General features: G+C 44.6%; 1 protein-coding gene across 4 annotated transcripts; it reads right to left on the reverse strand.

Annotated features, from left to right (window-relative positions):
* Positions 1-716: 716 nt before the first annotated feature.
* On the reverse strand, positions 717-35,731 carry C2H1orf116 (chromosome 2 C1orf116 homolog). Of its 4 annotated transcripts, none has more exons than XM_083173054.1 (4): positions 35,598-35,731; positions 17,301-17,476; positions 11,382-11,559; positions 717-3,723 (listed from the first exon to the last, which is right to left on the reverse strand). In XM_083173054.1, the coding sequence occupies exons 2-4, from the start codon at positions 17,412-17,414 to the stop codon at positions 1,664-1,666; spliced, it is 2,352 nt and encodes a 783-aa protein (XP_083029180.1). In that variant the 5' UTR covers positions 17,415-17,476; positions 35,598-35,731; the 3' UTR covers positions 717-1,663. The 4 variants fall into 4 exon arrangements, with proteins under 4 accessions (XP_083029180.1, XP_083029178.1, XP_083029179.1 ...); XM_083173052.1 differs by lacking the exon at positions 35,598-35,731 and adding an exon at positions 35,443-35,588; XM_083173053.1 differs by lacking the exon at positions 35,598-35,731 and adding an exon at positions 33,879-33,936.
* Positions 35,732-72,089: the final 36,358 nt, after the last annotated feature.

Genomic DNA, 72,089 nt, shown 5'->3' on the forward strand with positions numbered 1-72,089 from the left:
TGACATCCTGTTTAGTAAGTGACTGCAAAATCCAGCCCATTAGGGGACAGATGCAGAAAGCTTCAAAAAAATTATAAAGTGGAGTAATAAACATCCAGCTCCTGTCATTTTTCAAACCTAGCATGTATCAGGTCAGTTAGTAGCTGGCTAGTTGTTTATCATTCTCCACTGTAATCACTTTTTGAAGCTTGATGCATCTGGCCCTAGGTCTTGTCTCCATTTTGTCTGACTTACGTCAACACAGCACATGGCAGCTAGCATTTTGGGATAATTGCCTGAGCTTCCCAGGGATCTACTGAGCATACCACAGGAAAAGGTAACTGTAGTCGTCAATTGTCACATTACTGGTACAAAACCTAGAGCCAAAATAGTAGGATTAACAGAACCAAAATGAGGTTAACATAAAAGCACAAGTTTTGTCATGGGCCTGTTACATAAACAAATGTTAACACTACATTTCCCTATATTACCATGGATGGACTATTTCCTAAAGCCCACTTTGTACCTGCTATTCCATCGAAATGTTTTAGGATGACTACAATAATATTTTTGCTGTCATGTAACAATTTATACCTTTACTTATTTTGAGAGAGATGTAACACAAATGTAGGAATAAGAATTATTTTGTAGAGCACTTCAAATACTATTCACAACAAATCTTAAGACATAAATTGCTGCAAGTGGAGAACGTTAAAATCATACAGATCCAAAAATAATTTATAAAAGTTTTATTCACATGAGAATGTACATGTAGTTTGAGAGTCATAAACAAAATATTTTAGTCATTATTTCCTTGAACCTTCCCAAACAAAAAATAAAATGCTTAGAATCTATAGAGAACTAAATAAAAAAAATTGATCCAAAAAAAAAAAAAAAGAAAAAAATAGAAAAAAAAAAAAAGGCAGAAACTTTCACAGTAAAACTTTGGCAATTTTCAGATAACCTTCAGGTTAATATTTAAATTATTTTTATGATTAAAAACAGATCTCTACACAGTTTTGGGTTTTTAATCCCTCACAGCCCCCCCCCCCCCCCCCCCCCCTCATATTTACAACGGTAAGAGAAATAATTCTGCATTGAATGGGAAATATACAGCAAACTGTGAATCAAGATTTTTACAGAGGCAGTAAAATTAAATAAAGCTATAGTATTAAAATGAGATTCAAATATTGGAACATAAAGGATACACAATCCATAAACATTTCAAAATATACAATGATTGAGAGCTTCATTTTCTTTAAACCTTTTTGTGACTTATGAAGTTTACTAATATATACATTAGAATGAATCTCTTAATATCCAATTATATACAGAGATTATTTTGGTTTCTAAAGCAGCATCTTCAATTACATACTTCAAAAGGGACATAAAAAAATAAAACACATGTATTCGTTATAATTTAAATGTTTATGAATTAGTATGATCCATTTGGTTGGAAATTCAGGAAGGATAAAAAAAATAAAAAAATAAAAAAAAAATGGTTTCTGGTTCATTGGATACATTATTGACTTATTAATGAGTTGCATGATTTCATCATAAGTAATATGAAAATGTTCTCAAAAAGTGCTTTAGGAACAGTAGCACAATAGCCTTGCTTTCAGTCTAAAAAAAAAAGGCACATACAGAAGTGTATTCGTTCCTAAACAGAGGCAAAAACGGTTCTTTATTCCTTTAGAATGCCAAGTTTTTTTAATGCTTCTTTCCGATGCTCCTCTGTAGATCCTTTTGGAGTAATCTTAACACTTGTAACAGGAGCAGATGAGCGAGAGGGCCTAAAAAAGAAGGATCGCTTTTCTGTAGACTCAGTCTCTACCGCAGGAGGCTCTAGGCTGGCAAAATCTTTTCCAGTGCCAAGGGATGCTGGTCTGGGCCTGCTGTTTCTCAGGAAGTTTCCAGAAAAAATTGGTTTCTTGAAAAAAGAGCTACCTCCTTTTTGATTCTCCTTTTCAGTGCTTGAAACAGACCCACTAAGGCCGACACCAGAACGTTCTAGTGTGTTTGACTTAATGTTTATTTGTTTAAGACCAGGTACTGTACTCTGATGAAAACGTAAGTATGGTTCATTCAATGGTTCAAAGTGTGTGCTGTGTCTGTTGCTTTTATCAGCGGCCACTTTGTCTCTCCCATCTCTTAGGATGACTGCGGGACTGTCTTGGGTAACCAATACTTCTTTTGGTCGAGGGAAGCTAAAGGTTTTACCAGGGCTAGTACTAATGATGCTGATATTCTCCAAGGAACCCACTTTTCCCTGAGATTTCTCAAAGTTGGGCAAGTGATCCGGTAGTTTAAATGTCATGGGATGAATTTCTGTAACTGTAATTCCACTCCCCATGGGACTTGCTTTCACACTTGTAGATTTAATACCAGTATCTGGTTTTTGATGCTTGAAAGCAATATTTGATGCAGAGTGTGTTTCTTTGGATAAATCTTTGAGCTTATCACTCATGTTCTCTGCTTTTGGCTGAGAAACAGGCTTTGCAACTGATGAGTTTTTATCATCAGGCTTCATTTGCTGGAAAGACTCATCAACATCCTTATGGACTTCATTCAAATGCTGGGTAGGTTGAATAACCACTTTGGTATCTTCTTGAGAAGAAGTAGTCTTAACACTGGGTCTATTTCTGGTAATAATCCCACTTTTCATATTGGGCAAAGTACTTTCATGAACATTAATATCCTTTTGAATTAATAAGTTTGTTCCACCTACAGGCTCATCGGAGTTCATGTTTATTCTGTTTTTATTATGCCCTTCATCTTTTCTTATATCTTGTGGCTTGTGAATGATAATAGAAGGCTGTGCAGGAAGAGTCCCAAGAAAATCAAATTTCTCTGGTTGATTTAGAACTCCACTTTTCCTTGTTGCTTCTTTTTGGCTTTGGTCACTTGCAGACTGCGCTAGAGATAAATCAGTTTTTGAGGACCTGAAGGAACTATTTTCCTTTTGACTTAATTTATCCTCCAAGCCTAATTTCTGTAGTGCCTCATGTCTAGCTTGTTCTTGTTCTTTAGAATGAGGAACCTTATGTATAGACTCATTTGCCCGGTCTAATCTTTCATGTGCTGAAAAGGTTCTTGGCCTTTTTTGTGGATCTAGATTGGACACGGGTCCACCACTTGTTTTAATAATTATGTGCGGTGGCAGTGCACGTGGCTTTGGTGCAGTTGGTGGACCCTGTTTGAACTGTGAATCGACATGTTTTTCTACAGCCTGGTTAAGAGTCTGCAGAGAGCCAGTGATAGCTTTATCTGGGGATGAGACTCTTGGGAACAGGAATGGTGTTGCTGACTTTGTACTAGTGGGCTCCAATGCAGGTGATACTTCATGTTCAGTAATTTTAGCAGATTTTAGTAGTGCTCTACCAAATCGGACTTCACGTGCATCTGTTGGATCAGTAACAGAACGCCTCTTGTCTATAATTTGGGTGTCTCTGAAAGGCTCAGGTGGCGGTAGAAGGAGGAACTCCGATAAAGCAGATTCCCCTGCATGCTGCTGTTTAATTGAGGACAAGCTTTTTGGCTTCCCATGCCATGGATTTGCCAGGTCTTTACTGGAATCTGCTATTTTTTGGTCAACAGGAGGTTTTGGGACTTCATCTCGAGAAGTTTGGACTATTCTTGGAAAACTGTGATATCCCTGTGGAATTCTATTTGAATCAATAGCCAAATTGGTCCATTCCTCCGATTTAGAAAGTGTTGAAATATTTGGCGGTGTTTTATCATTGCCTACAATAAACAAATGACAGCTTGATTAGTATTTAAATTTTTCATATGTACAGTTATCCATCAAATAAAAACTCTTCTGCGTGGTCTGCTGAATTAACCGCTAAGTAGTTTTTCTCAATGGCTATTTTATCTTATATTTTAAGACCTACAGCATTCACCTCCCTGCATCTCAGCTCTCATGGGAGAGGAAGCTTTTTATTTTTTACAAAAATAAAATGCCCAGTGTGAAAGTGCTACATTCATGGGAAAGTGCTTCCACATTAGCTTCAAGCAATGCTGCCTCTTCCCTGGGAACAATCTTAAATAGGAGGAGACCTCAGTAATCATCATCATCATAAGTATATCTTCAGTGTGGGCAGAGTGTGGATAGTCTGTCTGGGATAAGTGTGGGCTCAGATAGTCTGCATGCTTTCATAAGTTTCCTTTCCTTTGTTCCTAGCACCTGATGTTCCCAACATCACAGGACATACTGTTAGTGGAAGGGAGGTTCCGTATGCAATGCTTAAATCACATATTTGGGAGTTTGCTCACATACATAGGATATATTTAGATGGTACATAGCTCTGCCATTGGTCATGAAGCCCTGCTATTCATTACGTGATGTTCTTTGGCTGTCAGTCTTACATAAGACACACAATGGTGAAGAGTTTAGGAATGCTCACATGGATTATTCAATTAGATCTAAAATAAGACTGCCGCGCCTTGTGACACTCCTGTGTAATAAACATTGATTAACCAAATGCTTTCCTCCTCTTAGGAAATATACTTCACCCATTAATAAAAAGGTCTGCAGTCAAAACCATACATATGTCTCATTAAAGTAAATAGATATCTATACAGTAGCTTGGCAGAACTGTACATATTGGGTAAGCAAAGCCAGGTAGACTGGTACCACTATGGGAACTTGTGGCCCACCATCATTATATAGTATATTAGTAGATGGTGTTGCATAAAGTTAATTTAAAAAGTTACTAAAGGACGGTCTTAACACATTCTAAACAGTGGGATTCCTGTTCCAATTAAAAAGCGAATGCACTATGAACTGGTGGCATGAAGGATTAGCATGATCATAGTCTGGAATGGAGGTCTCTTCTGTAAAGAGACATCTTTGTCCAAATTATTGTATATTAAATCACCGCAGTAAACCTACCCAAAACGTAAAGCAAGGATTATACTCACGATAATACCTTTTCTTCGGAATACTTCATGGCAGCCATTACATTGGGTTCATCCCTCTCTCCTCTCCAATTAGACAGGTAGTTTTTTCCCTTAGGATCCAGCCCCTCCTCTATATAATCTGGCACCTCCCCACAGACCGTAGTCTTTGACTGTCTCCGTCCTGATCCTAGGGAAAAAACACAAACAGGGAGGGCCAACAAACTTTTGGGCTGCCATGAAGTATTCCGAAGAAAAAGGTATTATCGTGAGTATAATCCTTGCTTTCTCCTTCATACTTCATGGCAGCCATTACATTGGGATGTACCAAAGCAGTAGGGTGGGTTATACTATACCTCAGGCCAAGACTTGTCTAAGAACTTCACTTCCAAAGCTTGAGCCCGCGACATCCAATGCATAATGCTTAGAGAAGGTATGCAAGGAAGACCAGGTGGCTGCTTGACAAATTTCTTTAGCCGAAACTTTGGCCTCTCTCGCCCAAGAAACCGCCATTGCCCTTGTCGAATGAGCCTTAATGCCCTCAGGAACTTCACGACCCACCTTCTTGTAAGTAAATGCAATTACTTCCTTTAGCCACCTTGACATTGATTGCTTTGATGGAGCCAATCCTTTCTTTGCCCCCTGGGGAATCACGAATAATGCTTCTGACTTCCTGAACCCCGCCGTCCTGTGTAGATAAATCTTGATAGCTCTCAAGACATCTAGGGTATGCAATTTTTCCTCTTTCTTCGTCAGAGGATTTTGGAAAAAACAAGGCAAAACTATTTCTTGACTTAAATTAACTGAGGAAACCACCTTGGGTAGAAAGGCCGGCCTAGTCCTCAGCACTACCCGATCCGGGAAAATCCTCAAATACTGTTCCTTGATGCACAGAGCATGAATCTCTCCCACTCTTTTTGCTGAAGTTATTGCAACTAAAAATAACATCTTCCATGTTAGAAACTTTAACTTCGCTCTGTCCAATGGCTCAAACGGAGCCTCCATTAGTCCATTCAAAACCAAATTAAGATCCCACTGGGGGATTATTGACCTAACTCTAGGCCGGATCTTCTTGAGAGCCTGACAAAACCTTTTAACTAAGCTATGTTCTGCTAGTTTCTTGTCTAGCAGCGCACTCAGCGCCGAAATCTGGACCTTGAGTGTTGAAGCCGACAGCCCTTTGTTAAGCCCATCACAAAGAAACTGTAACACTTGAGGAATGTTTGCTTTAGGAAAGGTAACTTGCCCTTGGACCAATTTGCGAACACCCGCCATATTCTGTAATAGATCTCTGACGATACCTTCTTTCTCGCTTGGAGAAGTACTTCAATGACTTCTGGGGATAAATTCTTGTCTTTTAGTTGCCGCCTTTCAATTTCCAGGCCGCTAAATTCAATCTGTGAGGCTCTAGGCAATAAACTGGGCCCTGCTTGAGCAGATCCTGAGTCACTGGAAGAAACACTGGACCCGCAATCGCCATGCTCTCTAACATGGGGAACCAAGCCCTCCTGGGCCAGTAGGGAAGGATAGCTATGACTTGGACCCCCTCCGTTCTGACTTTCCACAATGTCCTGTGAATGAGGGAAATTGGAGGGAACACATACCCCAGGTGAAACTCCCAACTCTGCGATAGGGCGTCCACTCCGCTCGACCCCCAAGCCGGGTACCGTGAGTAGAACTGTGGCAACTTCTTGTTGACTGCTGAAGCCATGAGGTCCACCTCTGGTTGACCGAATTGCTCTACTATTTCCCGAAACACTGAGTCCTTCAGCTCCCACTCGCCAGGCACCACGCTTGTGCGGCTCAGATAGTCTGCGAGCTGATTGTCTTCTCCCAGCACATGGAGCGCTGATATGGACAACAGGTTTTCCTCGGACCAGCACATGATGTTTTGCACCTCTTCTAAGAGCCCGTGACTCCGTGTACCTCCTTGTCTGTTGACATAGGAGACGGTAGTGGCGTTGTCCGAAAAAATGCGCAAGTGCGCCCCTCGGACGTCTTCGCTGAAGAATTCTATTGCCTTCCACACGGCCCTTAGCTCTCTGTGATTGGAGGAGAACTCTGACTCGTGCCGGGACCACTGACCTTGACATGTCTTGCCCAGACCATGAGCCCCCCAACCCGTAGCGCTGGCGTCTGTGGTGATCACCTTGTAACGGGGACTTGCCAGTGAGGATTTTCTTGGTACTAGCTGATCGGCCTCCCACCATCTTAGGGATTCTTTGGCTGCCTCTGAGATCTTTATCCTTCTTTCTAGTGGCACCAGTCTTCTCGAGTAACCTAGAAGGGACCACTGGAGAGGTCTCATCCTCCATCTGGCCCATGGGATTATGTCCACCGTGGACGCCATCATCCCTAAGAGACTCATTGCTGACCTGAGGGGTACCCGATCTTCCTCGTAGATTCTTGAGATTAGCTGCTGGATTTTCTCGCACCTCTTTGTGGACAAGGACACTTGAAACCTCACGGTATCCACCAATACTCCCAGAAACTGGAGACTCTGTGTTGGCTCTAGACAACTCTTCTCCCAATTTAACAGCCACCCGTGTTCCTGAAGAAACTGAATGGTGTAGTCTCTTGCTGTGACCACCTCTTCCTCTGAAGGTGCCACGATTAATAGATCGTCTAGATATGCCCATATCATGACTTTCCTTTTCCTCAGTTCTTCTATCAAGACCACCAGAACTTTGGTGAAGACCCTTGGTGACGAGGTGAGGCCGAAGGGCAGACAGGTGAACTGGAAGTGATCGTGACCTATGCAGAATCTCAGATATTTCCTGTCGTCTGGGGAGATGGGAATATGGAAGTAGGCGTCTTTTAGGTCGATGGAGACCATAAAATCGTTTCTTTTCAACCCCATTAGGATCGACTTTGTAGTCTCCATGTGGAACTTTCTTTTCTTTATGCGCAAGTTTAATTTTCTTAAATCTAATATAGTTCTGTAACCTCCAGAACTCTTGCTGACTATGAAGAGACGAGAATAAAAACCGGCTCCTTCCTCTTCCTCCGGGACTCTCACCACTGCTCCTGATGCGATGAGTCCCTTTAAACTTAAATTTAGAGCTTCCCTTTCTATCTTCGAAACTGGGATCTCTGAAACACAAAATTTCGCCATTCTTGGCTTTGACATGAACTCTAGGTGATAGCCAATCCTGACTACCTCCAGAACCCATCTGTCTCGGACGGTTTGTTCCCAGACGCGAGCAAAGCCCAACAGCCTTCCCGCTACCTGGGCCTGCTCCACCATGGGACCACCGTCACTGTTTCTGTGTGGTTCCCGAACTTTCGCCTCTTTTCTTGACGTATTGCCGAAAAAAGGCTCTGGACGTCCCTTGCGTGTATCTGTCCCGGACAGACCTGCCTGGCCTGTAGGACTTGGCTTGTCTATACGCTTGTCTGGAAGAATATGAGAAAAATCTCCCTCTTCTGTCTTGTGGTAATCGGACTGATTTACCGCCTGACATTCTTTGAATCATCTGATCCAAACAACTGCCGAAAAGGAAAGCACCCTCATAAGGCAATGTTGCTAGCTTGTTCTTCGAATGGGAATCTGCCGCCCATGATTTAAGCCATAAGGCCCTACGGGCCACCAACCCCGAAGTCAGGGATTTTGCTGCAAAATCAAGACCATCTAGGGAGGCCTCACACATATAGTCCACTGCCAGCTGGACCTGGGTAAGACTTTTGCCGATTTGATCACGGGAAACCTTTTCCTGTATGTCTTCCTGCAATGCTGAACACCAAATTCTGAGCGCCCGAGAAAGGGAGGCCATGGCCACCCCTGATTTCAGTGAGACTGAGGCAGAGATATGTAGTCTCTTTAGAGCACTCTCCATTTTTTTTATCCATTGCGTCTTTTAGTGACGCCCCATCCTCAAGAGGAATGGTAGTACGAGTCGTCACTTCTGACACTGCTGCGTCGACTTTAGGTATATTACACCACTTAATGAACTCTTCATCCTCAATGGGAAACATTTTTTGAATTCTCTTAGTCGACCCCACTCTCTTGTCGACACCCTGCCATTCCTTAGCTAGGATATCCTTCACAACCTTATGTACTGGAAAAGATCTCCCTTTTTTAGAACGATCCTCAAACAATGCGTCAAACTCAGACTTTGCAGGCTGCTTATAGTTAAGTGTCCTATAGAGATTTTTAAGGACTGCTTCTACCAACTCCACATTAAATAGACGCTCGTCCTCCAATACTTCGCCTGACTCAGCTGATGAGCCCCCAGACTCCTCCTTGTCCGCATCATCATGCACTGACACATCACCGTCATCTTTATCAAGGCTAGTCTGGGACCTGGACCTTTTATTCCCTGCATACTCCTCTTTGGAGATAAAGTTTTTCTTCATCCAGTCTCTCATTTCAGCTAACTGGGCTGATATATTCATCCCAACATCCTTCTTTGTCAGACACTCTAAACATAGTACTGTCTCTCCAACAAAGGCTCTATCACATCCTGGACAGATTTTAGTATTCTTGGTCTTAGCCACTTTCTTTCTGGGCACTGAAGGCACACTACAAGACAAGAAAGAAAGATACTAACTACCTGACTGCAAACATGGCATGCTGTAACAGCGTGTCCTCATTAAGAGGACTTACCTGGGCGGCGGTGTAACCCCCTTCTGAGAGGCATCCTCCATGGCAATAATCCTGGCTTGCTACCAAAACGTTCTTGCAGCCGAACAGCCTTGCGCCTGTAACACCGACCAGGCGCCTTTTAATACACGCTGCCGCAGCAGCCAGCGTCCCCCTCTCTGCCGCTGGCGCCAACCCGGCGCGCACTTCCGCCTAGCTGGAACGCACGCGGCCGTGACCCGCACGCCGCGTGCATCCGCCGGAAGTGACGCGCGCGTCACTAACGCCGTCCTGACTGCCGGGGAGACTCCGCGCTACCCAGGGAAGGAAGCCGGAGCCTATACCCGGACACTGGGACACGCAGGAGCCGGCAAACAGGTGATACTTACATGCGCTATGCAGGGAGGGACGCCGTGGGTTCTTAAAATGTCCTTGCCACCGGCCCACGGACACACTTTAGGCTTAGGCACCGCCAGCCTGCCCGCCCAGGTCTCCGGTCGCATAACCAGCCTACCGGGTATATATCAAAAATAACAAACTAACTCTAACTGACTACCTGTCACAGACAGAAGGAGACAGGAAAAAGACTACGGTCTGTGGGGAGGTGCCAGATTATATAGAGGAGGGGCTGGATCCTAAGGGAAAAAACTACCTGTCTAATTGGAGAGGAGAGAGGGATGAACCCAATGTAATGGCTGCCATGAAGTATGAAGGAGAAATATAATTATTTGTACTCAATGCCCACTGAAGCGGTGTATTTTAGGTGCTTTTGTGAGTGAATGCTCGTGGGAGGGACCCAGCGGGAACAAATACTTCAGGAGTCTTTTTATACCAGGAGCATGTGGGAAATGATCACAAGAGTCTGATATTGTGTGCAAACTAATTTGTTACTTTTTGCCATTCACTCACAAAAACACACCAAAACAATCACATCACATAGCTGAGTGCAGAGAACAAACCTAAGCTGCTCTTTACTGTATTTCCGAGATCAGATCTCGAGTACCCAGTAGCTCCCAACAACCTTGGCAGGTCAAACCGAGCACTGATCACCACCCGAGAACCATTTGACAATTTTAAATAAGGACTGCCACCCTATTCTCATTTTTAATCATTATTGTGTCCCTGTTAGCTTGGTCAATTTGGATGTTGTGAGGCATTCCCCATATTTGGGAAGGTTATGGCATAAACAAGATTATCAAATTTGAATAGAATGTGTTTTCCCCTCATTTGCAGGATGTAACAATGAGCATCATTGCAGCCCCTCATCCATTGCTGCATTGGACAGTGGGGTGACCAAGGATACAATGGCACAGTTCACCACAAGGCAGTTGGCTATTCTGTTCTCTTAAGACTTCCGTACATTTAGGTGTAAATTTACTAAGATGAGTTCTATTGAATATAGAATTCTGCCCATAGTAATCAATCAAATTCTACTTATTTAGCACCTTCTAGAAGATGATAGAATCCGATTGGTTGCTACGGACAACATCCCATCTTCAATAGAAGTCCCATCTTCGTAAACTTACCCCTTAAGGAGTGTAAACAATTATGCATTGCTTCAATACGTATGTATATTTTAGCCATGCCACTGGAAAAAGTTTAATTCTTGCGGACCCTCATCACTTTAAGCAGGTCTGCCTCTGTGATGGGAGGTACAGATCTGTTTATAAAAGCAACAAACCGACATAAAAGACCCCCATGAAATTATACTGATGGGTGGAGCTGAAAAAGATGTTGAACGTGAAGGACTATGAACTGTGTATGACCTATTCATTCCATCAGAGCCCTCAACATAAGTCCGAATGCAAGATGGTATTTAGATTAGGACAATGACTTCATAAAAACAAATATAAAGAAATTTGTATTTTAGATCAATAAACGGAGCCAAATTTTTTTTTTTATTTTCTTTACACAGGCTTACCATTGGATGATGGAATCCTCACTGGGTCTGATACAGCAAGGTTAGAATTTTTTTCTGTTTCCAATTCATCATTGGATAGTCCACTGTCATTCTCATTATCTAAGGAATCAATTGTTTCTTCCAGAAACATTAAGCATTCTCGTTCCTCAGCTGAAAGGTGATCATAGCCATCCCCACTCTGTAAAAACAAAAAAGGCAGTAATATTAACACGCTAATTGCACAAATGTTCCTTTACATAGTTGTACTCTAGACACTAAATAATTACTTGCACCAACTTTCATAAGAGCCTCACATTCTCATAATTTCTCCTTTTTCTCTTTTCAGCCCAAATCTTCGTGGTTGTTACAGGTTCTCTCCTTGCATAATGATCCGTCACATTCAGCACTATACTCACATACTGTACACTTTCACAGTTAGAGTGGGATGTATTAAGCTGAAAATGCGCTAAACCCCCCATTTTACCACATTTTCCTATGTACTAAATCCCTGCCGCCACGTTACAGCAGGGCATCGCCACCTTTGGGTGGTGATACCCTATAGAAGCCCATAGGCTTCTATCGTCGCCCACCCACCACCACCGCCGACCCCCTCAGGCTTACCTTAGTCCAGGTCCTCCTGGACCCGAAAGGTAAACCCTTCCTCCCCTAGTAAAGCAACCGGATGTCCTTCCGGCTGCAGGGGGGAGGAGGCGGCGCAGGGGACAGCCTGCTTAGCTGTCCCCAGCGTGAGGGGAGAAGGAGGCGCCCAGGAGGTGACGGAGACCCCCCGCACATCACATAACAGGTATTACGGGGGACCTCCATCACCGCCCCACGATGCCAGCACATATGCGCTGGCATCACGGCGGCCGGGCGGCGATGTAAATTAATACATCCCGCCATTAAAGTGCACATCTCTCTGCCTCACATGCTCAGTATGCTTACATACAGAGATACGGTGTACTGCCACTTCCCTCACACATTTTACAAGAGACAAAAAAAAAAAATCATGGCAATAAAGAATATTTTTTCTGGGGAACGAATGGGGATGCGAGTGGTAAGAGGAAAAAGTAATCACTTCAGTTTCATCATTTCCAAGTATGAAACCAGACTACACACATGATGTATTAAGCTTGGTGAAGAGATAAAGGCCCTTATTCATATCTGATTGCAGTACAAATTTGTTCTCAAAATGGGCAACACCATGTGCACTGCAGGTGGGGCAGATGTAACATGTACAGGGCCGGCGCCACCACTAGGCAAATCTAGGCATTTGCCTAGGGCGCCGGCCACTGGAGGGCAGCATTTCGCCCAACCCCCCCCCCCCCCCCCCGTGCCGCGGGGGTACCTGTTCTGCGGCTGTGTATATAAAGCTTGCGGGGGGTCCCTGCAGTCAATAAGAATTTAATAACGAGCGCTATCCGCCTGGCTACGCGGAAGCGCTTCTGTTGTGGAAACACTGGCCGCACGCTGATTGGCTGAGATTCAGCCAATCAGCGTGCGGCCAGTGTTTCCACAACAGAAGCGCTTCCGCGTAGCCAGGCGGATAGCTCTCGTTATTAAATTCTTATTGACTGCAGGGACCCCCCCGCAAGCTTTATATACACAGCCGCAGAACAGGTACCCCCCCCCCGGCACCTGGGCGCCCCCACCCCGACTCGCCTGGGGCGCTCCGGTGCCTTGCACCGGTCCTGAACATGTATAGTTAGATGTGTGTGAATTATTATTTTTTTGTGCAGGGCAAATATTGGCTGCATTATTTTTACACTACAATTTAGATTTCAGTTTCAACGCACCCCACCCAAATCTTCAGTCTCTCTGCACGTGTTACATCTGCGCCACCTGCAGTGCACATGGTATTGCCCATTTTGAGAACAAATTTGTACTGCAATCAGATATGAATGAGGGCCAAAGTGAAGATTAAGTGGAAGGACATAACGCACCAGCCAATCACCTCCCAACTTTATTTTTTCTAAAAACACATTTGATTGGCTGGTTCTTTCTCTCTTGCCACTTTATCTCCAACTTTAGCTCTTCACATCTGCTGCAAAGTCAGAAAGGGATACGGTCAGCAGATTGACAGGCAATAGGTTAACCATCATTGATCAACAGGCAGTAGGTTGACACATGAAAAAAAGGTGGACATGCCTTAGGTCGACATGCTCAAAAGGTCAACAGAAGCATTTGTCAAGGTTGCTTCATTCTGCAACTAGCAAGAGAACTATCTGGTGACAAAAGGACTTTACGGACATTTGAAGCTACTGTATTTTGGTCAATTCTGAAATTATACAGTTAAAAAAACTGAAGATTTAAGTATTTGGTACATAGCCAGAAAAAAAATGCTTGATGCATAAATTATAAAAGAGCTAAGTAAATGTATAATGGGCACAAGCTCTATAAAACTGTTCAAACAACAAACCTGTAATTACCAATCACAAAAGGTGAGCATTTTGCCATCAACTCTGCATCAAGTTATTTTTAACAACTGCTAAATATAGATCTGTCTCATACTACACAATAAAATGACAAAAAAAAAACACCACCACAATGGTTTCCCATAGGAAATCAACTGAACATATGCTAGGATTTGTCTGCAGGCAAAATTCCAGATAAGAGATCCTCAGTATCAACAAGGGTTTTATGCAAAACCCGGACAAAGATAGTTTAAACTGCTGGAAAATACATTATGTACCGCTTTTTTCACAGAAGCTCAGGGTGATTGAGTTGTAGTTTAAAACACTGACGACTGCTCTCCAGGGAGTGTGGGGGGGCTGCCTGCCAGGACTATATCTCCCAGGGTGCATGGCGGGGGGGGGGGGACGCAGTGGGCCTGCCTCTCCCTGCTAGGGGATAGCCTGTGGTTGGAGGATGTCACGGCACGGCTGCGGGGAGACTACTAGTCCCGGCATGCTGTGTGCGGCCCTTCAGCCGTGCAAGAGAGTGATTGTAGATCTCTCCCCCCCCCCCCCCCGACCCTTCAGCGCAAGCCGCCGCCGGGATAAAAGAATGGGCGGCGTGACATCACTAGTGGGTGGCCTAAAGTGCCACAGCACCGAGAACCCGGCTGTGGCGACTAACAGCGGCCAAACTTTCAAGTCATCTTCCAGCCATACCCTGCACAGCAGATGGGGACTGAGGAAGGGACAGCCAGCACAGCTGTCTTTTTTTAAATGGGATACTACAATTTTTTGGATATGAAGTGCAAAGTAAAAGAGTCGTGGCCACTCCCCCTTTACCCATGGCCACACCACTCTATCTATGGCCACACCCCGTACCGATTTTTGAGTCCAATATGTTGGAGGGTATGGGAGTCACGTGTTAGGCACTTGCAGTCGTCATTGATAGGTCTGTTGTACCCATCGGTAATCCAAGTATGGTTACACAGAAAGTACCAGCCAGCGATATGTATCTCACTGAAAAAAAAAAGGGAAGGTCACCTCATTGGTGAAATGCAATCTCCACAAGGGAACAGAATTTGTTCCTTCTATTTGTTTCCCTCTGTTCCTCGCTTGACTCTTACAGACATCTCGGAGGTACAGTAGGAGGGGGAAGACACCCATCAGGATGCAACTCCTCTAGGTGATCTCAACACCGTGGATAGTTTTAAAAGGAGATTGCCATGGTCAGCTCTTCATGTTAGTCGCTGGCATTGGCTAACGGATGAGACACGTTCAATGTACTTTGTGCAACATTGCAGCTGCCATGTGTGAACTCAACAACTCTGCTGGGTGGAATCAGTGATAGTCTTCCTGTGTGGAGCACTTTGGAATAGGGCAGATTAATCTGCTATCACTTCTAGGGGCAAACAGTTATAGTTTTGCTTTGATTTGAATCCAGTGTGGAATTGTTTTGAAACTGTCCTCTACAAGGACCAGGAGCTCCGCCAGTTCAGCCGTGCCCCGGCACAATTAAGGGGCATTGCCAAGCCTCTTCCTTAAAATAAAAAACAATTATTTTTTGGCGGGGGGTACACCAGCATGCAGGGAGAAGGACAGGACAGGTTGCAGCTGCCTCTCTCCCCTGCACAGCACACAGCACTGAACAGCATGTACAGGGATGGAGGGAGAGACTGCTTCAGTGGCAGTTTTCTCTTTAAAACTGGGAGGGGGGAGTGAGACTCAGGAACCTCAAATAGAACATGGCAATTAGTACCAGCCCCTCCTCTCAGCACCACCAACGACGAAGACCTATTTGGAAGGTCCCTGAATATTGTTTCTGCACTACACATTTACCTCTTGTTACTTTATATTATGTATTTCTGTGTGCGGAAAAAAAGACCATTATTTCAGGTGTCTGCGCAATTCAATAACCCCGCATTCTCACACTACCCACCTATCAGTTTGTATTCAGCATAGAGCAAGAACATTTGACAGTTAATTCTATTTACGTCTAATGTTAAATGATGAGGGCAACGAAGACCAGGGAGAGACACACACACACACAGACACACAGACAGGGAGAGACACACACAGACAGGGAGAGAGACACACACAGACAGGGAGAGACAGACCCTCCTCTATAGCAAGACCTTGTAGCTTACCGGTCTGTGCTCTGGGGCTGTCTAGATGGGCAGGCAGGGGTTGCACCTTTACCTGCCACTGCTGCGTGCTCCTGCTCCGCCTCCATCATTATCATCCTCCCCCTTTACCCCCAGACACGCTGATGTTCCCACCATGCCGTGCACCCTACGGCGCCGGGCACTATTCCCACAAGGTGGAGGACGTGGAGCAGCAGGGAGGCTGTGGCACCGGGCAGTAGAAGTGCTCTCCACGCTTGCATCCTCTGCTGGTGTCCCGCTGCTGCCAACTGCCCCATCTTTATTTTTACTAAATCAGAGCACTATACCATACAGAATACACACATTAGTGCATCTATAATGGGTGCAAGGTGTGCTGTGAACACAGGCCCCTAGTTAAAGGGGCCCACACGACCTGCACCCATTTACTGAATACTTCCCCCTCCGGAGTCCCACATAAGTGCCAGAAGCACTGCACAAATTCCAGGGAAAGTGACGCAGCAGAGTGCCATTTTCCAGAAGACCTGCCCACTGGACTCTGAGCACTAGGTTTACTAGGAGTGGAGGAGGCCTCCTCATCACTCAGGATGCCTCACATATACATAAATGGACACATCTTAATGTCCTTACCCACTCTTAAAAGAAAAGTAAATCAATGCAGCAGCAAAAATTTCTCAGAATAATAAACATTCAGTCAGTAGACTTGCAGGACACACAGGTTTGTACAGTTTTGCTCAGAAGGCAGTCTCAACTTTGTGCCACATATGGTTTCTCTTTTGGACAGTACTTACAATAAGAAGCGTGTTTATTTAATGGGAACAGAGGTTTCGTCAATACCATGAGAGATATTTAGCAAACCTTGTAAACACTGGAGAAATTAACCATGGAAACTTATCAGTTCCATCCTATCATATTAGAGAAAACGTGATTGAGAAATACTAGGTAGAAGCAGATTTGCCATGTGCAAACTTCCTACTTGTTCACCCTTAATTATTAATAGTTACTTATATTGCACTGAACCAGCACTCAAAATTGAATGAAAACATAGCAGCAGCAGCTGTCCTGACAGCAGTTTTGACTGGTCTATGCCAGTCTTCTTCAGATCTGACCCAATTACTTTGATCACCTACAAAGAAGCCACCTTTATTCCTTTCAGCTCTACGGTTCTCAACGGGATCTCAATGATCTGTGCATGTTTCTGACAAATTCGCCAGTCAGAACCTGGTCTATTTATTTTGCGATTTTTAGTAACCTTTACTAAAAAAAAAAAAAAAAAACGCATCCCATTAAATAGACGATTTGTATACTTTTTATAATATAATATAATGTAATACATATAATGCTGGAAGTTTGGTGAGCTACCTCACCACACATCACTGCTGTATGTGAAACCCCAAAGTACATAGATATTGAAAGAAACTTACAAAAGCAGAGTGGCTGGAGGAAATGCTCTCCATACTGTCACAGCTACCCGTGCTGCCCACACTGTTCAAGGCTTCCATCCCAACATGCCGTGTCCAAAGAGCTTTCTCCGGCATCACCCAAAGCAGACTTCAGGAGCAGGTGGTGATGACAGTCGTGAGGATTCTGGCTGAAAATGCTGTATGGGAAAATACAGTTATTGAGATGTGCAAATACATAAACAGTTTCTCTCTTTATAGTATTTACATTATGTATGTCACGTAACAAACAAACAGAGGTAGATTTTGCACTCACATACTGAACAAAAACCACTGCATTAAACAGGCCTGACATCCTGGCATGACAGCCTATGAGGCTTCAAAACCCCCTTTAACAGCAATAACGAATTAAATGTTTTCTGTAGTTGTGGAAGTAATGCTGCTTAACCACTGCAGACCCGTTTTAAGTACTGGTATTTTTAAACGGTATCTAAAACTGTATTAGCATTCCCACTGCAGCAGATTACCGTTTTAAATACCGTTTAAGTACCATTCAAAATGTAAAGAGTGCCTACCCCCCCCCCCCCCAAGTGTAAAGAGTGCCGAACCCCCTGTGCCCCCATCTCCCCTCCCCTTGTACTTACCTGCACGGGGATCAAGGCCGGGGAGGCAGCGGGGGTCCATACGGGGTCCAGGCAGTCCCTGTGCCTGATGAGAACTAGTAGTTCCCACTTTGCGCATGTGTCATGAGCGCAGAGCATAATAATGAGCCGCTTATTACATGTACGCATATGAAATGAGCGGCTTATTATGCACTGCGCTCATGACACATGCGCAAAGTGGGAACTACTAGTTCTCATCAGGCACAGGGACTGCCTGGAGTTTAAATACCGTTTAAAAGGCATTCCCACTGCCTTAAAAACGGTATTTAACCGTGTAGGACTCTGCTTTTTAAACGGCGCTTTCCCACTGCAGCCTTAAACGGTAAATCTGCAATTTACCGTTTTAGACCTGCAGTGGGAAAGGGGCATAACTGGAATCAACGGAGGAATTTGGCCCTCGCCTGCTGCAATGCAGAAAACATACCCTCCAACGTGACCAATTCCATTAGGTACAAAATGACATCCACTGAAAAACCATGTTGAGCAGAGCTGCCATCAGGAGGGTGGGGGCTATGGGGACAACTGTCCCAGGTGGGGAGGGGCATGGGACTGCCTATTCTCAGTCCTGGGCCCCACAATTTCTGATGGCAGTCCTGCAACAGTTGTCATTGTTTATGTGTGTTAGTCTGGGAGTGGCAAGAGGTGGTGGTGGTGGTGTTACATGTGCCTGTGTGTTACATTTTCTAATAAGAAGGCAATGTGTGCGTTCGCAAAAGTTTCCGTTTGGAAGGCAGTGTTCATACTTAAGTGTGCAGGAATGAAGAACAACATTTCACAGCATCTACTCGACAGGTGCACTCAATCACTGACATTTTAAAAGATTCACAGGTGGAGCTAATTATTTCATTTGATTCTGTGAAAAGACCTGCAAAACCCCCACTGTGTGGGGTAATGAGGATCGAGTTTGAGAACCTAGGACCTACGGCAGAGCCGGCCTTAGGCATAGGCTAACTAGGCAATTGCCTAGAGCTGGGGTAGCCAACCCTAGTCCTCGAAAGCTACCAACAGTGCATGTTTTGCAGGTCTCCTCACAGAATCACAAGTGAGCTAATTAGCTCCATCTGTGGATCTTTTAAAATGTGTCAGTGATTAATGAGTGCAGCTGTGCAGCAGCTAGGTTGTCTGGAAAATGTGCACTGTTGGTAGCTCTCGAGGGCTAGGGTTGGCTACCACTGCCCTAGAGCATTTGAAATGCCTAGGGGCATCAGCAGCTTCTGCTGATTAAAATGATATGCAGCATGCCTATATTCTCTGTGTGAGTGAGGCTGTATCTGTATATGAAGTAGTGTATTCATGGAAATCACTGTAACATAGCATTCCGTATGCAGGTGCAGCCACAGTCGCACACAGAATATAGGCATGCCGCATATCATTTTAATCATTGGAAGCTCCTTGTGTGTGCTGGTCATAACAATGCAAATAAGACGAATTTTAGCACAAAAGGCACCCAACCTTAGCAGAACTGGCCAGGAGCTGCATGGCCTATTGAGGCAAGATGTATAAGGAAACATCTGTATCCAAGCAGAGGCAGAGGTCACAGTGTTAGCGGCTGTGCTTGTGCTGTCTGTGGGTGGGTTGGTTGTGCAACAGTGTTTGGCATATGTGTAAGGGGCATTATGTGTGTCATGTATAAACGCATTATTAATGTGCGACATATGTGTAACAGGCATTATGTGTGTCATGTGTATAAGGGCATTAATAATGTGCAACATGTGTGTAAGGGGCATTATGTGTGTCATGTGTATAAGGGCATTAATAATGTGCAACATATGTGTAAGGGGCATTATGTGTGTCATTATGTGTATGAAGGGCATTAATAAAGGTTGGCATAATGTGTAAGGGGCATTATGGTTATAAGGACATTAATAATGTGTGTCATGTGTAAGGGGCATTACTGTGTGGTATCATGGGTGACAAGAGAAAGGGGTAGGGGGTACAAATTACCCAGGCCAAAGTCTGATGGAAGGGCCCAGTGGGGGCCCCCTCCCCTTAAGTGACAGCAGCAGCTGCAGCTCTTCTCCTCTGCCCAGCAGACATTGCTTTGTGCTGGGTTGCAGTGTGGCTATGGAGGTGCTTAAAATACAATATTTTTTCAGGATTTTTTTTTAAGGGTATAATGTGAGGAGTAATGTACATAAGGTAAAGTGGTACTACTGTGTGATGTAACGTGAATAAGGGACACCATCGCATGATATAATGTGAATAAAGTTGCACTACTGTGTGGCATAATTTGAATTGGGGGTACTATTGTGTGGCCATACCCCTTCCCAGCAAGAACACACCCCTGTTTCTATTTAAAATATTGCGGGTAGGGGCACCAAAATGATGACTGCTATTATGAGGGTTGATGGTGCTGGGAAAGGGGAGCAGGGTCAGAGGCGGAACAAGTGGCGGTGCTAGGGGCACCAGACAAAATCTTGCCTAGGGCGTCATTTAGGCTAGGGCCTGCTCTGACCTACGGAATGACTGATAGTGGGAGATATTAATAGCTGGCATACCTATTGTGGGCTGTTAAACTGCAGTCAGTCAATATGTGGACAACACAATGCCAGCGTCAGACTCCCAAGATGTTACTTTGCCCAGTTTTGGATTTTGTTCTGACAGTGCCACACAGTACCGCTGATGGAAAGCCCCCTTCCTGCCCATCTATGAAACCGCCACATCATCCTTCTGTACATCCATGCCCCAATATACTGCCATATCTGTCCATGCCTCCACAAATTTAGCTGTCAATCTTTGCCACGATATGGTGTGCCGATCCTTGCCCCTCTACCAAGAATGCCCTCCCCGGTCCGTTATCCCTCTGGCTATGCCCCTTACCCTCATTCTGTGCTGTAATCAGGTTCTGTTTCTCCTGCTTGAGCCCCCTTCCTCTATTTCTCTATTTCTCTCCACCCTCTCTCTACCAGACACTGTCTCCCTCTCTCTCTGATCCTTTCTCTCCCTACCTGACACTGGCTGTCCCTCAATTTCTCACCCTTGTGCCCTCTCTTTCTCGGATATAGTCTCTATTTCCCCTCTCTCTCTCTCTACTTGGTGCTGTCTCTCTCTCCAACACCATCATTTTCTCTTGCTCCTCTCTGACACCTTCTCTCTCTTGCTTTTTCTATGAAGCACCCATTCTCCGACAACCACTCTCCTTTCCTTCTTTATCTCGCTCCTCTCTTATCCCTGACACTGTCTTTCACTTTCTTCTGCCACCCTAACAGGCATTGTAGTAACAGTAGTGGGGGGGGGGGGGGGGGGGATTTTGAATATTTTGCTATAGGGATCACAGTTCTTGTTACTCCTCTGCCTTTAGGAACAGCCGGAGTGTCCAGACCTTAAAGGGGTGTACACACGGCGTGATTCCTTTTTTTTTTTTTAATTCAATCCCGATTTTTTTTTTTTTAATTCAATCCCGATTCGATTGGGATTGAATTAGTATTAAAATCGCACGGCGTGGTGTGCACATTCAATTTAGACTATATAGGACAGATCTGTACTACAGTATATAGTCTTGCCTGCCCATTTATTTTTCTATTCGATGTCACGCCTCAGGATAGAATCGAAAGCAATCGATGTCTAATCAATTTTGCTTATATACCCAAAATCGAATAGACTAAATAGACTGCAACAAATAGTGGCCCTTATTCAGATCGGATTGCAGTACAAATTTGTTCTCAAAATGGGCAAAACCATGTGCACTGCAGGCGGGGCAAATGCAACATGTGCAGAGAGAGTTAAAATTGGGTGGGGTGTGTTGAAACTGAAATATAAATTGCAATGTAAGAATAAAGCAGCCAGTATTTACGCTGCACAGAAACAAACTAACTCACACAAATCTAACTCTCTCTATACATATTACATCTGCCCCACCTGCAGTGCACATGGTTTTGCCATTTTGAGAACAAATTTGTACTGCGATCAGATCTGATTATGGGCCAGTGTGTACAGCCCATGACACAACAATAATAATATTATTAACAATAACAATAATTTTTTTAAGTATTTGGTTTTGGAAACAGAACACACACTTAAAGTCACAAGAAACGTACATGTATTCCTACTTAAGGTTCAATGTTCCTGCCATAAATGCTTTAAGATGACAAGTTCAAATAGGATCTGTTTGTCAGTGTATTTTCAGGTTATGTGTCACGGCATTACAAGAGTATGCAGGGTGTGACACAGGGTGAGGTAAGGGGGTATAAACAGGATGAGGAAGAGAAAAAATAAATAAAGCAAACCTACATAAAAGCTTATTATGGCCACATGCAGCCAGAGTTCTTCAGCTTCAGTTTTAATTCTCATCTACCTAGAATTAAGATTTCTATACCAGCCAGGTGAGGCATAACAAATTAATATCATGTTTTTATATTATTTAGCTTTCAGAAGAAAATAGGCTAGGATTACTGACTGAGGGATGCCTGAAGTATTGCATTTGGCAATGTTTATGTTTTTTTAAACATCACAAAGGACAGCTTTCCTTGGTTGACATGCGTTTAGTGGTGGTTTTGACCCCCCAGGTAAACCCCGCCACTGTAGTGAAGCCAGATGCAGTATGTGAGACTGCACTGGCTTCACTGTGACTGGCAGGGACTTCTTATTGGAAGTCCAACCTGCCAGTCACCAAGGCAGTCCCATTGGGAGGTGTTCCCTCCCTCCGGGATGCCTTTCTGCACGCTGCCGGGCAAATTTCACGATTGTGCATGTGCCGGTCCCAGTGCCTGTCATTTGTATTACACATGTGCCAGGGCCATGATTCCCTTCTATGGGCTGTTGCCCAGGCAGCCAATAGAAGCTGGCTACATGCGCAGTACAGATGTTTGTACTATGCATGCGCCAGTCCAGGCGCATGTCATCATAGCACAGGCACCAGCGACAGGGGGAGGGGGTGCCTGCATCGCGTAACCCCAGCGGCAGCCCCCCTCCCCCAAGAAGGTACAAGCCGCCACTGCATGCGCTACAGGGGACTCTGGGAGGGATTGTATTACTTTCAGTGAAAATAGCCATAAATCCATCTGCTTCTATAAGGTAATTCCATCCATTCAATGTATTGCATTAGAGAGGATTGCTCATATGCAAAATGCAGCTACTCTGAAAAACAGCATTTTCAGAGGTTTGAATACAAAACAATCACGGATACATTCCACACTGAGCAAGTTAAATGCAAATAGGGTAACTTACATTTATGCCCCTTTCAGACCGCACTTTTAAAACGGTAAATTGCCGTTTTTTTACCGTTTTAAAACGGTAATGTGTGCGGTCTGAAAGGTCCAGTCCCACTTAACCGGTTAGAAAATGCAGTTTTTTCTAACCGGTTAAAATGCAGGGTCCTACCCGTTTCTGAACCGGTATTTTAGCCAAAAAAATCGGCTCAGAAACGGTATTTAGGACCCAGCCAATGAGCTGGGTCCTAAATTCAGCACAGTGAATACTTAATGAGCGCTCATTAAGTATTCACAGCACTGGAGCCCCCCCCCGCGCGTGTCGACGCCCCCCGCGCGTGTCGGCGCCCCCCGCGTGTCGACCCCCCCCGCGCGTGTCGACGGCCCCCCGTGTCGACTTACCCCGTGCCGGTATCTCCGTTGTGGTTCCCGGCACTGCAGCTCAGTATGCTCGGAAAGCACTTATGAAAAAAGTGTCTTTCAGAAAATGGCTGCCCCCATACGGAAGACAGTTTTTTTAAACTGGGTTTCCTATGGGGCAGCCATTTTCTGGAAGACACTTTTTTCATAAGTGCTTTCCGAGCATACTGAGCTGCAGTCCACAACGGAGGTACCGGCACGGGGTAAGTCGACACGGGGGGGGGCGCCGACATGCGGGGGGGTGGGGGGGGCGTCGACACGCGCGGGGGGCGTCGACACGCGCTCGGTCGACACGCGAGGGGGGGGGGGGGGAGCTGCACGGAGGGGAGTGCTGAAGGCTGCACTGGCTTTAACCCTGTATTTGGAAAGCTTCCAAAAACGGGTCTGCCAGTGTCAAAAAATCGGCACTTAAACGGTAATATACCGTTTAAGTGCTGCGGTCTGAAAGGGGTTTTATCTGGCAGACCCGTTTTTGGAAACGTTTCCAAATACAGGGTCAAAGCCAGTTATGCGGTCTGAAAGCAGCATTATAGGAGCCAATAAAATAAGGCTCTGAATGAGGACGTAAAACAAAACTTCTTTCTAGTTAATGTTTAAAAGCCTGCAGTATCGTGTTAGCTGAAGACTTCAATATCTACACCATGACCATTTTTACTTGGCTCACCGCTTTGACAGTATTGTCATTTATTTTATGTTTACATCAAGGGCACTCTCATAATTGTTATACGTGTAGAATTCTACACCATTTACCTTATGATCTCGCTTTCAGCACAAGTGCCACCTGGTCTGTGACTTGCTACACACGGCCACTTTACCCATATCAGACAACACAGAAGCTGGCACCCATTTAAAAAAAAAAAAAACTTTAGGGAATGTGGTACGGTGCAGCAGCTGAGAGATCACAAATCACTCCAGTATTCTGATGCAACCGATCTCAGTGAGTTTTATTAGTGAATCCAAACCAAGACATCAAAATAAATCCTTGCCGCCTGGCTCCAACCAATACACAGGATATTCTCCTAACTTACTACAAACTAATATCAGATGCATAGCAGTCACAGGTTGTCTCCCACATAGAGCATTGCACAGCATCTCCTTTCCCCAGGCAGTAATGCTGTGTACACACGGTCCGATTTCTTTCCGATGTTGATGATATAGTCAACATCGGATCGGCATCGGAACTGAATCGGATGCAGATCACAAGGGTGCCTTAGGATCGTGGATAGGATCTTAAGGCAAATCCGATTTGCATCCTATCTTGACTATATAGTGCAGATCTGCACTATATAGACAAGGCAGCCAAGACTTTCTGGCTTCCGATACGTGAACGCGCATCGGGATCGGAATCGCAAGGGTTGCCTTTGCCATCTGCATCCGATGCCGATCCGATGTTGACTATATCGTCAACATCAGTCTAGCAGCCTTTTCACAAAACTCCCACAGGTGGAGGCAATGATTAGCCTTCTGTGAGGCTAACAGCCCAAAGACCCGAACTGGACCTAATGGATGGTGAACGCCCCCTCTCTTCAACCATCCATCCCAGGTACTTTAGCAGTTCTTATAAAGAGCCCAAGAAAGAAAGGTTACATTGCGCTATAAGTTGATTAAATATTAATAAAATAACATTTATAAAAATGCATCAATAAATTAAGGTGCCAGTAGTGTGTAGAATTTATAATTACATTTTAATAAAAAGACATATAATGACTATGACAAATATAACAAGAATAGATACAAATGTATATAAAATGAATACGGAGACAAGGGGACCAATGGTAATGTCAGTCCATACGGTACCATATTTGGAGTGCTGTATGTAGGGGGTCCGTTCCTATATTGCAGGCAATCCCAACCACGGTCCTCAAGGCACACCAACAGTGCAGGTTTTTGTGATATCCAGGCTTCAGCACAGATGGTCTAATCAGAATCACTCCAGTACTAATTAAGTCACCTGTGCTCAAGCCTGGATATCACTAAAACCTGCACTGTTAGTGTGCCTTGAGGACTGTGGTAGGGAATGCCTGCTATATTGCCTTTTTGGTGGATTAAGGAAACTGGAGTCAGCTTAAAAGAATTGTGGCCGCCAAAGATGTTTAGCCTTTATGTGTACGGCATAATAGATGGCCTTGGACTCATTCGACAGACATGCGGGATTATCCCACATGCTCATCAGATTGAATCTATAGACAATCAGAAAATGTCAATAAGGACTTTGCAAGCACAAGCCATACCAAGGAGTCTGCTTTCATCATGCTGGAGGCTTGCCATGCTTTTCACAGCCTACTGGCATGCCCACAGTTCCTCTCACAGAATAGACACTGCCCAGATTCTGCATGGCATATATTCACTGCTTGCTCTACTAAATAGAGCATCAGATGAAACTCTCCACCACCGACAATGCAGGAAACTGCAACCCATAAACGTATCTCTTAAGTCTGGTGATTCTGTGATAGCCACCCTACACCTGGGCCTACAAATATTAATGAAAGTCAACAAAAATTAATGCTTACTATCCAACCTCCAATAAGGAGCTCCCTTTTCCCACCCAGAGGCCACAGCCATGGGAACTGGATCCAAGTTCAAAAACTGTGCCAGAGACTAGGAGGCTACAATAAATGTCTGCAAGTACCCCTTCATTAGAGATCCCTGTGCTCCTTCCGGAATGGGTTGTTATTGAAATACCAACAGCAGACTTTTGACTGATCAATTTTGAGTATTTTAACAAGAACCCTCCCCCTAGTACCGAATTCTAATAATCATATTGTGGGAATCGGTCAGCAATGTAAACATCAGAATCACAACCACATTCCTTGAAAATGGGTGTGTGCCATGCTTCTGGCACTGAAGCATGAACATGGATCCCAACTTTGTGAAATGATGAACTGAAGAAAAATACAGCCTGCATCTTCTGAAAATCCAAAAACTCAATTTTGTTGTTGTTTACAATTAAACGTTGTGCTTATGTTTATGTAGTTCCTGTTTACCATTAAGCTGGAGTTGAGCAATGACAAAAACAGGTTTTCTTTGATGACGGTCATTGTAAGAAAGATTGTAAGCTTCACTGAATATTAAGCATCACACTACCCTTTAAAAAGGAATTTCCAAAAGGTCATAACACTGAAATTGTGCTTTCATTTGTTTAAGTTCCAAGATCAAGGTTCATTAACTCACCAAGCAAACTATTGCACAAAGGGTCAGACTGAAAGTGTATTTACCAAAAAGGTTACCAGCTAAACTAAAAAATAAATAAAAAAGGATTACATTTAACAGTGTTGTCATGATCCTGGGGAAAATTATAATTTAATGCTATACATTAATTGCATCAATTTACATCAGGCTGTACATAAACCCATAGTACCACACCAGGATCTGCGCTCACTCTGATAACTGTCCTTAAGCTAAGGCAAGTGAACTATTAGTACTCACAGTATGGTCTTCAACTTGCATCCCCCCCTGTGCAAGTGTGCAAAATAAAAAGTCACAACAAATATATTTACATTTAGTGAGCTTCAAAACACAACATGGCTATTTCCTGACATTTCAAGCAAGTCTCAGGCTGGCCAGGAATGTACAGTATAACCTACCACCTTGACTTTGAAAAGGAATCATATTTACACAATGCTTGGGGAGTAGTTAGTTATACTTGCTTTAGAGTAGAGTACTAGTAAAAATTGCTTAAGTGACACAATGTTTGTTTTCAGCACAGAGAAGTGAAACCATTGAACAATTAGCAACTCGCATTATATCAGTGACAAGACTAAAGATTCAGTGTAATTCCTTCACAGCTTAAGCATTCCATAAGCACATTTATCGGTCTTGATGTTGGCACCAATGTGAATGATGCAAGATGCATACTGATAGCAACTACTATATGTTGTGATTGCTATCTTTTGTAAAAACCTATCTGTAAAAAGTGCTTGAGGGAGCAATAATTTTCAAGGTGCTGGCATAGGATACTGTACAAGCTGTGGGCATGAGATGTTTCAGTGGCACTACTACTGTGAGCATCATGCATTAGGTGCACTACTACTATGGTTGTGATGTTACTCTTAAATTGCTATTGCAAATGCAGCCAGGTAGTGGTATGCACCTCTGCCAATATGCATATGCGATACTTACTGAATCATGCCCTATACTTGTTGTAGGGCCTGATTCTGGTTGAGTTTGTAACCTGCGATCTAGTGCCTGCTCAGCCAAAAAGATGTGTGGATGTAAGCATTATAAATCAAAACATAGATATAGTACAATCGAGGGGGGGGGGGGGGGGAATATAATATATATATATATATATATATATATATATATATATATATATATATATATATATATATATATATTATAATCTTTTTTTTTTGGAAGGTAACAGGAGACTCCAGCGCACGGCACTTCAGGATTTCATGAACAAGTGAAGTTTGTATTACATGGGCAGATCGCTTGTTACTGAAAAAAATACAGGGGCAATGTCCTGTGCTGTATCTAGGTCCAGTGCTGCTGCTCTGAGCTTCCGTGTAAGTGCAGCCAGTGGTGTGTGTTGATAGAGAAATGGAGGAGGAGGATACACAATTTAAAGATCAGGACCGACTTCCTAGTGCTGATGCCACTAGCCATGACATTGACAATGCAATTCCATCAACGTCATCTTTTTAAGCCGATGCACTATGTGAGAGGTCATGTAAAATCCAAGTAGCTAAAATAATTAACCAAAAATGTAAACTGATGAGAAACGTAAAATTGGCAATATGCTATTCACGACACAAAGTGGCAAGGAAAGGCTAAGGCCTTGGCTTATGTTGAGGACTGGTGGTTCAGCTTCTCAAGAAGATGAAAGCCCTCCTCCCTCTTGAATTTTTTTTAAAAATAAAACTGGTTAAAAGCACAGATATCACATGTTCCCAAGGAGAGTCCAATTGTGTTTGCGGTTGCAAGGTCTAGGATTGACCTTCCCAACATTGAAGAGGAGGATCCTTTCATCATTTGCATGCCCTCTGTAAAAGCTGGGATGAGCACCGCTAGTCCAGTTTCTGACAGAGATTGAGGATGTCAATGTAGTACACCAGGATGAGGAGGATATTGGTGTATCTGGCACTGAGGAGGAAGTTGATGAGGATTCAGATGGTGATGTGGTTTGCTTGAATCAGGCACCAGTGGACACAGTTGTTGGTCGTGGGATGAAAAAGACCATTGTCATGCCTGGGCAAAAGACCAAAAAATCCACCTCTTCAGTCTGGAATTATTTCTATTCAAATCCAGACAACTGTCTATCTCAGTGGTAGCCAACTCTAGTCCTCGTGAGCTACCAACAGTTCACATTTTCCAGACAACCTAGCTGCTGCACAGGTGCACTCATTACTCACAGGCACATTTTAAAAAGATCCACAGGTGGAGCTAATTACTTCACTTGTGATTCTGTGAGGAGATCTGGAAACATTAACTGTTGGTAGCTCTCGAGGACTGGAGTTGGCTACCCCAGGTCTATCTACATGTAGTCTTTGTAAAAGCGTAATAAGTAGGGGGTAAGATGCAAACCACCTAGGAACAAAACACGAAAAGTGTCCTATGCACATCTCTAATTGCTACCATTGACTTGGTGTCCTCTAAAGAGTGTTTCGCATAGGGCTACTTTTAGTTAACACGAATGGTGTGTAATGGAGATTCCCTTGCTATTTGACTTAAGATTCGATTGCTAAGCAATCTTTGCTAACTCTGTACTTTTTACATACAATCTGCATTCGATTTGCACTTTATAGTCATTGCGGTCCTATCTGGGTTTCAATTTGTGCATCACGGGAGCGCGCATCGGGATCGCAAGGTAAAAAAATCTCACCCGTGTGTTTACAGCATAGAGCTGGGTAGACATTGGGTGATATTGCGTATAATATCATCCAGTGTGTTCATTCAATATTGTTAATGATGTGCGCAGCCATGGGTCAATAACAACAACCCCAATCTGGCAATGTCGGTAGCGACTACAAGCACAGAGCATGGGCTGGGGACTTCACTGACCGCAATAATCTCCCAGTGTGTTAAGCTTCTAGATTCTTTCTGGAGTTTCAACTTGGCACACATCAGCACAAAAAAGTTCAGCTTGCAGATCTCAGTGCAACGTTAAAAAATAAAAAAAAACACGGAAGAATCATTCTGCAGAAGATTCCACATGCTTTTGGTTTGATAAATAAGCTCATTGTTCACCAAGGTGTGACTAAATAAAGTTCATAGTTCTATAAAACAGGATCAGAGAGATTCACAAGTCTCATCCTCATTAGTCAGTAATCAGAGTCAGATAGTTTTTTTTTTTTAGTTTTACAATATTAAAATAAAAACACACACACACACACACACACACACATGAATGTATTGCCTGTATACAACTAGTGGGACATATGACAAAAAGGAGGAATTTTTTTTATGTCAGTCAGTGCATTGTGAAGAAACTAAGCAAATACCCCACATACCATATGAATAATGAGTTGCAATGAGTTACTGTAGGAAATGTCACACTACAGCACCCTGCTCCTGTCACTGCAGAGAGGAGCTGGCGTTTTGGTGTCACACCCTGGAATGGTGACAAGTGGGTGCAGATTGCAATCCCAGCATCTGCTCTGTGATGCCTCTGGTAGAGGTTCTGTTTGATAGATCTACAGTGTCTAGAAAGACAGTCCATAGGTCTACTCCAACTGGTCGACATGCGATAGGTAGATTTTAGCCATTATTAATTGTTGTTATGGGGGAGGGAGAGGTATTAACATATGTTATGTGCATGGTTACTACTTTCCCCATGAATTACACCAGTGATGTGTGCTGAATGTGCCCCTGTCTATATTAGCATTGCTATCTAAAAGATATCATGCACACCTGCAGGGCAATGTATGAACGGTCAGTAGCACGGGCCATTCCGACTCTTGCAGCTACTGATTTTGACAGCTACATGTGTCTCTGGTCTACCATAGCAGAGGCAGCGTTATCCCTGGCAGGTGCCGGCACCATGGTGAGCAGGAGATCTCGTTAGTAGCGAGATCTCGCACATGTGCACTGGAGCTGGCCAGGCAGGAAAACACTGCGTGGGGTAATCAGAGGGGGGAGTGCATGTTACTACTCAAAAGGTGCCCATATACTAGTGTGATTTGGCCTATTTCATCTCATTAGATAAAAAGTGGCAATTCACATGATCTGAAGCATAGTCCTGCGCGGATCGAAGCAAGAAATCGTATAGCCTCTGCTAAAGCGTTAGCATATCTGCAGCCCTTTCTGGGATTGCATGCAATATATATCTTATGCAAAAGAACTGCATACGATATATCGCATGTGATTCAGCCACCTGGTCACAATGCTCGCAGGAACTGGCAGAAGTACTGGTTGGCATGACACAGGCAGCAATAAAGTATGAAGACAGCTGTAAATGAACCTGGAAGGGTTATGGGTCAGCAACCTAAACAAAGTATCAATTATTCACAAGACCAGTGGCGTAAGTTCATCCCAGTTGCCTGGAGGCAAGGTAAGTACTGGTGTGCCCCCCCCCCCCCAAATAGCTCATTCAGTAAGGTGTTTGACTCCAGTAAGGTCATGGGCCTAATATAGGGTGTGACACTTACAAAAATGTTATAAGGGGGAGTAAGCCACATTAGCAATATCAACCGCTTTCAATGAACTGATTCAAACTCAAAGGGAAGGAGAGGTTCCCCCTTGGGAGCAGGAGCCCGTTGGCAGATGGCTCCATTGCCTCCCAGAGATCTGCCTCTGCATAAGACCATGATATAAAAGTTATAGGCATGTGTTTTAGAGGCTCTCTCCACTCAGTGCTCTTCTCAGCAATTCCAACCACATGACGTACATTGGGTAAGACAATGAATCATTTACTAGCAGACACATTTCACCAGCTTTAAGCAAAGATAAGGAAATATAATCCAGTAACAACGCTGGTCAAAACAAACCTGGTAATCACTTGCAATTTTAAAGTCACATTCACATATTAAAATGGCTGCACAGATAAGTCAGCTTTATCACCACAGCTTACTATATAGGCTAAAGTTAGGTATACTCAACCGATAACTCAAACTGAAAGGTGCAGCCTGTTACAACGGCAATACACACTTAGGGCCTGATTCAGAAGTGTTCGCTAGGCTGCATATGTTCGCAGCCTGGCTAAGAGGTAGCGCCACGCAACAGAACACCGCTATCCACCTAATTCGGAGCAGCCATCTGCCTATAGCAGGAATCTGTGGAACTTGCCAGGGCACTCAGTCTTGGAGTTCAGCCAGCCACTGACTAAACCTGTGTAATGCAGGTGTCCTGCTTTATATAGAAAATAACTGAGTTTCTGCGCTATAAAAGTGTCCCGCTTTAAAAGGGATAGTATGGTAGCCTACATATTGTACAAGTTGCTCAAGGTAGCAAAGAAATAGAGCAGAGCAGAAATGTGCCCTGCGCTGGCCATGATCCCTGGACATGTCACAATGAGGCAGAACTGCTGGGACCAGGGAGATGCTGAGACCCTGGTGTGTTCTAAAGCTGGCCATACACTTGCAGCCTTGCACGGGATGCCTCAGTAACTGCATGCCGGGGAGCCATCGGGCTTACCGGTGGCAGGACCGCATACAGGCCCTGATTCTGGTTGACTTGGTAAGCTGTGAAGCTCGCAGCTTACTGAGTCCCAGAGGGCCTGCCCTGCCGCCCGACGAATCGCCATCCCATCGAATCATATCTTCAGGCCACGCAAACATATGTCATTGAAGACCAACTTATATTTGCGGCCATTGGAAGACAGGGCAAATGGCTGACGTCATGTGATGTCAGCCACCCGCCCCCAGCACACCTCCTCCCACGGGAACGCCCAGCGTTAGGGTTAAGCCCCGTACACACTGAGCAATAAAATGAGCCAGATCATTATTTTTTTTAGCCCTTCTTATCAGTATATCACCCAGTATGTATGCTCCCTCCAGCAGCCGATACACGCTCCCGCGGTCTCTAACAACCCACTCCGTCCTTGTATATACAAAGTAGCCGATATTTGCTACATCGGGGGATGACCACATGTGTATGGGCCTTTAGGGTTAGGCGGCAGTTTAGACAATAATGGGAAGTGTTAGGCATCAGTTTGGGAGAGCTGGGAGTATACAGTTGGAATTCTATTCAGCGGGAGACCACTGCCATCCCGACTACTGATCCAACACACTGGATCTATACAGGGTCATAAATAGAGTGGGACACACAGCACTGCAGGGTTTTGCACTGCTTCCACTTGTAGCTTCCATTGTCTTTGAAGCCTTGCATCTCTGGGCCCTGTCTCCTTCTCCCACCCCTTCCATTGCTCATGAACTTGAAAGCTCTTTGTCATTCAATAACACTGTCCTTTAACACATTTAAAGATGCGGGTAAACCTGGGATTCAAGCCCATCACGTTACATTACAACCAGATATCTCATGAATAGAGTTATCTGACCCGGCCTGCATAGAAAGCTAGAGAATTCTAACTACCTAAAGCTCACCTTGGACTTCATGAAAAAAAAAAAAAAAAAACACAACATTAGACCAACTAATGATTTCTCTCCCCTCATTTCAGCTGAAGATGGCCAAAAGGGGGCGGGCACTGACATCAGCCTCCTTCCCGAGCAGGCATCAGCCCGTCTGTATTGCCAGTGGAACGCTCAGAGTTTTCATGGGGACCCACATAAAATGCTGGGAGTTCTCCTGCTCCGACCCTGTGTCCTCCCCCTCTGGAGTGAACAGCTCAAACTCGCCAAAGCCGCTTGCTCCTAGAATTTCAGCCCCTTGCGATCAAACTTAAATTAGACCCCGTGTGTAGTGTCTGGCTGCAATGCCACAACTGGTTTTATGTAAGGAGCCATATTAGCAACTGACGTGTCTAACATGCAGTAGTTGTACCATGGGAGACTTGACTGTATTCCAGGGAAGGGAGGGTCATATACTCAAAATGCAACAGAAAAAATAACAGAGAAAAGTCTTTGCAACTAAAACTTTGAAGTGAGCCGATAAAACTGCATCATTTTTAATTCCTGCTCATAATGTACAATAAGAAGATGATCATCTGGTTTCTGTGACCTGACTATTACAGTATACTATGCAGCAGTAACCAATAAATGATTGGTACAGTACATCTATAAAGTACTACCTACCCAATTACATCCCTCAAAATGAATCACACATCACATACTCGCAAAAGCATTTTTAAAACTAGAAATACTTAAGCCATGTGCAATTAGTACGCCTTTAGCCATACCATTAATGATCGAGGCTGACAGAGCTTTAGCCCCACAACAGGTCTGCGTAACATACAAAAAAACAAACATTAAAGAGTTATTGAGATAAGAAGGGCTCAAGGAAAATGCATTTCATTACATGGAGAAGAAACTAATTACCATGTATTACAGGCTTTCAGCATGTGGAGACTGTTTTACAGCAAAGAGGATGATCAGGTTTCAAATACAATGTGAGGCCAGGAGGCCATGCATGGGATTATAAAGTCACCTGTTCCTGAATAAGTTTAATTGTAGATAAGGAGTTACCGTCCCGCCTCATCTGCTCTTTTGCCAACTTGTTACACAGAATACACTTATATCCCGTTCTCACTGCAGGCAAATTCCCGTGTCTAGCATGTCGACGCGGAAATTTGCCTTTTAACACAGGTTTTTTTGCAGTGTGAACCGGTCCCATACCCGGATCTCATACACGCGTATAACCCTTCTTTTTACCCGTGTTTGAGATCCGGGTATGCAGACATGGGTTGACCCGTTCTCACTGCATTAAAACCTGTGTTAAAAGGCAAATTACCGGGTAGAACCTCTTCACCTGGGAATTTGCCTTGCAGTGAGAACAGCGGTCCGTCGCTGCAGTCCCCGGAATTTTAATGCCCTGTAAAAGCTGTGTATTTCTCACTCGCAGTGAGAACACGGAATTACAGAGGGATCCAAACCACAATTATACCCCTTTCACACCAGCCTAAATTCCCGGGTTGAGGCTGGGAACAACCTGGTGTGAAAGGTTTCCGGGACAAATTACCAGGCTAATTTGCCAGCAATCCAACCCTGCTAGGTAGCAGGGTTGTTCCCGGGTTCAACTCAGAGACCTGGCTGGTGTGAATGGGGTAGGGTATATTTACCTGGGTTGCCGGTGTCCTATCCGGCCGGGAATTGACGCCGGGCGCAAAAACGGGACAGGCAGTGGATGATGATGACGCAGCTCTCTGGTGGCAGTGAGGGCGCTGGAGAGCTGCGTCATCTTCATCCACCACCTGTCCCATCATTTGCACCACCGCCTGTGTGGATCCCGGGCCTGCACAGAGGACAAGCAAATGGTACGAGTAATCTCCCCACCTCCGCCACTATCCTGCCGACTGCCCGCCTCCTGCATACACCAGAAAATGCAGGGACTTTTCTGGTGTGAATGGGTCCAAACCAGGGAACGTCCCGGCAACTGAATTCCTGGGTTTGTCCCTGCATTTCTAGTTTGAAAGGGGCGTTAGGAACAGCAATCCTAATGTTCATGGAAAGAGGGTGTGCACCCAATTACTACACTACAGTTCTGTGAAATATAGTGACGCCATAAAGACAGGTTGCAGAATTGTACTATTTATTCAAAACATTGCTATGCATAAGAATCCTGATGGAAACCACATTACAAAGTATTGTGCAACTGACACAGGCATGGTAGTACACAGGTTACCATTAACATAGGTCAGGGCTTCTTTACCGGAATACTACAGTTTGTGTCTTACTAGGGTGTTTATGGAACACAATATTACATTATTTTCCTCTATAAATAAGTAAAATGAAGATACTGTGTACCTAATTTGTCAGAAATATCTGCAGCGCTAAAAGAATTAATCTAGCATTTTATAATTAATTATACTAGGAAACAAATCATTTTTTTTTTCCATTGTGCCCTACAAACAATACACATAGAATTAGTTACTAATTCACTTACCGAGACAGCTGTATACCCAGATGGTCAGGGAGAGCAGCATGAACGCAGAGCAGAAAGGTCTTTCCACTCCTCCGCCCCGGCAGCACGTATCTTCCCCTACAAGTCACAGTGTACTTTCTGAGTGATTCCTAAGCTAACAGCAGAGAGTAACTCACCTGTCTGTCTGTCCCTCCCTCAGTGCCCTGCTCTCTGCCTCCACCTGATCGCAGAGGGGGCGGACAGAGGCGCTGCTGAGCCAATGAAAGATCTCCAGTGTCCTAACCTTCTGTATGTGCAGGTACATCAGGAATGCTGCAGGAACTAAACTTTAGTGATGACGCTGCTGCTAATTACGTGTTTGTTTAATAAGCACCTAAATGTCCTAGTGACAATTATATAAGATAAACTTCTAAAAATGTAACGAATTATGCAACCCCACATGTCAGGTACAGTAAACATACTATACAGTACGTTCTGGTAAAATCTAAAATTAATAGAACAATATGCTTATAGGGAAGGTGTACAAATCTGTTACTGTTATTAGTTGCTGAATATTTTCCTCCCTTTTGAAAATGAGGAGTGTAGCTTTATATAGCCATAGTGGTCCTTATTCTGGTTCACTCACAAAGGAAAATTCCTTCTCAAATGGACAAAACCATGTGCACTGCAGGGGGGCAGATGTAACATGTGCAGAGAGAATTAGATTTGGGTGAGTTATTTTGTTTCTGTGCAGGGAAAATACTAACTGCTTTATTTTTACATTGCAATATAGATCTCACTTTGAAGTAAAACCCCACCCAAATCTAACTCTCTCTGCACAAGTTACATCTGTCCCACCTGCAGTGCACATGGTTTTGTCCATTTGAGAAGGAATTTGCTTTTGCGAGTGATCCAGAATAATGGCCAATGTTAGGTGCTTGAGCCAACGCAATCTACCTGCACTCTGGTGGTTCCATGCTCGGGATCAGCACTGTTCAATATGGGCAATCGCCACTCAAAAATTACCAGCATTAGAACTCAAAAAGAAATGAATCGTGGTAGAGTTATTTACCAAACTGCAGCTGTCATTTGTTGGATACATTTACCACAAACAGAAACAAGCTGTAGGAAAACTGGGCTCCAATTCCTCCTCCTGTAACTTCCCTACCAAAAAAATTTGGACAAAGTAAACCTTCCAGCTTCACATGTGGAAGACCTAAATGGTAGTCTATAAAACACATTTTTTGGGGGGGATGGGGACTAGTACCCCAAAATATGAAGCATCATTGTGATTTAAGAAAGGACTGCAGCACACATCTCCAGTCTCTACATTCTGACTACTTTAGGTGAAAATAATGTCACTTCCACATTTAAAATATAAAGCATACAGTAATAATAATAATAATAATAATAATATTAATAATGTTATGATATTTTTCAAAATATTTCCAGAGAACTATTGAAATGATCTTGAAATAGATTTCCACACACTGATCACGGTCCACACACTCCATTGCTATCTTAAACACAACCATGAAAATGTATCAACCTTTCTTTTCCCAATATTACCATCTCCCCCATTGAGTGAATATTCCCTTAATGTATAATGGCATGACTTTTGCTGTTATTATGATACTGGGGTAACGTTTAGCACTTTTCACACTGCCAGCCAAATGAACTTCTGGGTAGGTCTGCCTAGGGCCAGATACAGGGTGGCATATACAAACGCAACGGGGGAACAGACAGGAGCCGTACCATGTGGTGGGAGATTGTGAGTTTAGAAAGCGCATTACTGGTTCTAATATGTTTGTGTAGTTATCTATTATATGTTTAACCTTATGTTATTTAAATGTTTAAAAAAGCCTATATACTATAGAACATCTGTACTGTTAAATGTTAATGCTGTATTCCATAAAGTATCCAGTGTATGAAAAGACCAATTTTCTAGGCTGTTACCACTCCCACAGACTCCTGTACTTACTCCAATACGCTGCGGAGTGGCAGATTTTGGATTACATTTAGAAACACCCCCCTCTAAAAATCCTGCGTTTGCCACTGGGTGGATAGAGCTTCACCTCCAGGCGCCACAATGAAAATAGACACAGAGGATCAGCTGAAGGCAGGCAATTTGTAGAAGAAAATGTATTATTTTAATTTTAAAGTAAATGAGTCACCTCTGTCCTGTCCCTTCCCCTTCCCATCTGGCAGTGACGTGCGGTGGTGGCTGTGAACGGAGAGGCACTGTCACAGCCACCATCGCACCGCAACCCCCCGACCTCCTGGCTGCTGCCGACACCCACTGCCCCCTCCTCCAGCAGCAGCCAGCATCCGTCCCCTGCCGCAAACCTCCGTCCCCGCCAGAAAAAAAAATTATACTCACTGGGCAGGGGAGCAGCAGCCACACAGGCAGGGAACCGGGACTCGGAAGCCGGCACAGGTCACAGCATGGGGAACAGGGGAGAAGGGAGCAAACGCGGCACTGTCAGAAGCTTACATGACAGGGGCTGCTGTGATTGGACAGCAGCTGGATCTGCTGTCCAATCACAGCAGCCCCTGTCAATTAGGCACTTCTAGAAGTGCCGCTTTTAGTGTTATTTTTTATGTTTTTTTTAGCCCACTGCTTAGCCCCGCTCCAAGGCCCGCTTCATCCCCTTGCAGTTCTGTGTGGGAGGCACGCTTATCGGTGCCTCCCAAACTAGGTTAAATCATTCAAACCAGTAAAATAATATAAAGAAAATACTTATGACACAGAATATGTGTCATAGGTATATTATTTGTATTATTTTAAAACAAATTGACAGGGGAAGCACTGCCTCCCCTGACTGCACGTCCCTGCCATCTGGTCATGTCCCTTTTCCTTCTCACAGGTCCTGTCCCCACTGTTTTGTTCCTGTTCTTTCTGTCCTTGCAGTATCTCCTCTCTCTTGTCCCTTCTGTTCTGTCCTGTACCTGTCACTCCTCTCTCCTGTCATGTCCCTGCCTCCTTTGTCCTCGCCTGTCACCTCTATACTGGCACCTTAAACTGTCCTGCCCAGCTTTCTTTGTCCTGCCTCCTTCCTGGCCCTGTCAGCTCTGCCCTGCTTCCTCTGTCCTGTTCCTGTCATCTCTATCCTGCTCTGTCACCTCTGTCCCGCACTTGCCCCCTCTGTTCTGGTGCTGTCAACTTTTTCTGGTCCATTTCCCCACTGATATGTCTCTCTCTCTCTTTCTCTCTCTCTCTCTCTCTCTCTCTGTCCTTGTGATATCACTTATGTCCCCTCTATCCCTGACACCTTTGTACTGTTCTCGTCAGCTTTGTCCTGTCCCTGCTCCATGTTGCTACTTTCTTTCCCTGTCACCTCTTTATATTCCCACTCCTGTCCTGTCCCTGCTCCCTCTTACCTGGTTTTTCCTGCTTCTGCCCTTCTTGGACTCTTTCCACAGTATTGTCTCCACTATCCTGTTCCTGTCCCCATTGTTATGTCTCTGTCCTCTATGTCTTGGTCTTGTCACCTATGCACGGTCTCTGATTCTCCTCCTCCTGTCTCTTCTGTCTTATCCTGTCTCTGTCTCCTCTGTCTTGTCCTTGTCATCTCTGTTATTTCATGCCACTGCCTCCTTGTCCTGGTACCTCTATTCTTGTCCTGTCCCTGTTACCTCAAGCATGGACTGTTGAAGTCAAGTTGCATCTACACCACAGTAGCATGGTATGGCTGCCATTTTGGTTCGCTTAGTTACGTAAATAGAGTATAGAAACAAGAAGGAATAATTCTGCGAACCCTGTGTGCAGCCATACTAATACACATAGACTCATTTCCACACTCACAAATAATAAAATATAGTTATATGGTTTAAAATCAGGAGAGGGCAGTTTGGAAGTCGAAGGGATGTGGTCAAGAGTCCACCAGACTCTGGAGAGATGGACAAGGAAAACCAGTGGCCCCCAGGGCATACCTTCCTGGCCTGGCCGAGGCAGCTCATGGGCTGACACATCTTGGCAAGGAAGGTATGTGCAAATTGGTCTAAGCCTACTGGTGTGCCCCATGGTTCGCTTCACAAGCAGGTAGAGTGGCAATGTCATGCCTCACCTGTTTGAGGAAGAACATTGGGAATACCATTCCAACAGAGTCATCCCACATCCCTTCTATGGAAGGCCCTTTCCAGGTAATAGGCAAAGACAGGGAGTGAATTGGAGGTAACAGCGCTCACAGATAGCCAAGCAGCGTTTACAACCTGATATCGATATACAAAACCAATACAAATCTTGGCAAGGTTGACAGGTGTGTAGTACGGAGTATATCAATCTCCAAATTCTTCAGATGGTATCAGCGTTGAAGTCCCTCAAACTGGGTCCCTTGATCCGGAATACAAGGGGGAATCAGCAAGGTCTCACCGCTCAGCAGTACTCTGTCCTCGGGTCCACAAGTCCACACAAGCATGCAATCACGCTTAAACGCGTTTTCGGAACGAATCCTTCATCAGAAGCGTAATTTGCATGTCCAAACAAGGGCATTTATATACCCTAGTGATCCTAAAACATGTGTACAGCATTTGCCGCTAATCGGCACACAGCGTCCGGTCTCCGAGTGAAATCCAAGATGGCAGTGCGTTCCAAAGGCCCGGAAATACGTCACCGCATGCGTTTCAGATGGCGGAAGTGGTCATCTAAAGCTGCTGTCAGACGGCTGTGCGCTCCATCCAGGCAGCGCTTGCGTTCCAGCTCATCGCAGACTGTAAATACTCATTGGGAAAGCTTTTAATTCATTATCAATCCTTCACAGGGAGATCGGATGCTGCTCACAATATACACCTAAAAATATGTTATAAAAAACAGTATCAAAAATACATGAAGCATTTATTGTACATCCCGGCACCATTTCTAAATCAAAAGATAGTGACGGAGAGCCTCAAAAAGAAGTATAGTGGAATAGATATCTAATTCAGGAATGGTTTTAATTCAAATTCAGTGTTGAGACCTCTAGGTGTTAATGTGCCCAGATTATAAATCCAGCGCATCTCTGTCCTAGAGAGTCTTTTAGCCAGATCATTGGAGCGGCTCTTTGGTAGTACTTGCTCTATTGCGCAGAAACTGGTAATTTGACATTCATTAGAATTATGAACCAATCTAAAGTGCTCAGGGACACTGTGTGTCTGTAGCTTTTTTCTAATATTGTAGATGTGCTCAGCGATGCGGGCCTTCATCTGCCTACACGTCTTTCCAACATACGCTAAGCCAAAGAAAAAAAGATAGAACAATTTACTGTTAATGGAGTTCAATATCCAATCAAACAATTCCTGACTTGCCATTCCAGGAATATTGTGTATGTGCTACAGTGTAGTTGTGGCTTAGCGTATGTTGGAAAGACGTGTAGGCAGATGAAGGCCCGCATCGCTGAGCACATCTACAATATTAGAAAAAAGCTACAGACACACAGTGTCCCTGAGCACTTTAGATTGGTTCATAATTCTAATGAATGTCAAATTACCAGTTTCTGCGCAATAGAGCAAGTACTACCAAAGAGCCGCTCCAATGATCTGGCTAAAAGACTCTCTAGGACAGAGATGCGCTGGATTTATAATCTGGGCACATTAACACCTAGAGGTCTCAACACTGAATTTGAATTAAAACCATTCCTGAATTAGATATCTATTCCACTATACTTCTTTTTGAGGCTCTCCGTCACTATCTTTTGATTTAGAAATGGTGCCGGGATGTACAATAAATGCTTCATGTATTTTTGATACTGTTTTTTATAACATATTTTTAGGTGTATATTGTGAGCAGCATCCGATCTCCCTGTGAAGGATTGATAATGAATTAAAAGCTTTCCCAATGAGTATTTACAGTCTGCGATGAGCTGGAACGCAAGCGCTGCCTGGATGGAGCGCACAGCCGTCTGACAGCAGCTTTAGATGACCACTTCCGCCATCTGAAACGCATGCGGTGACGTATTTCCGGGCCTTTGGAACGCACCGCCATCTTGGATTTCACTCGGAGACCGGACGCTGTGTGCCGATTAGCGGCAAATGCTGTACACATGTTTTAGGATCACTAGGGTATATAAATGCCCTTGTTTGGACATGCAAATTACGCTTCTGATGAAGGATTCGTTCCGAAAACGCGTTTAAGCGTGATTGCATGCTTGTGTGGACTTGTGGACCCGAGGACAGAGTACTGCTGAGCGGTGAGACCTTGCTGATTCCCCCTTGTATTCCGGATCAAGGGACCCAGTTTGAGGGACTTCAACGCTGATACCATCTGAAGAATTTGGAGATTGATATACTCCGTACTACACACCTGTCAACCTTGCCAAGATTTGTATTGGTTTTGTATATCGATATCAGGTTGTAAAGGCTGCTTGGCTATCTGTGAGCGCTGTTACCTCCAATTCACTCCCTGTCTTTGCCTATGTATGTTTGGTAGTCTTAGGTGTTTCTACCTGTTGAATTGGTGAACTAGCTGCACATTGATTTAATTGCGCACATATTTGGACAAATACTTTCTTTCCTTTCCAGGTAATACAAATCAACTTCATACAGTTAGCACCCTGTCGGAATTTAAAGTATGTATTAGTTTGTGTTGACATGTTTTCCAATTGGGTGGAGGCATTGCTTGCTGCCTCCAACACTGCTACTTTCACAGCAAAGAAAATATGTCAAGAATTTGTTTGTAGGTATAATATCCCAAAGGTTATCGAGAGTGACAGAGGCACTCATTTCAAAGGAGAAGTCTTCCAAGTCATGTGTAAACTCCTGGGAATTAATAGTAAACTTCATACTCCCTATCAACCCCAGGCAAGTGCAAAGGTTGAAAGAATGAATGGTACTATTAAGAACAAACTGGGTAAAGTTATGGCTGAAACAGGGTTACTATCACCAGAAGCACTGACCATCGTGCTGTATAGTATAAGAACCACTCCCAGAGCTCCGCTTAACTTGTCCCCCTTCGAAATATTGTTTGGATGGCAGCCACATGTCATGATAGATCCACAGGATGATCTTAAATGTAACAATGAACTGACTGTGCACTATATACTAAAGATGAACCGGCAGCTGAGAAAGCAGCCAAATGAATTGAACTTGTTGACACCTGAGATGCCTGTTGAGAACTGTCATAATCTTGAACTAGGAGATTTTGTTATGATACAAAACATTTTATGGACCTGTGCTTAGGTTGTGCAATAATTAAATGACAGTGTATAATAGAATAAATGCAAAATTTATTTCACTATCAATAAATCCAATCTGCTGCTGTGTGCAGCTGGGGCAAAAATGGGTGAGGAGGGGGGGTTTTTTGGTGCTGATGTGGCAAGCACACATGGGGTGGTGGGATAGTGGCAGTCAATGGGAGAGAAGAAAAGTCACAACACACAGGTAAGTGGTGCGGGGGGCTGGCGTCCCGTCCCGCCCGCAGTGCACTCTACCTGTTATCACCGGACGGGTGATGCTGGTCCTCTGTCCTCTATCCGATTCCTGGCTCAGTTCCACCGTGGCTGAATCGGCGCCTTGACCGCACGATTCGCCGGCTTCCACAGCCTCAGCACAGACGGAACTTCCAAGTTCGCGTCTCGCGGGACTTGGCACCGGGGTCCGTCTGTAGCGAGTGCCGTGCATCATCAGTCACTACTGAGACGTGCTGTCCACATAGCTCACCTAATCCGAAAATTAGGGTACCAGCACAACTTGTCACATGGACGGTATTCAGAACTGACATCAGGATCACCAAGGTTCCTGTTAGTTAGTATTACCAGAAGGGGTTTAGCAGAGACACTTCCATCCTTTTTCTCCCCCCCCCCCCTCTTTGTGTTTTTGGTTTATCCCGTTTTATTGTGTAACAGTGCACACACCCCCCACATATGTCCAGACAGTTACTTAGGTAGTTACTTAGGTGAACTGTCCCCCTTTAACATATGTGCAACCTTCTATACGTAATCCTGCTAATCCCCCAGCAAGTGCACAATACTATAAGTCAGACCTCCCAATATTGAACATTGACCCCGTATTTCCATCATGTTAAACACGATGTAACCCATGTATGGGCTATTTGCCCTCAATCAAAATGGCCACCGCGATCACACGCAAGGACCCACACCAAGATAAATCCTGGGCAGGACAGGCACATAGCAATACTCCCTGAAGAAGACCCAAGAGGGTCGCAACACATTGGAGGTACATTGCCATCACCACAGACACTTACCCAAGTCTCCTCCCGGCTGGGAGTCGAGCGCACGGCACTCGCTACAGACGGACCCCGGTGCCAAGTCCCGCGAGACGCGAACACGGAAGTCCCGTCTGTGCTGAGGCTGTGGAAGCCGGCGAATCGCGCGGTCAAGGCGCCGAATCAGCCACGGTGGAACTGAGCCAGGAATCGGATAGAGGACAGAGGACCAGCATCACCCGTCCGGTGATAACAGGTAGAGTGCACTGCGGGCGGGACGGGACGCCAGCCCCCCGCACCACTTACCTGTGTGTTGTGACTTTTCTTCTCTCCCATTGACTGCCAAACCCCCCCCCCCCTCCTCACCCATTTTTGCCCCAGCTGCACACAGCAGCAGATTGGATTTATTGATATTGAAATAAATTTTGCATTTATTCAATCATACACTGTCATTTACTTATTGCACACCCTGAGCGCAGGTCCTCACATCCCCCCCTTCCACTACGATTACTACAGGGCAGCCCCCCTTTTACTGAGGACTAGCGGCTCGAGTGTAACATATCTGCATTGGAGTTAGCGCCAACCATCTATACCACGTACAACAAAACATTTTATGCTCAGGTTGCTTGATAGACCGTTTGGAAGGACCATACCAAGTCTTGTTGACCAGAACTATCTCAATAAAAGTCGCAGAGAGAGAGGCCAAAACCCAGAAGTTCTTTGTACTGAAAGCGAAGAAGAGAAAATATCGCTAGAGGCATTATTCCAAGAGGACTGAAAAGCAGCCAAGTTCAAGCAACCTGTACAAGCTACAAAAAGGACAGTGTAACAAAGACCCCTGATAAAAGGATGGAAGGACTACTATCAACAGGTTATTGGTTCTTTTCCCACTCAAGGACATTCTGTAATGGCCAAATCCTAAAAATAATGGAGCGGAGTTCTAGAAGTGTGCTACTTGATCCAGATCAGGTTGAGATAGAATCCCTAAGTAAGCCTGATAAGTTACCCAGAACAGGAGTTGGTAAGAGGTATGAGGAATACGTAGTTCAAGGGCAATGTGATGAGTTATCGTCTATGGACTGTGTTTATAGATAATGTCAACCAAAAATGGAGGAGAAATGCATCCAGAGATGTCAGTAAATAGGTAAGACTATAACGAGCCGACATCCTGTGAGTGATTATCACTCATTAGTGGGTAAGGTCTTAAACCAAACTGAATGCTGGGTGTGTTCACAAGTACTACACAAAAGGAGTAATGTAGGCCTAGTCCCATATCCGCTAAAGCTATCGGAGGTGAGTGCTTTAAATAAGGGGATGGGGGCATTGGATAAGAAATACCTGTATACCAGGTCCCCTAGCCTTAGATTACACCCATACCAGGTGGATAGATCACTGGTGTGTTTGAACTTCTCCAGCTCCAGACAAATTGGAACCTGGGAAGCAACATGGTATAATCAGACGATAACTTACTCACAGCGTCCAGATGGAGAGTCCATTGATAAAGAATTATTGTTAAAGATCCGTACAAGTGGAAGACAATATAAGTATATTTATACGGTCAAAAGAGAAAAGGTGATGGCTGGCAGAGTATCGGCAAGCTATTGTGCAAAGACCCTGCAGCCAGAAACTTGTGCAGAACAGATCAGGGAGAAAGGAACAGGAATGTTTTTGTGGATATTATGTCCGTATCTTTTCAGAGCTACCTAACATCTTCCAGTTCCTTGTTCCAGGTGTTAATAACTTCCAAGCCACTCTCAAGCCTATTCCATCTCTATTCATTAGATACCGCTACTCCATCAACTTCCAACTCCTTCCAACGCCTTCCAATCATATCGACCTCCATCTATGAACTTCTTTCAGTTACTGGATCGCTGCGCACCTCTGCTGTATTGCATCCTTCTCAGATCTTTCATTTCATTATTTTACATTTTATACAGAGATCATTTATTAAACCGACACGATTCAAATCAACTTCTTCAGCCTATGTGGTACTTCCTTATTCACATACTAGACCACCAAAAACCTAGCTCTGTGACAGTTTGCTCTGACCCAATGGACTCAGTCAGTGCTCAGGGACTAAACATGGAACTCCTACAGGGAGTACTGTGTCGGTTAGAACAATTGGAGGTATACCAACAACAGTTGGCTCAATGTCTACAGAATATGGCTCAGCAACAACCTTCTCCTCCGATTCCACCTGCTCCACCTACAGCAACCCCTTCAGCAGCATGCAGTGTAATTTCTATCGCATCAGCTTCTACCATTCTGGTTTAGTTGCACCTTCCTATGACCAACAAGTTAGATGAGTTGCCCAAGGCCTGACAAGGGTTCCTATATCTATACGATGTTCATTTTCATCTTCAGCTATCAAACTTTAAAACAGTTAAATCATGGGTAGCCTACAGATGGAGCCGCTCTCATTTATCTTCCTTAAGCCATGGCCCAGCATGGCTCACCATGGCTATCCTATAGTTCTCAAATGCATAGTAATCCAATTACTCACTTAATCCTATAAAAGGAATAGATGAGAGTGGCTACATCTGTATATCATATCCCTGATTACAGGAGCAGCCTTGGACTGGGTTTCTCCCTTGTGGGAACGCTTCGATCATTACTGTCTGACTATACCTTTCATTCATAGCAAACCTTTCGTCGGATCTTCGATTAACCGGGCAGAGTTTCTTCTGCGGCTCCAGAGATTCTCAGAATTCGCCAAGATGGGAGACCTGTAAGTCAGTATGTAATCCAGTATCAAACACTGGCTTTGGAGTTGAAATGAAATGAAGAGGCTCTCATCTTGGCTTTTTGGAATTACCTTTTGGGATGTTTGAAGGACAATCTAGCCACCCGGGACATTCCCGCAACCCTGGATGATCTAATTTCCCTGTGCAATAAGGTAGATCTCCGGCAACAAGAATGAAGAAAGAAGGAGTGATCAGCCAAGATTCTGCCCATTTCTTAGCCCATTTCCATCAAAAGCATCTCCAGAAGAACCTTTGCAGATCAATTGTTTTCGTTTATATTTGGAACAGCATTCCCGATACAAGAAATAAAATCTATGCATGTACTGTGGCGCATCCTCCCATCTGAACGCTTCTTGTCCAAGGCGCCCGGGAAATATCTCCTCTTGATCGGTAAAGGAGAGGCCAGATTGGGAATACTATCCACTTCTCCTACCTCATCAGAATCTACTCTTCTAATTACCACCATCTGCCTGGCCCCAATCAAGAGCCACAATACCAATCTGCTCCAGCTCCTTATTTCGGGGAACTTTTATTCCGGACCAGCCTTCTCCACCTTGTGCCTCCATAGGTTTGCACCTCCTTCTGCAGTGATCTCCTGGCAGTGATTTACCCACCACCCCACCTGCCATTCCTGCTAAATCAATCTGAGGTTTTCTGGATCTACACGCTGGGAAATAGACTGGAATCGCCAATTGTTCAATATATGAGGTCTCGACATCTGACCTTCACTGTTGGTAACTATACCCAAACATCTTGGCTTTCATGAACTGCCTGTTATTCTCACCTGGAGCACACATGCATGCAATGACTGTTTTTAATACCCCAACGGGTCTTTTATCCATATTTTTCCCCCATTTTTTCTTTTTTTAGAGAATTCTCTAAATTGTTCATTTCATGTAATAAATGTACTTGTATTTATTCACCTTATTTGTATTAGGTTATTATTCAGACTAACCCAAGCGCTGTTTTTTCTTATTGCGTACAGTAGGGAGCTTTACACACTCCCATATACAGCAGCTTTAACAGGATTCGTGGTTCACCTTCTCTCTCTTTTTTACTCTTCTAATTACCCTTGTGTTACCATCAAGCTCCATGAGAACAAGCATTATTGGGGCAGCCTATAATTTCATTTCTAGTAAGATCATCTCCCAGTTCACCATTCTTGAAGCAATCCATGTACCTGACAGCTGTAGATGGCAGTCGGATCCATAATGGAAAAATGGAATAATGGACAGGTCCCTGCGCTTCTGCTGCCTTTGGACTTAAATCAGTTGTATGTAACACCAGACATTCATATAGACAACATATAACAAAAGATACTGACAAATCCTTGGCGCAGAAATTTGATCCTCTCTTATTGTTTCTTATTGGTTGTACCCAAAACAGAAAGAGAGATAAAACCGCAATAGTGTGATACAGTATAAAACTTTACAACATATATTGCGTTAATATCCAATGATGGTTAAGACTCGTACCCTTAGGTTTAGTCTACTTTTCAGGGTAGACTATATTCACTTTCTGAGGGAGCGGACAAGTCTTATACACCTCCAAACCTCGTTGTCCAATGTGAAAGAAATAAAAGAGCACGTATGGCGAAGTACCGCTTTTCATTCACAAAATATTTACCGTACAATAAAAACAAGGTAAATAACAGCTGACTCTCAACGAGTGATGTTGTCTACAGTGAAAAAGTAGACACATAAGCAGATGTTGATCACAACAAACAGGCATCCCTGGAAGCTGGTCACCCGGGTCAGTCATTCAGTCACCTTGTCCTCTGCACCACCAACGCGTTTCGAAACCACAACGGTTTCTTTTTCAAGGTATGCAGGGGAAAGGTGCTCAAACCCATATTTATACCTCTATTGGGGAGGACCTAATGCCAGACATAGATCATCCTATCCATCTAATCCCGGATTCCCCAAGGTAATATATCTCCCCAGTAGTTCCATCTTTTACTTGCTACTGTGTGCGTGTTGTTCTAATCTCAGAAAATTCTCCCGCGACTATACTTTCGGTTTACTTTCAGAACCGGATGTGATGTATGTGGTCCATCTGTACCATCCGCGGTTACACTTCCGGCTTCCAGTATTTACCACGGAATCGGATATGACATCAGCGGTCCACCTATACACTGTCCTGCGTGTCAGTGGTTCTTTCCGTCAGCTTCCTGGTTTCCATCTCTCACTTGGAACCGGAAGCTGTCTTTAAGGTTCACGAGGCGTCGTATTTGCGTTCCATATACCCCATGAACTTCCGCATTCCATTGTTTTGTCCGGGGGACTTTACAAAAACTGTCTTGTGCATAATAGTTCATCCTCCATAGTTTTCAATAGGTACATAATGGGAGAATGAATAAATAGATAAAAATTTAATTAATAAACCATGTATTGTATTAAACAATTATTAATACAGGCTAAAATATCCAGATATGGGTAAATCACATAAACCATTTCAGCTCGAGGTCTTTATTAAGACCATTTGGAGCTAAAGTTTGATAATTAAAAATCAGCATCATTTCAATTCTTGCTAGAGATGCAGCAACATCACCACCTCTGCTGTTACATTAAATTTTCCTTAAAACATAAAAGTTCTTTATAAAATCGGGATTACACTGATGTTTAAGTTTAAAGTGCAAAGAAAGTGCATGTGTCTCAAGACTCTTCCTGATATTTCTGATATGTTCAGAAATCCTAACTTTAAAAGACCTACTCGTTCTTCCAATGTAAAATAGATTGCAGTGGCACTCTATCCCATAGATGACAATGGTCGAGTGACAGGTCAGAAACTCCTTGATTACATGTTTCTTCTCATTAATCAGTAGTTCAGTAATTTTGGGTCTGAAGTTATTCTTAACAATTTTGTGTCCCATACACGATACGCATCTGTAAAACTCCTTAGACATAACTGTGGATTTTTTAGGGGAAGTTGGACAGAGGCTTTTCACTAATTTCGATTTAAGGTTAGGGGCCCTCCTGAAGATGCAAACTGCATTATCGGGGATTTCTGAACCAATAATGGGGTCCTTCTTCAGTAGACCCCAATGTTTATGAATTATTTTCTTTACCTCACGATGTTGAGCAGAATAACCTGTTGTAAAGGCCCATTTAAACCTTCCATTCTGACTCAATTTATTATTTGTTTGGACAAGTAAACTTTCTTGTTCCATGTCTGGTATTTGAAGCAGGGCATTGTCAACTTTTTCTGGTTTATATCCACTTTTAAAAAACGTTCTTTCATTTCCCCAGCTTGTTCTTGAAAAACTGAATTGTCAGTACAGTTTCTCTTAAGCCGTTTGAACTGGCCTATAGGTATAGAATCCAACCACCTATCTTGATGGTAGCTGTTTCTATTGATATAGGCCTGAGAATCCGTAGGTTTTATGTAATTTTTTTGTTTTGATTACATTGTTCTCCACATATATTAAGACATCAAGGAAACTTACTTGCTCTTGGCTTATCTCAAAAGTTAACTTAATGCCTCTTTCATTCTCGTTCGGATCCATAATGGTCAAGTATCCCATCAAAACCTCTTCTCTTGAATTACAAGTCAAAGCTCTTCATCGGGAGAACATACAGGGGCAGATTTATTAAGCTTGGAGAAGTGATAAACTGGAGATAAAGCGGAGAAAAGGTAAAAGGAGATAAAGCACAGCCAATCAGCTGTGTTTGAAAAAGACAGTTGGGAGTTTATTGGCCAGTGCTTTATCTCCTTTTACCATTTCTCCGCTTTATCTCCAGTTTATCTCTTCTCCAAGCTTAATAAATCTGCCCCACAGTTCCTTGTGATTCCCATCAGTTCTGGGTCTACCATAGTTAGTTGAAACAACCCTCAGATAGATTGGTCTTTGATGAAGATTAAAACCTGGGGGGGGGGATTTATTTTTCTACTTATCTTGCACAGGTGACACTTCACTGACTAGCAACTCTGGGCAGCTCATAATTTCTCCCTCCTTAGTATTCAACCTTCTCAGACGTGTTCAGCAAAGGTGGAGCCGATATCCTTTCCCCTCATCGAGAGTGGAACCATAGCATTGAGCTAATTTCCGGGAAAGTTCCTATACAAGGTCGTACATATCATTTTTTCTATCCCAGAGATGGAGGCTATGTTGGAATACATACAGGAGAACCTCAAGAATAGTTTTATCCATCCATACACCCTTCCGCAGGTGACAAATTTTTCTTTGTTAAGAAGAAAGACGGATCACTCCAAACCTGCATAGACAACCGCGGCTTGAATGACATAACAATCATGAATCGCTATCTCTCCCATTAATTACAGAACTTTTCAACAAAGTCAAGGGGGCCTCCGTCTTTTCTAAATTGAATCTACGAAGTGCATATAATTTGATTAGTATTCGTTCAGGGGATGAGTGGAAGACGGTATTCAACATACGCAATGGACACACGATGAATTTTTTGTGCCACTGTCTTCCAGCAATTTGTTAACAATATTTTCAGAGACCTTCTCTACCGGTCCATGGTGGTCTACTTGGATGACATCCTGATTTTCTCTTCAGATTTACATTCCCATTGCTTAGTCATGAAGGAAGTACTCTCCAGTCTTCGTACGAATCATATGTTAAGCAAACTGGAGAATGTGGAGAATGTGGTTTTGAAGTATTTTACATCCCATTCCTCTGGCATCTAAAGATGACAGTGCCCACCGCATCCAAGCCCAGGGTCTATCGCATTGTGGGGCTTGGTACATATGCAGTTGCTAGCCAAACCTAAGAAAACTGCATTTTCAGAGATTTGGCTGCATTTTGCAACTTGAGATACCCCACCCTCAATAGAAAGTCCCTTTGGGTCAAGCGTGACACTCCCCTTCAATGGTGCACTGCATGTTGCAGTGTCCCTGAAACTACTTTTTAAAAGTTGGCAAGTACTGTATGCTACAGTGTCACAAACTGCTGTGTCAGGGAGCAGTGTGCTGCAGTGTGGGATCTACTGCTGGGGGTTATGAACAGTGACTGAGGAAGGGGTGCCTGCCAGGCTGAGGAGCAGCTGGGGTAGGCTGAATCATTTCAGAGGGAGGCTGGTTGCCAGCCTAAAGAGAAGCACTGTGCCATCCAGGGGGTCTGTTTGGTGCACCTGACACTGTATCTGCATTAAAAGTATTTGCACCAGGGTGGATGTTTTATATTGTAGTGAGTGCCAATAGGTGGTAGGCGGTACTAGACACACCCATTCGACCATGCACCCCCTAATTAAAAGTGGTGCGCACACCTATGATCCTGCTGCACATTACACATTTTGTGCATATTAAATGAAGCCCACTGTTTTCCATATGATGTACAGATGTATCTGGAGTGTTTTTCTAAACTCAATTCCTAGGTTTGCAGTCATCATGAGTGATCATGTTGGCGTTCACATTTTGGAGTTTGGAATGGTGACAGCATAGTGTTGACATGATTAAAATGTTGACAATCACAATGTCAACACTGACATAATATTGACATAATGAATGTTTACAGTCAGAATGTCAACGCAGTATTTTAGGGTTAGGGTTAGATTCAGGCTAAGGTTAGCCTTAGGTTTACATTGAAAATATAATTGTCCACAGTGTTGACATTAACAATGCTGCATGAAATTCTTGTAATGTTGACATTTTGTCAGTGTCGATATTGTGAATGTCAACATATTGCAACATTCAGTCTATGTCAACATTCTTCTGGAAAAAGGGAATATTGTTTCCATTCCCTTTAGATGCATTAGAAAATGTAAAATCGAACAATTCTTATTTTGCATGTAATAGTTTTCTACAGTTTTTTATTTTTAAATTCTGTTGATTTTTTGTAGGTTAAAATGCAACCATTAATTGCCATACATACTGTCATCTTTGATCAAGGGATACCTCCTAACTGTCCCATTTCCCAGCAGGACAGTCCTGCTAATCAGACACTTTCCCATTGCGGGCCACAGTGTCCTGCAGGCAGCGGACGGAGTTAGGGGGATACTTTAATCTGCAAAGATCGCTGAATAAAATCAGGCATTTGCATCATGGGCTACCCAATTACTAGTGGAGCGTTAGGTACAACCTGAAAATACAGAAATGTACCCTATAGCTACAGTATTTTAAACAAAGTGTGTACATTTTTCAAAGGGTTGGAAAGTCAGACATCTTGAATATTAAAGTGCTCATAAGATACAACCTCCCGATCAGATTTTCAGGAGCATTTAAAGCTGTTTATTGGTTAACACTTCTGCATACACAACTATACAGGCTGAGCAGCCAATATTGGGTGATCAGTCCAATAATTGTATAGTTGTGTATCTAGCTTTACCCTTTGGTTGCTTTTCACTCAATACATCATGCACCTGCATACACACAGGCCAAATCACATGGATGTGTAAGTTATAAAGTCTTAAAATGGCAAGTACCATTATTGAGGTACTGTTTTAATTGCATTTCCTGCTGATGACCTTTGTTTTATTGTCACCTTGGCCTTTTGCTAGTTATTTCTTTGATTTGTATCTGTAGGACTTGTACTGTATAATATTTTTGTATATGACCAGGGCCATCTTAATGCAGGGGCTTAATGGGCAGCTGCCCATGGGCCCTCCAATTCTAGGGGCCTTCGTACAGGGGCAGATTGGGCTGTGAGCATCTGCCTTTTGAGCTTCTTGGGAGGCAGTAGAGAATATTAAAGCAGTCAGGCAGCATTTTCTTCCACCAATCGGAGTGCTTCCCAGCCTGCAGCCAGACAGAATGGCTGTCAGCATGCTGATTGGTGGATGGCTGGAGCTAATTATTGATTTAACAGTTTGTTATATAGCGCAGAAAATTCTGTTGTGCTTTACAATTGGAAACAGTGATAAAACATATAGGGTAATACCTAACTGAGGTAGAGGTAGGAGGGCCCTGCTCGCAAGCATACAATCTATAGGGATAAGAGGAGGGATACATAAGTATAGCGCAACGGAATCTGCTGCGCTATATAAGAAACTGTAAATAAATACATAAATAAATAAATAATAAGGATAGGATTCCATAGCATGGCAGTCCCACCATATTGCAAGACAGTCCTGATGGGATGCAGTTAGATATGAATGCTACTGGAGGTTGTGTGGGGGTTCTGGAATATGACAAGCTTGCCTGAAAAGGTGAGTTTTCAGGGAATGCTTGAAAGTTTGGAGGCTAGAGGAGAGTCTTAGTGTGTGTGGAAGGGCATTCCATAGGTTGGGTGCTGTCCGCAGAAAGTCCTACAATTGTGAATGGGATCTAGTAATGAGTGTGGATGAGAGATGCAGATCTTGTGCAAATCAGAGAGGTCAGGTGGGGATATATTTTAAGATAAGCGAAGAGATATATGTTGGTGTAGTCAGGTTAATGGCCTTGTATGTGAGCTATCTACCAATCAGAGTTCTGACAGACATTCATTTTATGAAGCAAGTGGAGAGATGGTGCAGGACTGCGGGAGAGGCATGACTTGTTTAAAAAAAAAACATTCTGTTAATGGTTGGGTAGGGCTCCAGTACATTGCTTTGCCCAGGACCTACAGTACTGTTAAGACAGTTCTGTATATGGCCTGTCCAATATGACCTTTTTTGTCCCTTCATTGATCTTCAGTTGTAGCCACAATGGTTAGCAACTATAGTTATGTGTAAAAGACCTGGAGGCAAGTGAGTTAATTTAAACACATCCAGGTTTATGGATAAGCAGGCTGCTACGTGGTAACTGCTGACCATTATTTACAGTGCTGTATTTTGTTTCTAATTATGTACTACTCAGTTACAATATCTGAATTATTGTGGCGTAGATGCTGATGCCTCTCATTTTAAGTTTTGTCATTTTCATAAGAAATTTCACAGTATAATAAAATCTCTTTATGGACATGGAGCACAATGATATGACAAAATATACAGTATATTTTGTATACTGGACTGACAAGGGTTAGTCCTTGGCCCTCTCCTCTTCTTCCTTTACACCACCTCTCTGGACAACCTCATCAGCTCCTATGGCTTCCATTACCACCTTTATGCTGATGATACCCTAATCTATCTCTCCTCCCCCGACCTATCCCCATCACTCCTTTCCAAGGTCTCCGAATGCCTCACGGCCATCTCAGCCTGGATGACCCAATGCTTCCTGAAACTAAACATGGCTAAAACTGAACTTCTAATCTTCCATCCCACGAACATCCCCTCTTCGCCAACTATCTCCATCAGCATTGGTTAAACCGAGATCACCTCCACCGACCAAACGTGCTGCCTCGGTGTCATCAGTGACTCCTCCCTCTCTTTCACCTCCCCACATTTGTGCTCTCTCAGTCTTGCCGCTTTCACCTCCTCAACATCTCGTGCATCAGACCATTCCTCTCCACTGACGCGACCAAAATTCTCATTCACTCTCTTGCCATCTCCCGCCTTGACTACTGCAACATCCTTCTCTCTGGGCTACCTCTCGCCCACCTTGCCCCTCTGCAATCCATTCTTAATACTGCTGCTCATCTTCCACTCCCGCCGCTCCACCTCCGCCTCCCCCATCTGTCTATCAATTCACTGGCTCCCCATTCATTTCCGGGTTCTCTTTAAACTCCTCACCACCACCTTCAAGGCTCTCTCCTCCTCCACCGCTCCTTACCTCTTTTCACTGATCTCTATCCACAATCCCTCCCGTCCTCTTCGCTCCGCCGCTGACGTCGACTGACTTCTCACCTAATCACCTCCTCCCACTCCCGTGTCCAAGACTTCTCTCGCGCTGTCCCCCTGCACTGGAACAACCGCAGGCTTTCTGATTCCCTTACCTCCTTCAAGCGCTCCCTCAAAACCCACTTCTTCCGACTGGCCTATCAGCCTAGCCTCTTTTGCTCCTCCTATCCTGCCTACCCTACCCCTCCATCCATTCCTACTTATCCTATTGTTTTTCACTCGTCCACCCCCCTCCTTTTAGTCTGTTATCTCTTATGAGTAGGGCCCTCCTTCCTCACGTACTCATCCTACCTCTTTACCCCACCAGTGCTCCTGCCCTGTTCTTCCCTTCCTCTACTTCATCTTCAGTCTCCTCGACAATTTCGACACCTACTTCAGAACTGATGCTGATTTTAGTTCTACCAGCTATACCCTATTTATGCGAACAAGGGTTAAAGAAGGGGTCTATTGCTGCCAATTAATCAACTTCCCACTAAGGTTTCTCAAAAGAACCTTCACCAAACACCACATAAACAAGAAATAGGAAAGTCACTTATCAGGCGCTTGGAATCCTGAGTTTGCACTGTTGTCTCCAATTCACTCAGCACATATGAGAAAATAAATGAATGGGATGGTGAAGTACGTCAAACACCACTACATACCATTTAATAACAGCAATAAAACACAGTAATTAAAAAGACATCTTCATATAAAATCATCAGCACTATAGATAAAGTGCACAAGTGTCCAAAGCAAAAAAACAGAGACTGAGGATTACCGGATTCCGTAGGAACTGTGATCTCACCAGTTCCAAGTGCACTTAAACACAGTCCCACAAGAGCGTTTCAGCTGGGCACTTTCAGTGTTGGGATTCCGGTCCTGCAGTCTCCTCCAAAGCTTCATACACTGTCCACCAACGCGTTTCTTCCTCCGCAGAGGACTTTTTCAAGGTCCTTGAAAAAGGACCAATACATTACATGGCAAAATCAACCTGGTTTTGCATTGTTAATGATTGCCACTTTTAAAAAAAATGGGAAAACTCTCCCAAAATCTCTCACTTTCTGAAACTCTCACCCTATTACATTTGGCCCAGGGATGGAATTCAATTCTGGTAGATTAAAGAGTTTTTCTGTTATGGAAATCACATCCTTCTATATTGCAAGTCCCATTAGGAGGAGTTCCCTCCCTCTGGGACTGAAAGGTTGCAAAAGGAGAAGAGTATAGCACAGGTTGTTATACTGTGCAGGCCTATCCGGCTTCTATGGACTGCAGCCGATGCAGCCATAGAAGTCAGGCTTTTTCACATACACAGTACCGTCGCCGGTACTGCGTATGCGCCGGGCCCTGTACTTGTAAACTGTCAAAACCATACCTTGTGGCCCCTTTACGATGGTGGTTTTTCTTTAAAAAATCAACCGAATTCAGCCAGGAACCTGCACCTCTGGTCAACTAGGGTCTCATTACATTCAGCCCATGCTGTATAAACAAGGAATGAAAAGAACAACATAGTGCAGTGAATACTTGTCTACCCTTCCGGAAGTTGCAGGAGATTCAAGTTTTCTCGATTAATAGCCTCAGAAGAGTAGGCAGCTCCCCCAAAGTAACTGCAGCATCTCCTCTACAAGCTTCTCTCAAAGCAGCAATGATGGTGTAGTATAGTGAACAGAGCAGGATCATAAGAAAATGCATTGTAAATACGGGATGCGGTCATCTATTAGAATGAACTTAGGTCTACAGTCATTAGGTCGACCCCACTAGGTCGACTGGCAGGAAGGTCGACCTGACTTAAGGTCGACATGGGCCAAGGTCGACATGACTTAAGGTCGAATTTGCATAAAGGTCGACATGAGAAAGGTCGACTGGTCATAAGGTCGACATGGGTTTTTCACTGTTTTTTGAGCCGACATGTGCCGACAGGCGGTATTTCATGCCCTACCATCCACTAGGGCGTGGTGGGAGAATAAAATAGTGTGGCGAGCACAGCGAGGCACCGTACCCGAAGCATCGCGAGCGAAGCGAGCGATGCGAGGGTCCGATTCTCATTGCCAACTGTGTCCATGTCGACTGTGTCGACATTCGGATAAAAAAACAGTGAAAAACCCATGTCGAACTTATGACCAGTCGACCTTCCTCATGTCGACCTTTATGCAAATTCGACCTTAAGTCATGTCGACCTTGGCCCATGTCGACCTTAAGTCAGGTCGACCTTCCTGCCAGTCGACCTAGTGGGGTCGACCTAATGACTGTAGACCTAAATGCAGTCTGACGAATGATCCCATTCCGTAAATACATATAATAGTAGTAGTAGTAGTAGTACGTTTATTTATAAGGCGCCACAAAGTGTCCGCAGCGCCGTACATAGCTAACAAAAAACAAAAATTACAAGGTAACGTACAGGGTGTGTAGAAAGATACAGTATAAATAGGGGTATAGCTGGTAGAACTAAAATCAGCATCAGTTCAGAAGTAGGTGTCAAAATAGTCAAGGAGACCGAAGATGAAGTAGAGGAAGGGAAGAACAGGACAGGAGCACAGGTGAGGTAATGAGGTAGGGTGAGTACGTGAGGAAGGAGGGCCCTGCTCATAAGAGTTAACATACTAAAAATAGGTGGGTGGACGAACGAAATACAATAGGATAAGTAGGAACGGAGGGGAACGGAGGCAGGATAGGAGGATCAAAAGAGGTTAGGAGGAGGGATAGGCTAGTCGAAAAAAGTGGGTTTTGAGGGAGCGCTTGAAGGAGGTAAGGGAATCAGATAGCCTGATGGGTGGCGGGAGGTTGTTCCAGTGCAGGGGGGCAGCGCGAGAGAAATCTTGGACACGGGAGTGGGAGGAGGTGATTAGGTGAGAGGTCAGTCGGCGGTCAGCGATGGAGCGAAGAGGACGGGAGGGAGTGTGGATAGAGATCAGTGAAGAGAGGTAGGGAGCTGTGGAGGAGTAGAGAGCCTTGTAGGTGGTGGTGAGGAGTTTAAAGAGAACTCGGAAAGGAATGGGGAGCCAGTGAAGAGATAAACAGAGGGGGGAGGCGGAGGTAGAGCGGCGGGAGAGGAAGATGAGCCTAGCAGCAGCGTTAAGAATGGATTGGAGAGGTGCGAGGCGGGTGAGAGGTAGCCCAGAGAGAAGGATGTTGCAGTAGTCAAGGCGGGAGATGACAAGAGAGTGAATGAGAATTTTGGTCGCGTCAGTGGAGAGGAATGGTCTGATGCGTGAGATGTTGCGTAGGTGAAAGCGGCAAGACTGTGAGAGAGCACGAATGTGGGGGGTGAAAGAGAGGGAGGAGTCAATGATGACACCGAGGCAGCGCGTTTGGTCGGTGGACGTGATCTCGGTTTCACCAATGCTGATGGAGATAGTGGGAGAAGAGGGGATGTTCGGGGGATGGAAGATTAGAAGTTCAGTTTTAGCCATGTTTAGTTTCAGGAAGCGTTGGGTCATCCAGGCTGAGATGGCCGTGAGGCATTCGGAGACCTTGGACAGAAGTGATGGGGATAAGTCGGGGGAGGAGAGATAGATTAGGGTATCATCAGCATAAAGGTGGTAATGAAAACCATAGGAGCTGATGAGGGTGCCCAGAGAGGTGGTGTAGAGGGAGAAGAGGAGAGGGCCAAGGACTGACCCTTGGGGAACACCGACTGGCTGGGGGGTAGTAGGAGAGGAGGAGCTCGGAGTGGAGACGGAGAAGGAGCGATCGGAGAGGTATGAGGTGAACCAGGAGAAGACCGTGCCAGTGATGCCAAAGGAGCGGAGGGTGTTGAGCAGGAGAGGGTGGTCAACAGTGTCAAAGGCAGCCGACAGATCAAGCTGGATGAGGATAGAGAAGAGGCCTTTGGATTTAGCCGATAGTAGATCGTTAGTGACTTTGGTCAGGGCAGTTTCAGTGGAATGTAAAGGGCGGAACCCGGATTGGAGGGGGTCTAGAATGGAGTTAGCAGTAAGGTGGCTTAGGAGACGATTATAGGTCAGACGTTCTAGGAGTTTGGAGGCAAAAGGGAGGAGGGAGATGGGCCTGTAGTTAGATGGAGAGTTGGGGTCCAGATTTGTTTTTTTGAGAATTGGGGAGACAAGAGCGTGTTTGAAGGAGGAAGGGAAGATCCCAGAGGATAGGGAAAGATTAAAGAGGTGAGCCAGGTGAGAGCAGACTGATGGACTGAGACGACGGATAATATTGGAGGGGATAGGATCAAGCGGGCAGGTGGAGGGAGAAGCGGATTGAAGGATAGAGTGGACTTCAGCAGCAGTGGTGGGGTAAAATGAGGACAGGGGTTGGAAGGAGGGGAGTGGAGATGTAGGAGGGGAGGAGGGAGAGGGTGAGGTCATGGCAGCAGTGATGGCAGTCCTGAGAGAGGAGATTTTGGTTGAAAAGTAGGTAGCAAAATCAGCGGCTACGATGGAGGACGGAAGAGCTGGAGGAGGGGGGGAGAGCAAGGAGTTGAAGGTGGCGAAGAGCCTGCGGGGATTGGATGATTGGGAAAGGATGAGGGACTTAAAGTAGGATTCCTTGGCCAGAGCAAGGGCAGAGCTGAAGGAGGAAAGAATGAATTTGAAATGGAGATAATCCGCAAGGGAGCGTGATTTCTTCCAGAAGCGCTCAGCAGTGCGAGAGCACTTTTTAAGGAATCGGGTGATAGGTGAGTGCCACGGTTGGGGGTTGGAGCATCGAAGGGGGATAGAGGAGGGAGGGCAGGCAGAGTCCAATGCCGAAGATAGGGTGTCGTTATAGAGGGAGGCAGCGAGGTTTGGGCAGGACATGAGGGCGATTGGGGCGAGAAGAGGACACAGCGTGTTTGAGAAGGCAGCAAGATCAAGTGTGTTGACGTTATGCCGTGAGACAATGCGCTTGGGAGGGGGGGTGGGAGAGGGGGAAGCAGTGAGGGAGAAGGAGATGAGGTGATGGTCAGAAAGAGGAAAAGCTGAGATAGTGTAGTCAGTAAGGGAACAAGAGCGAGAGAAGACGAGATCGAGGGAGTGTCCTTGGATGTGGGTGGGAGAGGTAGTCCACTGAGATAGGCCAAGAGAGGAGCAGAGAGAGAGGAGTTTGGAGGTGCCAGGATCAGCGGTGTTATCCAAGGGGATGTTAAAGTCACCAAGAATGACAGATGGCAGGTCAGAGGAGAGGAAGTGTGGAAGCCAGGCGGCGAAGTTGTCAAGAAATTGGGAGATAGGGCCAGGGGGGCGGTAGATTGCAGCGACACAGAGGTGGTAGGGGTAGTATAGACGGATAGAGTGAGACTCAAAGGAGGAGAAAAGGAGAGAGGGTTCAGGGTGAATGACACTGTGGGTGCATGAGGCTGAGAGGAGAAAACCCACACCGCCACCTTGGCGGCCGTCAGGCCTGGGAGTGTGAGAGAAAGAGAGGCCACCGTGGGAGAGAGCAGCTGGAGAGACAGAATCAGAGGTGGAGAGCCAGGTCTCGGTGATAGCAAGGAGGTGGAATGCTCTAGAGATGAATAGGTCATGGATGGCAGGGAGTTTGTTGCAGATGGATCTGGCGTTCCATAGTGCACAGGAAAGAGGGGGGGTGGGTTGTGTATTTATGTGGATAAGGTTTTTGGGATTGCAGAAGCGAGGGGGGGTCATTGGGAGGGTGGGGGTGCGGGGGCGAGTGGTCAGGATAGGTATGGGATGGGAGGGGGGAGGAGCAGTTGGAGAAAGTGAAGTTGAGAGATTAACAGCCATGAGGAACCGAAGGTGAGAGGGTAGGTTAGTGAAAGCAGACAGAGGGATTTGGGAGGACAGACAGCGTCTGTAGTAAATTTGGTAGAAAACAGAGTGAGAGAGAAGGTAACAGGCAAGGAACTACTGTCAGAGAGGAGACCAGTGGGTAAAATCAGGTTGATTGAGTAATCCAATTAAGTATGAAACAACAACAAGTGAGAGGATGAAGGGAACAGAGAAGGTCAGAAGTGAGGCAAATGTGAGCAGCGTGAAGAGGGAAACAGAGTGCAATAAATGTGTGGCAAAGATAAGAGAAAATAATAGTGAATGAGTAAAAATGACATACAATGTTGGAAAAATATAGATACAATGAATTAAATGTCAAAATTGAGCAACAGGTTACAATAGGATAGAAAGAAGATGAATCTATTACAATAAAACAGAATATGAAAATTTAGACTGTGTTCAAACTCACCTTTTTCAGTATTCTAACTCACCTGCTTCAGTTTCCAACTCACTTAAGTAATCAAGCTTCACTTTAGTAATGCAAGCTTTCCTCTCAATGAGCGAGCCAATAAACTAATTATTGCATGTATACGTTATGTAATGTATTCTGTAATCTACTGTAGGTTGAAATGTAAATGACTTCAAAGCCAGATTTCATTCACAAACTTGTCTACTTTTGAAAACGCATTTCAGAAAGATTGTGAAGGTGGCACATAGAACCGCGGACATAAAAGGTGTGTCATAAAGTGACAAATCCAAATGTAGATGAGGCTACAATTGGTGTATTTTCTTCAACAAGTACAGTATCTCTCATGAACTGCTTTGTGTCAGGTCTTGTTCATGTTCATGTATTGTGTTTTATACATAATATACCTTCATTAAAATGCATGTACCCATATGGATCATTGTGCCTTACAAAATATATATATATATATATATATATATATATATATATATATTTCCCCCAAAAAAGTAACAGCTGCATAATGTTGGCAATGTGCAATCAGGGAGATGCTAGACACTTCAGGGAGACAGGGAGATTGCTGCTATTTCAGAGAGACTCCTGCAGAGAGCGGGAGGATAAGCAACTATGGTTAATAACATAACTGTGTATTTGGTGTGCAATATGAGAAGCTAGAAATACTAGTCTGTGTTTACATGTAAACTCAAGAACTGCCAGATAACTTTGTCACATGAGGGGCAACAGAGTCGCTTAAATGGTCTCATGGAATGAGCCATGTCCAGGTCTACGAGTCCTTGTCGACATTGCATGCTTGAGTGAGTTTAACCTGTTTATGCATATTGAAGATTTACTAAAGCCAAAAACGCACATAAAGGGACAATCCAAACAGAAATAGATGGCCAGAATGTGCAAATATAATTCAACAGACCAGTAAGCCACCTCAGTGGGATCTGTGCAATATCTTAGTGTTATTAAATGGTTAAAAAACTGAGAAATCCCAGGAGAGCCACAAGCGAGCATGTCCAGACAAATAAGGGTCCTCTGGCACCTTTACCCCCACTGTAATGAAATGTTTAAAAATAACACAAGACACACATTCCAAATATGTTAATCATTTATTTCACACTCATCCGCACTAACACTCACACTGTTTACTTGCAGTAGGTGTACTGGGGTCTTTACAAGGACAAAACTGACTCCTGAACCAAGTGGGCAACTGATATTTCTCTCAAGAGCTGATCGTTTACATCTGGGTACACACCTACAGGCTTGTCTATCCAATCTGTCTGTTCTCATGTGCTCCCATACATTACCAGAATTGTATTCCCACAAGACAGATTGGACAGATAAATCTTTAGGTGCGTACCCATTCGATCCTATTTGGGGCCGGGACCCCATTGGTAGAACTTGGCCACATATGAGCCCATTTTTATTAGTGAATTTGGCCTCAAATTCAGCTCAAAATACTAATGGAAAATTTGACACATTTTCCATTCAAATTTGATGAAGTGTGCATGGATCAGTGAAATCTGTACATACTTCTACTACATGTGTAAGTAAAAGTAAAGTAAAAAAAAAACTGTTGTATCCCCCCAGGGACGTGCAGTCAGGGGAGGCAGGGGAGGCAGTGCCTCCCCTGTCATAACTGATTTAAAAAAAATTACAAAGATATTTATAACACATATACTGTGCTATAAATATCTTATTAATTTTTTTTATGAGGTGGGACCCTGTGGAAGTCTAGGAGGCAGCGGGAGCTGTGCCTCCCGCTGACAATTGGAAAATGTCAGCAGCAGGGGGCGGGGCTAAGCCGCGGCGAGAAAAGTGTCTGAAAAGCCCGTTAAAAATGAATGAGAAAGCGGCATCAACACCTCTGCCTCAGTGATAGGGACGCACGACCCTGTCACTGAGGCAGATGTGATAGGACAGCGGATCAGGCTGTCACACACTGACAGCCTGATCCGCTGTCATGCTATGCTGTGGTGGCTGCGCTGTCTCCCGAGACCCCGCCGGGAGACCTGGCTCCCCTTCTTCCTCCAGCCGCCAGTGGTGCTCTGGCATCGGCATATTACGGAGCCCTGACCTCCCTCCTCCCCCCGCTACCACGGCCCTGCTAGGTTGCCCTGCTCCTCTTCCTGCTCCCGCCGCTGGAGCCCCGGCTAAGCATGTCAGGGTGGCCAGACTCACCTCCATTCTCCTCGTCCCGCCGCAGTGTGGCCTGGCTCCCCTACCTCCTCCTGCCGCTGCTGGAGCCCCGGCATTTCAGTATGGCCGGCATCGCTTCCTTCCTCCTCCCGCTGCGGCCCCGCCGGGTGGCTTACAAGTAGCTCTCCTCTCCGCTGCTTGGGCGTGCAAAGTGACAGCGGGCGACAGCTGTAGGCCTGGACTCCGCCGGGTGGCCGGCTCTCCACCCTCCAGAACATAAGCACAGGTACAGGGAGTACTCCCAAGTGGGACTCCCTTTAAATATACATATTGGTTAGCTTATGTACTGTATGTGTATTCTGTTCATTTAACAGTAAATATATTAACAATGTGTGAATTTGACACATGTGCCTACCATATTGTTGTATTTTTTTTTTTTTCAATATACTGTAACAAAATACACACACATGGAGGCAGTGACACAGCTTTATTTTAAATCACACCTTTTCTCTTCACGGATTTTCCATATATTTTTTAACACTTTTCGCTGAAAAACAAGCACCAAGCTGAAGCAACAACACCTGCCTCACCTAACACTAACCTCACCCCACGTCACTGTATCCCCCCCACACACAAGCATAACCAGCACTGGGCTCTTGGACCAGTCCTTGTTCCAAAAATACAGGGCACAAAAGGAGTAGGGGGTAAACAGCAATGGGCTCCAATGGGCAATGGGTGCCAGGTTTATAGCTATTGAGTGTAAAATTAGAAATAAAAAAAAATTGTGTACTGCTGTGGAGCAACAATCGGTCCCAGCAAGCCTCCCCCGCATGCAGGTACTTGAATAACACAAGTACCTGCATGAGGGGCATTAAACGGCCACTGGGACATATAGTTCTACAGCTGGACCAATACTAATATAAAAATACACACACCTTATAAAGTAAAACTTTAATAACATACACACATATACTGTACATACACACCTACTTTATCTTGCCACGTGGATCGTTCCCCTTGTCCGTGTAGAAATCCATATGGTATCTGTGGGTAAAAAATGCAATACTCGTCTACACCATTGTAGACAATGTCCTCTTTGGTCCAAAGTAGGCATCCATAATAGAAAAAAAATTAAAACAAAGAATGTCCCGTTCTAGCGGATTGAGGAGCCGTATGTGTGTTTCCATATGCAGCTCCTCCCCAAGACTAAGGTTAATCACACTGACATCAGTCAATGGGACTCCCCTCAGCCTATAAGGTTCCAGAGGAGCCGTCCATAGGAGTCACTGTAATTAAAATAACATGGGCTCCTGTGGCAGTTCCCAACATAGGAGCCGATGTTATGAATTTCACATGGGCTTGTATGATATGGACCGGCAAATCAGCCTGGCCACAAACTTAATTGAGGGGATTTGAAGTGTTTTCCATTAAGCTACCAGAACAAAGAATGTGCTATTTGTAACTAAGGGGGTTATTCAGACCTGATCTCACGGCTGCAAATTCGCAGGCTGGGCAATAATCAAGCAACTGTGCATGTGTATGACTCCTAGTACGCATGCACGAGGACATCCTGTGATATAATCCTGTTACATTTTTATCGCTGGCCGTATGCAAGTTGACGGACAGAAAGCCCGCTTTTGGAGATGGTAACTGGCCATTGAAAACGCAGGCATTCCCAGGCATTTGAAGAGAAGTTGTGTGACGACAGCAGTGGCCCCGATCAGCCTGTTTCTATCACATCTGCCAAGTCCTGGGCACAGACTGCACAGACAGGGAAAATCATTAGTTGCAAATGGATTTGCTGCTAATTGCAGGCCTGCCATATTTTTGCAAGGTTCTTGCAGGCTTGCACAGGGTGGGATTTCACTATGACTGGATTGCGATTACACAATCTCACAGCTCTACAAATTAGCAGCTGTGCAATCAGGTCTGAATAATTTCCAAGCTTTCTGCTGGCCATACAGCCCATAGTGGCAGCTGAGATGTGTGTAAATGAAATATTGTGTTGGGGAAGTATCCAATTATATGTGTAGCCTGAAATAGGTGAGTGTCAATTATTGGGGTCTATGTATTAAGCCTTGAAGACAAACAAAGGGTCCCTTCCTATATGGAAATGTCCAGTAGCAAGATGGGACTTGTGCTCCTGTAGATATTTGTAACTGGATGTGACAAATAACACCAACATTTATTTGTAATTCCCGTATTCGTCCGGCTTCTTTTTAGGTAGGTGGCGTGCCTCCACAATGGCGTGCTGCCATGGCAGACTCAATAGCAATAGCTGAGTCCAAGATGTTGAGCAAGATTGGCTGGTTGGGGTGATGTGGGTCCAAGTGCCTTTAGTAAAGCCATCTTTGATTTGTTTAGGTAATCTATAAAAAAAATAGGAGGAAATTTACTAAGGTGGGAGTTCTATTTCAGATGGGATGTTGCTATGGGCCCATTTAAAAGAAAACTTGGCCTGTTAGGGGGGTTTCTGGGCAACCAGAACACCCCCCCCCCCCCCCCCCTGAATGAACCGCTGGCCAGATCACCCAAGGGATCTGATAGAACTTAAGGAGGAGATAGCAAATCCTCTGCAGTACATTTTTGATAAATCTTATTCCTCTAGTACAGTGCCAAAGGATTGGAGATTTGCGTAAGTAGAAACCAATATTTTAAAAAAATATTTAAAGGAATTTTAATAGATGGTATACAGGAATACCTAGAGATGAATATATAATCAGTGGTAATCAATATGGGTTTGTAAATAATAATTTCAAACAAAATAAGTTTTTATGAGGAAGATGGACATTGCAGTGTGTGACCTAACTTGGGGCTTTATTCTAGTTCACTCTTTCTGACAAAATCCTTCTTAGATGGACAAAACCATGTGCACTGCAGGGGGGCAGATGTAACATGTGCAGAGAGAATTAGATTTGGGTGAGTTTTTTTGTTTCTGTGCAGGGAAAATACTGACTGCATGATTTTACACTGCAATATAGATCTCACTTTGAAGAAAAACCCCACCCAAATCTAATTCTCTCTGCACAAGTTACATCTGCCCCACCCGCAGTGCACATGGTTTTGTCCATCTAAGAAGGATTTTGTCAGAAAGAATGAACTAGAATAACCCCCTTGGTGTGGTGTGGTGTGGTGTGTGGCATAACGTGTAATGGGCATTGCGATGTGTGGCTTAACGTGTAATGGGCATTGCGATGTGTGGCGTAACCTGTAATGGCTATCTTGGTGTGTGGAGTAACCTGTAATGAGTATCGTGGTATAATGTAATGGGTATCGTGATGTGTAAAATCAAGAATAGAAATGAAGCAAAGTTTAAAAAACAACAACATGATAAGGCGGGTCAATGGGTGGGCCATGGGTAGGTCACTGTTCGGGAATCTCTCAACACAAAGGTGGTAACCCTAGTTAGGTCATCTCTTTTCCTGGATGCTTAATACAGCAGATTACCTGGATCACTACAGTATAAACATGGATTGTTTTTAATACTTATTTCTCTATTTCCTCAGGAGTTTACAACAGGAGCAATGATTTGAGGAACGTATTTGAAACTGAAGTCTTGAGACTTTTCCCTTTCCTTTCCTTCCATTTTCCTTTCCCTATGGTGGAGATTCACTCTTATACACAAAGATATCAGATCATCCAGGGATGATGGTAATACTTTATTTATTAACAGTTTCTCATATTGTGCACACATATTCCGCAGCGCTATACAGAGAATATTTGAACATTCACATCAGTTCCTGCCCCAGTGGAGCTTACAATCTAAGGCCCTTATTCAAATCTGATTGCAGAAAAAATTGGTTCTCAAAATGGGCAAAACCATGTGCACTGCAGATAGGGCAGATGTAACATGTGCAGAGAGAGTTAAATTAGGGTGGGGTGTGCTAAAAAAGAGTGAAATCTAAATTGCAGTGTAAAAATAATGCAGCCAGTATTTACCCTGCACAGAAACAAAATAACTCACACAAATCTAATGCTGTGTACACACGGGGGCGATAGGGGCTATAATCGCTGGGAATATGGTCGCAGGCGACCATATTGCCAGTGATTGGGAGTGTGCCCCGGCGATAAATCGCCGGGTGCGCGCTCCTGTTTTCTGCCCCATTGTAATCGCTGGTCGCAGGAGCTTGCTAATTACCTCTGCGGCTCCCCCAGCAGAGGTTCCTTTTCATCAGCGACCATCTCTGGTCGCTGATGAAAAGGAGACACTGAGCAATATATTGCTCAGTAATATATTGCAAGCAATATATTGCTAGCAATATATCTCCCCCCCGTGTGTACGCACCTTAACTCTCTCTGCACATGTTACATCTTCCCCACCTGCAGTGCACATGGTTTTGCCCATTTTGAGAACCGATTTGTACTGCGATCAGATCTGAATAAGGTAGATGGTGTTTGCACAGCGCTCAGAGAGAAGAAGGGGTGAACCCTTAGCGGCCTGCACCTATAGGGGGGAGTCCTGGTCCCCCTTTTATAGAAATCTGGTATAAGTTCAGGGGGTGCTGGTGCTCTGGGGTTAGGGTATTGTGTGTGCAATGTCCAATTGGCCATGAGTATGCAGTCTGTTGCTGGGAGCGATAACTGTGGGCTGGGTATTGGGAAAGATGTTCAAAATGCTTTGCTGTGGTTGGTAATATAGGGTGTGATGTCCCACGAAGAGAGGTGTTCTGTTCAGGGGGACTTGAGGCTGGGGGGTCAGCAATGTAGTTCCCTTGCTTCTGGGTTGGGGTGTCCGTACCTCAGATGTAAGGGCATACGTCACTATAACTTAGTGAAGGTGAGAAGTAATAATCTCGTAGTAACTTACCTTAGGTATTGCAGGATCAGCGTGCACTCCTTGCCTGAAATGATCGGTGACTGGAAGTGAGATGGCCGGAGGGGTGGGTGAAAATAAATTACTAAAGACTGGTTCTTTAGTAAAAGCACAGTTTTATTTTGACACTGTTTCCAAATTGACAGTAGTACAAAAATGCAAAGTAGGCAATCAGTAATAGGTAGATAAGGGCTGGGTGCCGGTCCCAACAGTTTAATTGTTCCATCCCAGCTCAGAGGCAGTTCTGAACTGAACAGTAAACTCCTACAGTATTAAAGGGGTGTACACACGGAGCAAATTTGTGCTATTTTCTAAGCAATCTGAGTAGATTGCTTAGAAAGTAAGCACAGATCTCTCCGTGTGCAGGGGCGAATTTAGGGGTCAGGCCGCCCCTAGGCACAACATTTTTGTCCGACCCCCCCCCCCCCCATATGTTTGTATACGTGCACCTGCATATTATATATATATATAGATATAGATATATATCTATATATATATATATAGATATATATATATATATATGCCATAATAAATAAAAAAACACCAGTACTTAATACTGGTGTTGGAAACACACAATAATTAGCTCTGGTAAGTGAGGCACAAACATTTAGCAGGCTAATTTAGTAGCACTTACTGTTACTAGAAGGGATGCAAACAGTTAAAGTGTCTGCTCCCGACACATAAGAGAGGAGGGAGGGCTCCGTAATCTGCACTGCAGGGAGAATACACACAGAAGATCAAAGTTTTTCACAGCCTGGGTGGACGGACTCCTCCGGAGTTTCAGGCTGTCAGCACATCATGCCCTGCTCAGAACGAGGGAGAGACGGGACAGGACTGTACTATCAGCCGGCAGCAGCAGCAGCGCTGCCACTGAGACACAGGCAGTGCAGGAACCGCTGTGGGGATACAGAGAGCACCTCCCTGCACTGAGGAGCGGCGGCTCTGTAAGTGTCAGTGTCAGACTGACAGACTGTATGACAGCAGGTGCCTGGCGGCTGCCGCCCATGGCAGGTGCCGCCCCTAGGCCCGTGCCTCACGGGCCTAGTGACAAATCCGGGCCTGTCCGTGTGTATGCTCTGAGAGATTAAATATCTCCTACTAACTAAGTCAGTGCATGCGGTCAAAATCTAGTCAGATTGCTTAGTAAATGACTGCAAATCTCTCTGTGTGTACAGAATGAGAGATACTGATACGCAATCTCTCATACTGAACAACTACCCGGCCTTTTTTTGCTTAAGCAAAATTGCTTAGCAAAATTGTTTAGCAAAATTGCTTAGCACAAATCTCTGCATGTGTATGTGCTTCCCATGGGAGATCTTGACACCAGCAAAATCATACCCGTTTTACACCGTCGAAAAATCCGGGTCAGCGGCGGGTCAGACCCGGATCATCGGCGGTGTAAATGGGGTATATTCGTGTCCATTTAGACGGTTTACGGGTAGAACCTGGATAGGACCCGTGTAAATGGCGGTGTAAATGGTCCCGCTGCGGGTCCAGGCACCCGCAGCGGGTCTACAGCGTGCAGTGCTGGGGAAGCTGTGCGCAGCTACTGTGGGAGGAGGGGGGTCCATGCGGCTGCTGAGGGGTACCTGTCAGCCTGAGGTCGGAGGGGATGATGTGTGCCGCTGTTGTACCCCCCGGCAGCCGGTCCCTGCGGCGAATGGACAGTCAGTGTCGGCGGTCCCTCCAGCACATGGGAACTAGTACTAGTTCCCATGTGCTGGAGGGACCCCCGCCACTGACTGTCCATTCGCCGCAGGAACTTTGCGGCTGCGGGGGGAGGTACAGCAGCGGCGCACATCATTCCCTCCGACCTCAGGCTGAAAGGTAGCCCCCCTTCCCTCAGCAGCCGCAGGGACCCCCTCCTCCCAGCACCCGGGGACAGCTTCCCCCATCTACCCCCTCAAAAATTTTATTCAAGCAGTAATGATAAATATATATATTATTTATAAATATATATATTTATATAAACAAAGAGGCTGGAAAGAAGGGAACAAGAGTTAAATTTTTAACTTCCAGTCATCAACTAACCCCCGCTGAGTCATCTTTGCTTTCTAAGGGACTGAGCTTTGTGCCCACCTGTAGGTTTGATAAGTTCAATTGGACTGTCGACCACTACAGGATGGGCAGAAAGCTCAGGCTTAATGAGTACTTTTCCAAAAAAGGAAGTTTATCAATAGAGGCAGGTAGGAGGCAGTTCAGGACCCCGAGCACCTTTGATCCTGTCTCGAACAATGCAAGCATTAAGACCTTCCTTGTTAATGAAGAGGTTTCCGCTGATTGTACTGACATGGTGCCATTTGACAACCTGACTTGGGACGAAAGATCTGCTTTAAAGTCGCTGCGATCTGACTTTACAATAGTTGTGAGGAAAGCAGACAAAGGAGGGGCCGTGGTCCATCAGGACGTGACCAAGTATGACCTTGAAATTAGGAGGCAATTAAGTGATACCACCACTTATGAAAGGATGCCATCTAATCCAATGATGGGTGTCAAACAAGAGGTGGACGCTTTGATCTTTATGGCCTTGGCGGCGGGTTGGATAGACGGGGTGTTGGCTGGTTTTCTGACCGTTGAGCACCCCGTCTGTCCGATCCTTTACACGCTGCCCAAAGTCCATAATAGTTTAGTTGAGCCACCCGGAAGGCCGATAATTTCGGCCCGAGGGTCGGTGCTTCAGCCATTATTATTATTATTATTATTATTATTATAATTTTATTTATAAGGCGCCACAAGTGTTTCGCAGCGCCGTACAAAGGAACAATACAGGGAGACAAAACTTGGCATAACATTGAATAAATAACAAAAATACAGTACAAATAAAGAGCACCACAGTTCAATACACATTACAGCTTAAATGTAAGTAGTGAGGACTCAATCAACATACAACTAGAGGCTTGAGGCCAATGATGGAGGTGAGTATGCAGACGAAGATGGTCACTGAGTGTTGGAGTAAAGGAGAGCTGTGAGTGAAATGTGAAGAGAAGTGGGCTTTGACAACAGGAGGGAAGAGGGCCCTACTCGGAGGAGCTTACAATCTAGTAGGAAGGGTAGACAGACAGATTACAAGAGGTGCAAGCGAGGGAGTGGTGGTTAGATAGCAGGATGTAAACAGACAAGGGGTCAGAGAACCAGCTGGTTTATGCAGTGGAAGGGTACGCTTTGATGAATAGGTGAGTTTTCAGTGCCCGTTTGAAGCTTTGTCGGGGAGAGTCTAATGGAGCGAGGGAGAGTCTAATGGAGCGAGGGAGTGCGTTCCACTGAAGGGGTGCAGCACGGGCAAAGTCCTGTACTCTAGCATGGGAAGCAGTGATCAGGGTGGAGGAGAGACGACAGTCGTCAGCTGACCGTAGAGGGCGGGAGGGTGTATGAATGGAGATGAGGTTAGAGATATATGGAGCAATGGAATTAGAGATGGCCCTGTATGTGAGTGTGAGGTGTTTGAAGAGGATTCTGTAGGGGAATGGAAGCCAGTGCAGATTTTGTTGAAGGGGAGTGGCAGAATTAGAGCGGCGGGAGAGGATGATAAGCCTGGCTGCAGCATTGAGGACAGATTGGAGAGGAGCTAGTTGGGATTGAGGGGGTTATTCTAGTCCATTCTTTCTGACAAAATCCTTCTTAGATGGACAAAACCATGTGCAGTGCACATGGTTTTGTCCCGCAGTGCGGGTGGGGCAGATGTAACTTGTGCAGAGAGAATTAGATTTGGGTGGGGTTTTTCTTCAAAGTGAGATCTATATTGAAGTGTAAAATCATGCAGTCAGTATTTTCCCTGCACAGGAACAAAATAACTCACCCAAATCGAATTCTCTCTGCACATGTTACATCTGCCCCCCTGCAGTGCACATGGTTTTGTCCATCTAAGAAGGATTTTGTCAGAAAGAATGAACTAGAATAAACCCCTGAGTGAGGCCGGTGAGAAGAGCATTACAGTAGTCAAGCCGTGAGATGACCAATGAGTGGATGATCAGCTTAGTTGCACTCTGTGAGAGAAAGGGCCTGATGCGAGCAATGTTGCGTAACTGGAACCGGCAAGAATGGGCCAGGGCTTGGATGTGGGGTGCAAAGGAGAGGGAGGAGTCAAGAGTGACACC

The sequence above is a fragment of the Crinia signifera genome, chromosome 2 (assembly GCF_055691185.1).
Source record: "Crinia signifera chromosome 2, ASM5569118v1, whole genome shotgun sequence".
Taxonomy (NCBI): domain Eukaryota; kingdom Metazoa; phylum Chordata; class Amphibia; order Anura; family Myobatrachidae; genus Crinia; species Crinia signifera.

Excerpts from the sequence above, each read along its gene's own strand:
- C2H1orf116 (XM_083173054.1), bottom strand. The coding sequence starts at position 17,414 with ATGCCGGAGAAAGCTCTTTGGACACGGCATGTTGGGATGGAAGCCTTG. Across the intron at positions 11,560-17,300 it reads CCTCCAGCCACTCTGCTTTT|AGTGGGGATGGCTATGATCA; the intron begins GTAAGTTTCTTT and ends TTGTTTTTACAG. Across the intron at positions 3,724-11,381 it reads GAGGATTCCATCATCCAATG|GCAATGATAAAACACCGCCA; the intron begins GTAAGCCTGTGT and ends TGTTTATTGTAG.